Source organism: Cyclospora cayetanensis, unplaced genomic scaffold, assembly GCF_002999335.1.
Source record: "Cyclospora cayetanensis isolate NF1_C8 unplaced genomic scaffold, CcayRef3 CcayRef3_contig_43, whole genome shotgun sequence".
In the NCBI taxonomy this organism is placed as follows: Eukaryota; Apicomplexa; class Conoidasida; order Eucoccidiorida; family Eimeriidae; genus Cyclospora; species Cyclospora cayetanensis.
In genome coordinates, this window is record NW_020312403.1 from 85822 (window position 1) to 138353 (window position 52532).

The window sequence follows — 52532 nt, forward strand, 5'->3', positions numbered from 1 at the left end:
TTCCCTGTGGCCTCCGAAAAGCTTTTAAAGCGCTTCTAGAGGTGCCTTTCCCGGCAGTCTGCATCCCTCCTTTTCATCGCTCAAGGGCGCACACCAAATGGTACTTGCGTGGCTATCCCTGTCTACGGCCCGTGCAGAGTCTGCTGTTGCCTTTCACGCCAGCGGCGCGGGTGTCCGCGTGCCGCATGCGACGCCAGCAATCTGGGGGCCTCCGAGAAGGTCTATCATCCCCGCGATTCCTGAGCAGTGCTTCTGAGAACGGTGAGCATGAGAATCGCCTTGAGTGGGTGTGGTCTGTCTGCGCGTCTCTCCGGCCTCTTACACTCCTCTGTCTGGTGGCCAGCACCCCCGCGAGTGAGGAGGTAGTTGTTTGGTGGGCAGGGAGGGTCTCGATGTTTAGCGGCTCTAGCGCACATGCGGTGAGGCAGGAGGCAGGGCATGGCGGTTTGGCGTAGGCCATTTAGATGGAGTCAAGGCTGCGCTTTAGATCTGCGTCGTGAAGCAGGTACAAGCGGAGTGCTTTTGCGCGTGGCAGGGGAACGGATTGTGAACAGACCGGGGGTTACCGCCCAGGGGCCGTCTACGACTGCCGACAAATCGAACCGCTTGGGGGGATTCAAGGGAGGAGGCACTCCGGTGAGCTTTTCAGCTGCTGCCTAGAAACTCGTGCACTCCCTCAACTGCCCCGACTCCCGCTTCCCGCGAGCACATATATATATATTAGGAAGGAGCCTTGGCTAAAAATGAGCGCTGCAGGAGCAGCCTGCTATTCAGAGCAAAGCGGCCATGCGCCGTAGATCCACAGCGGCCTCCTAGGGGCTCTAGCTCGCTTCTGAGGCTCCGCTACCTTCCCAACATCAGAGTTACGTGCTGGCGTGTAAGGAGGTAGGGATCTACTGGAACGCCATAGCCAGAGGTCAGGGTGTGATATGGATACGGAGTTATTTCTGAGAGCGCACCAAGGCGCACGCGTCGGGGTAACAGCCAGAGGACCTCGTAGAGTCTTTACTAGCTCTTTAGACCACTTGCTCCAAGCCGCCTCCCTTCCAGCGTCGGCTTCGCAAGGTTTGCAGGCGCAGTATCCACCGTTCGTTCCGTCTAGTCAAGTGCCTGTCTACCGCGCGCCGGCGCCCTATGCGCCTCGGCCTTCGGGGTATCATCGCGCTGCCTTGCGAAAGGGCCTCTGCAACACCTGAGAAACTAAGCGGGCAGACTCCCAATGAGAGGCAACTAGAAAGGCGCTTGGGCTCTGAGGCCGTTCCACGCCTGCTGCGTTAGAGGACAACGGCTATTCCCACATGACGGCTAATCTGCGGGCCTGACAGGCGCAGGGGTGGCAGCGGAGGGAGGGGGGTGAGAGGCACTGGCCTGCACCTATACGCAAAGGTTGCAGTACTGCCTGTCATGCAAATTTGCTCTGTTGAAGCCCTCCTTGTTGACTGCGTGGCTTTGCTTCTGTGCGAGTATTCTGTGCGGTGTAGGGGCGACCCTTGGCAGCGGAGCGGTCACAAACGCGTCTCGTAACGCCTGGTGACAGCCAGAAAAAGCTCTTGCATGCGGGCCCTTCCTACCTCGCAGTGCGCTCTCCGCACACCTCCTCGGATGCGCACGGGAAAACTGCTACCTTGCGTCCACTCCAGGAGCCAACAGAACACTTGGACGAAGGCGCTTGCTCCCCCCAGAGGGAAGGGGATTCCCAGGCGGCACAGGCTCTCTCGCTCAGTGCTGCAAGCGCCGACGAGGCCCTGGAGAGCCCGCAGGCATTCACAGCGCCTTCGATTGAAGACGACTCCTTGTGGGAAGACGAGGCAGACTGTTCTGGGGGCCCCTTTTGTGAGTCGGGGGGGGAATCTCTGACGACACCCGAGCAAACAGCGCGGGGAGGTTTTGAAGGGAGGCATCTTGCTGAGCTCCCTTGGGTGCGAGAGGGAGACCTCCTGCTCCGACAAAGGCGGCAGAGCACAACGACGCAGCCAACAGGCGGACTGCGGCCGAAATCTGCCACGAAGGAGGAGGAGGGAGAGGCGCTGGACTTAGGAGACGCTGCGGAGGTCTCAGTGCCGGAGCCACACTCGAGCTTAGTGAAAGACGCGAAGGCGTCACTTGCACCCGTAGACACAGATGCCACCAAGGACGCTGGAAAAACGTTGCTGGTGACAGGCGACTCTTACAAAGTACAAGAAAAGAGTCCAGCCTCACCAGGCAGCGGCGGTCCGGAGAACTCTGCGCCCCCCTCGTCATGTGAGACGCCTTTCCTGGCCTTCCCAGATTCTCAAGAAGCCTTTCCTGTGACTTTGAGTGCCTCTGCTGGTAAACTGCAGCTGCGAACGGCGGCAGAATTTGGCGGAGAGGTCCCGCCAAGTGAGACCGTTTCGCCCAGGGGGTGTTCAAGGGTCAGCAACCCTTGGAGTGCAGCCTCATCAAATACCCTGAAAGAAAGTCCTCGAGGGTGTCAAATTATGAAGGCCTCCTCAACGGAAGACAAGGCCCCTGAAGAGCATCGTCTGTTCTCAGCGGAAACGCATGCGTCTACCCCTCGGTTTAAAAAGTGGGCTACTAAGGAAATCTCAAGCAGGAGACAGGATGCGGCTGCGGACAGTCCAGCAAGAGAGATATCTGGAGCCTATGGAGCAGATATGGGTTCTTTAGAGCAAAGAAGTGAAGAAGAACGATGCAAGGAGGGCCAGCCAATATCGGCAGCACGCCATCAATCAACCCGAATTGCGTCCACGCAGGAGCCAGGAAGCTCTGCGCTGGTAGAGTCGAAGAAAACCGCTGAAATTAGAAGCGAGGAGAGTCTCTCTTGCTTCAGCATTCCTGTGTGCTCAGCATCAGCAGAGAGGCCTGTCCTCCAAGTGCTCGCAGACAGTCCCAGAGGCCACACCGCGTGCGCCCTCGAAAAGGATGTCGCCTTATCATCCCTTGTTTCTTCTCCGCAGGAGGCTTCCCCTAAAGGCCTAGCGGACACGGAAAAGCCTTTCTGCGACCCCCCCAATTTGCAGATGATGTCCTCTCCTGCAGCAATGTCTCCTCGACGGTTCGTTGCCGAGGCGGGCCAGAGTTTTAAGGAGAAATTCTTGCAGCACTGGACTGGAGACAGTTTGCAGCCTGTGGCTGGGCGCATTGAAGGAAGGACACCCTCAGTGGAGCGCGCTGGAAAAAATGCAGTCGAAAGGCAGGATGCCGCACCCTCTTCAGCTCAGCAGCAGCAGCAAAAGCGGCCGGCTCTCCAGTCGCCTAGCTCTTTGGCAAACAAAGGCTTGAATAAAGGCAGCTCTTGGGGGCTTCCATGCGGTCGGCGGTGCGAGGCCTGTATTGCGGAGGTGTGTGACCGCCTACTGGCGGAGGCGAGTCCAACGGAAGCTGCCGCCCTGAAACAACTTACATCTCCCAATAGAAGGCTTCTCTCAGGAGAAGAGACTCCCCTCGACCGCCTAGCTGAGGCAGGACCCTCCGTCGCAGCCACGATCATGCGACTTGTGTCCATGTCTCCTAAAAGGTCAGGGCAGGCGGGACCAACTAGCTCGCTCGCTGGCGCTGGCCTAGCCACACCCGTAGCAGCAGCAGCCAACGGCAGTGGATCGCCAAAGAAAGCGCAGGGGAGGAGGCGCTACCCGGAGCCTCAGAATGTTTTTGCCGGGCACAAGACAGCGCGGTGCTCCGAAGACGGCGTGTCAGAGCGCATGTGCCTGGTGCTGCCTGCCGGGACTAGGGAGCTCCTGTGGATGCTGTCTCGGCGGCCTCCTGAGGCTTTGTCAGAGCCAGCCTGTACAGGGTCCTTACCCCAAGGCCCTCTCCCAAAGGACGGGGTGGCATCAGGTGTTTCAGAGCCCCCTGGAAAAGCTCCGCCAGAAAAGCGGAACCCAGCTGTGGCCGTGAAACCCGTCACCCGAGTCACCACTCTAAAGGGAAAGGACGCAGGAAACTTTGGCTTGCAGAGGATCAAGAAGGCCCTAAAGCCTTCCTTGAGGGGAAGCCTTCCCCCCTCCTCCTCAGCAAACAAACACCAGAAGCTTCCGGCTAAGACACCCGCAACCAAGAGCTCGCCCGCAGTCTGCACGCAGAAGCGTCGCGAGCAAGTGGGAGCTCCTCATCACGAGGGTTCCCCCGCACACAAGAGAGCAGAAAAAATTCTGCTCTCCAAAGCTCGGAGCTGCCCTGCAGTATCGGGAGGGTCCCCTGGGTGTCAGTGTGAAAAGAGCTTGTTTCCCGACGGCGGTGGCTCCCTGGTCCCGAGTTGTGCCCCGCGGAAACAGCAGAGCGAACGACTCTTAAGGGGAAATGTGTCTTCCCACAAAAAGCGCTGTGTCACTGCTCAAAAAGTGGAAGGTCCAAGCACTAGCACAGCGACAAGCGGGCAGCTACGAGGGAAGAAACCCCCTTGGGACTTTTCCTGTGTCCTGCGGCACGACGGCCCCCGCCTGCCATTCAGCACGCTCCTAAGGGGACAGGGGAAGCGAAGGGGTCTTTGAGCCATGGGAGGCGCCAAGGCAGCGCGCGGATTTCGTAGGCATACTCTTGCTTAGGCAGCTCACAGCCAGTCCGTGTACAGGCAGTTGTTACAAGTTCAGCGTTCAGAGGCCCCTGTTTGCTGCATATCCAAGTGTGTTTTAGAGTTCTCATGCCTCTCTTAGCCTCTTGAAAAACGTTGTCCTTCTGTTCGCGTGCATATTATATACATATATGCACAAATCGGAGAGTTCAATTACAGCGCTGGAAGACATTGAGCAAGCGCTGCTCCCCTTGAAAACTTGGCAGCATCCTTCAACTCTCGGGCGCGAGGCTAGGGGTCTTGCCCCAAAGCTCCCACAATGCAATTTAAATGATTTACGACAATCATGGGCATCTGCTTGCAGAACCTTGCCTTAAATTGAGGCAACAAACAAATTCGGCGGCAAATGGGCTAGACTGAACGTGCATCAAGGTGCTTCTATACAAATTAGGGTGTATCCGTGGCAGGATGCCAACTAGGATACGATATAGGCACAAAAGGGTCCCGAGTTCGTACCAGAGCTTGGGTACTTAGAACGCTCAGACATGCGGGGTCGAGTGCTAAAGAATGAAAAAGGACTCGTAGACGCTGGGAGGTGCATCGCGCTCCTTGGGATAGAAACTGAGGCGAAATTGTCCTAGTTTTGCATTACGCACCGTTCGATGCAGGCTTTTGCACCTCAACTTAGCATTTGACTACCGCCCAGCGCATTGTCAAGGCTTTTGCAGACGTATTCAAAGTGTACCCCTATTGAGATGCCGTCGTCTAGTGATCAAGGAGTGTCGCGCTCTGTGATCTGTGCGTCCCTATGCGTGCTTGAGTCGTTCAGTGAGTGGACAAGACTAAGAAACAAAGAATTCTAGCATTCAGCGGCGGAAGTGATCGTCTCTTCTCGGTGTGATAGAGCACCTCGACACAGAGCTGCTTGCCTGACTACTCGTCTAACTTATTGAAAATTCCCTCTGCCAGCATAAAGGAAGGCGAGAGACGCGATAGAACAAGGCTTTAGCACTTGAGTTAGGCTCTTTTGGGCCTCCTAGCGTATCCTTCTGGCAATTAGAGCTTTCTTCCGACTCTTTGAGGTGGTGAGGCACGGCAGGGACCTGCGTACTCGGATGCAAGCAGGCGACGGACGTCGGCTATCCTCTTCATGCACTGCACAAAGAATAGATTTTTGGCTCTTTACTTCTTGATTTTAATAATGTCCACGGAGCGTTTTGCACGAGCGGAGAAGAGGGGCAGTGCGGGAGACCCTCGCCACTGGTCGGCTGTGGCTGCCCTGGAGACTCCTATGGAAGGTCAATCGGTCGCTGGCCTCTGTCCTTCTGGCTTTTCTGCTTTTCCCTCTTCATCTGTGAGAAAGCCTGGCTCATTGAGCCTATTTTGTACCGCAGTAGATGATTAGAAGGGCCTAGATGGGTTCTGCACGTGGCCAAAGGACATCTTCAGCCGCTGCGACGACTGGAGCCCGAGCGCGGAGGCGCGACGGTTAAAAGGAAGTCTCCCTCATCTCCCGAAGGGAAGGGGCTATATACTTGAATGTGCATGTTCCACGGGTTCTTCCTCGGCGTCGGCTTTCTCAGGTTTCTTTCTTGGCCGCTGTAGCCCTTCGTGGTTCCTCGCCCACAGGACCCGCCAGGGGCAAGCGGACATTCTGAACGGGCGAATTCTTCCACAAAAAAATGAGGCCTTGCTCATTGTTTAGAGCACCCAAGGGCAGACGCAGCACAGATGGTCAGGCAGCTCCATCCAAGACCGTGTCGCCCCTAACTAGGGGTTTCTCGCGCGCGCCTACCAAAATCTCAAAGAGTAAGGGAGGAGGGCCAATAGGGCAACCCGCGCCAGCTCAGCCTCTGGAATCAGCGATCTTCGCCACCTCCCCTTCCCCGCGAATCAGCGACACCTCCTGTGGCGAAACAAGCGCCAGCGACCGCCTCTCGTCCGGAGAAAATTACGTGCCCGATGGAAGGGCTGCGGCAACGCTTTCCGGCAAGGCCTTGGTCACGGAGCCTCTGGGAGGCTCCTTATCGGCTGCTCCTCAGGACGAAGCTTCCTTTGCGTCCGAGCTGCTAGCCTGTGAGCAAACACTTGTCCTGCAAAGCAGAGTCATTTCCGCAGATGGGACGCCCACACGGTTTTCCGCAGGGGGCAACACCAGCGGCGGCAATGGCATCCGGCCTCCAGCCGCGCTCTCATCTAATGGAAACAGTCCAGACGGCAAAACTAGTGGCTCTACGACCTTTAACCACGGAACGCCCTCAGCAAGAACGGGTACGCTGCGGTGCACGGCCATGGAATCACTCGCCGAGGCGATCTCGAGCATCGCAACCCCCAAGCAGTCGCCTGCGCGGAGGCACCAACTCCTCGCTCAACGGCTGCACCAGCAGCAACAGCAAAAGCATGCCCTCTCCCAAGTCAGCCGAACAGCTCAACGACAGGATCAGAGAACTACGGAGAAAAAACAAAAAGGGCACGTGGACATTCGCGCGTTTCCGCCCTCTCTGAAGAGTAGAAGAATTCTCACGCGCTTGGTGCGCTTCTGAATGCACGTAGCGCTGCAGAGAAAGCACAGGGCATACCCATTCTAGCACAAAGCCTCCCCCTGGAAGTGCTACACCCGACCCGTCTATGAAGCATCCGACTGCTTTCGTGTGTTACCTCTGCTTTGGTGTGCAGCAAGGCGCCCTCAACCCTTCGGTCATGTACAAATACCGGTGCTCTGCAGGGTTTGGTATTCAGGTGCCCGTGGTACGCCCTTTAGGTTTGCCGTGCCTCTGCTGCCCGCAGTTTCGCTTTGAAATCCGCGCTCTTCTCTCCCACTTCAAGGGCAGCGCATGCAATTCTTGAGTTCCTAGTGCCGCTAACCTGTGCTAAGAAAAAATGGTACGCAGGTTCGCGCAGCCTGTGAAGCAGACGTTACGTTGGTCTGTGTGTAAATAGGTGTGTAGCTACCCATATATGGGAGTATAACCGTGTGTGTCTCCCTGTCTGTGCATCTTAGAATCGTCTGGAGACATCTCCAGTAAAGCTCAGCAACTGGCGCGTCTCCTGGCAGGAACTTCTCTGCTACAATCCAAGGCCCTATGATGCCACTAAGGGCTTTCTGGAAAACTACACTGTCATTCGGGGGATGATGGAAACCTACATTCACAAGCTGACAGATATCGTATTTCAGGTACTTTAATTTTTCCGTCTACTTTCCCCTTGTGCATCAGGGAGCATAACCCCTGCTGCACGCATATGCCAGCAGACGACTGAGGGAGGTGCCAGATTGTATTTTCTTTTTGATGTAACTGTTTGGAGGGGAGAAAGGTGAGCACAGCGGACCTGAAAGGTGTCTTTGCCCATCTTGCTGCAGGACAGGTGCACAGCTACCCATAAAGAGCCTCACATATACCATGCGTATCTCCTGCCCCCTATTCATCCTCACGACTGGCTGACTGCGACTTGTAAGCGCAAGCACGCAGAAGTGTGAACATCGATCGGCCTGCATTCTTGTTTGTCTCAAGAATGGTTGCGCTGTGTAGTGAAGGGGTTCAGGGGCCTCGGATTTGAAGACAGAATTGAGGCGATTTTTTCTACGATTGAGTTCAGCCTCTGCGTAATTTTCGCCCCTGCATTTTGTGCACAGGCATCCAGTGCTACACCAGCGAAGACGTATGGCTTGCCAGAGGCGCCTGGCGGCGATCCGCCGTGCCTAATTCAGGATGTATCAAGGCAGAGAGCATGCAGCCCACAAACCCAAAAGTTATCCCCTTCATGCCAGCCTTGAACAGAGAAGATCAAGCGGAGCAGCAGAGGCAGTACAGGGCGGCCACTACTGGCCGCCTGCTCGAACGTTCAGGTCCCCTCTCTCCTCTTTACGTGCACGGAACGGAAGCCAAACTGCCACTCCATTTGTGGATCTTTTTAGGTGGCAAGGACATGCAAGCACTAGACGGTCAGGCCAAACTTTCCGTAACGGGCCCTTAATACGCTATCTCGAATGTTCACGTTCGCACACAGCCCCCCATTTTTTATCGGTTTCACCACCCAAAGTTGGCGTGTTGTCGTAGACTGAATATCCGTGTATCCGTGATGCAACTCTCTGGCTTCGTATTAACGCCTGACGTTATCTTCATTTACAAAGGTGCATCCGTTCTTTCCTTTTTGCAGGACTTGTCATTGCTTGGAAAATGCTGCGTTGGGCCTCTGAAATCCCTCCAAGTGAATATGTGGAGTCTTCTGAGGACATCAAGGACACAGATGCACCTTCAGGCTTAGAGACAGAGAATGGCTGTCGCCCAAACGGCCTCGAGGTGTATAGGCAGTATCACAAGCAGGTATGCCGAGCTCTCACTTCTCTTGAGCAGTTGTACTGTAAGGTATAAGAGCGTAGGTGGTTGGAAGTATGCAGGCTGTGTCTAGCGTGCATTCGCTCTGGTTCTTGCGGGTTCAGCGGAGGTGCGTCACACAAGACCAAACCGCGCAGGCGGCAGCCTGGGCTCGTGGAGAGGTTCCCTCTGAATCTGAAGGCGGTGAGCACTTTTCGATATCAACTCTCTTAGCCACTCGCGATGTATGTGTAGGGGTATGTATGATTCTATACATGTGGTTTTGGACTGGGAGTATGCGAGTACCCGATCCTACATACTAGTACACGAAAATCTCGTTTCAAACACACGCTCTGACGTACTTATAAAATACTGTAATCGGTTTCAAAATACACATGTGCTTCCTTCAGACTTGATGCTCTTTATTTTCAGGAAACAATACTTTTTCTGCCTTCGGTCCGTTCCTCTATGACATGTGTGGTGTTAACAAGAACAGTTATTATCGAATCGCCTTCCTCATGGTGGACATTCCTGGATATGGGAACTCCACTGGCCACCCATCTCCTTGTACAATTAGAAGTGCTGTTTTACAGGTATGCACGTTAGACTTCCAAGTTTTTCCCAGACCTCTCTAGCTTGCAATTTGACTTGTATGAAAAAAGCAATGCTGCACTTTTTCACATGAAAGAGTGCTATTAAATTATTTCGACATCCTGTGGGTGGTTGTTTATCAGGCGGTGAAACATGGGATACAGGAACTCATTGAGCATCACCAAGAGTCATCCATCGTTTTGAATATTTTAGGCTATTCTTTGGGCTGCGCCGTGGCCTGTTCACTTGCAGCAGACTTAGCGGCATGCTTTTCTAACGACGCGGTGTACGCAACCCCCAGCCAGGCTGGTGGTGGTCAACAGTCGTGGACAAACATTGCAACTATAGACCCAGACTTGGCGCGATCTTTGCACATGGAAGCCAGCAGTGCAAGGGGACAAAATGATGGGAGCTTTGATGATAGAATGCTGACATTTCGAGATGCCTTTAACGTTTCAATGTATACCAAAAACGGTATTGATCATGTTTGCAAAGTTCATGGATGGAATCCATCTGCAGGCTATTCAGGAGTCAAGCTCGCGGTACGCTTTCGTTAATGTACACCTCAGCTCGTTGTTCTATGCTTCAACCCACATTGAGCAAAACTGAGTCGAGGGTCTGACTAAAGCACCAAAAGAATACATGTCTTTGATTCATTATGTGGTGCATTTTTCGCCTCATTCTTCAGGTGAACCGACTGATTTTGCTTGCACCCTTTACGTCAACGCAAGCCATGGCGTCCAAAGTTGCAGCGTCGGCAATAGGTGGAGGAAGTTTCTTGTCTCGTGCTGTCAGCGGCTTTGTTAGCAAGCAAATCTCATGGAACAACAAAACCCAGCTGGAGAGCCTGCTCTCAACTATCAAGCGTACGAATTCCCAAACCGAACACCATTGTTTCAGCTCTCTAGTGCATATGCTTTTGCATCATCCGCATCACCGAGAGTGAACGCAGCAACGACCGTGGATCGCTATGAGTAGATACGCGTAAATGCACTGCCATGTGACGCTGAGCCACAGCACCGTTTAGTCTTTAGAAGCAGGATTCTTACTTGATAGAATAGGTATTTTTTGTCGCCGCTAGAGCAGAATGTGATAATACGATCCATTTAAAGTCAAAACTTCTAACTTAAGTCGCAAATTACACTCACGAAGTATGTTATAGCGTTTGTTTGGATTGAGCAGTTTGCCGCCTGTTGATGAGCTGTCCTAATGTTTCTCTTGCGTCCAATTAGGTTGAGCTTTTGATTCTTTTGTATTGCCGTAATTTTTTCTTTGTTAGGGTTCATGTCCTTCTCGATTGTTTTGTGATTTTCCTCTGTGATGATGCTGGGAGCTTTTTAGAATCACCGGGGACGTTCGTTGCGTTTGTTGGGCTTACCTCCCTATGTTTATGCTGTGCAGAGCTACAAGAAACCACTCAGGTTCCTGTCTTCTCTAATTTCCGCATTAAAATTCTTCATGGAGACAAAGATAGCGTCATCCCTTGGACAATGGGTTTTGAGCTCTTCAACGAGCTGGCTTCGCTTAAGAAACACTTGGAGCTTAAAATACCCATCAATGTAGGACCCCACACTCTCAGTGACATGTTCGTTGCCCTTCATCTTCTCTCTCCTTTTCCCTCTCTTTCGAGACGCTTGTTTGGGTGCCGCTCACAGCAAAATTGAGGTGCTGAACGTTTACAGCACGAGTAAGGACGAGCATATCTACTATTTCAATCATATCTTCATTATGCATGCAAGAATCTTCCTGCCAAAGAGTTTTATGCACACAGCTTCTGCTTCACAGCTCTTGCTCTTTTGATGATGGGATATCAAGACGTGCATGTCTGCCTTTTCAGTTCCAGCGGCTCCACGGAGAAACGCACGCGACTATCCTGTGTGGAGGAAGCGAGCAGTACATTCTAGAGAGCTGCTTTAGCCCGTATCGCCTGCACCCTGCTGCCCCATTGGCTCTTTTGAAGTTCTATTCAAAAGAAGTCCATCTCCCGGAAACGCTCCCACATAGAGGCCTCTACAACAGCTCGTTAGCAGAAGTTCGGGAAATGAGCACGTTTGGGCCAAAGCAATTTCCAAACACGCACCAACAGATGCGTGCAAGTAACAGGCTTCACTCCCATGGCATTCAAATGCATGCACCAGCAGTTAACCCAGGCGGCAGCGGCGGTGGCAGCAACAGCAGCACAGCTTGCCAGCAGGCGTTTGTGATTTCAAGGGCCAATACAATTGCAGGAGTTCCCTCGCAGCCCCAGGCCATGTTACAGTTAATGCACTCCCGATCTACTGCTCTGGAGCTCCTGCAAGCGAGCGGACAAGGTATCCAGCGCATGACCCCCCAAAGCAGTAGCGCCTTCCAGTACAGCGGCGGCCGCAACTCGGGAAGCAGTGCTATCGTTCTGAACTCGAGCAAATTCAGCCACCAGTCCGCATCAGTGCTTCCCGGTAAGGGTGTTGGCATGACCCCCCACCCATGCAGAGCACTGCGAGCATATTCATCTGCAAGACATACAGCTGGATACTCGTCTGAGAGGCATTTTGATTAGCGCCGCGAAGGCCTGTCCTTTGTCTTCATAGGAAATGCACGCAGCATCTATCGCGTCCCCCTCCCCTCTTTGCATTGCACTTATTCTTCTGGTGGTCCGCTACTGATCTGCCACCTGTGCCTTCCCCCTGTCACTGTTTTTCGCTACAGACAAGAAGGCGCGTGATTTCAACCTCTCCGGTTCCTCTTCTCAGACATTTTCTCAGACCCGCAGCAACTCTTTGTCTGCCGGGTCTCACAGGAGGCCGGCGGTTTGCTTGGTGAGCTCAACGCTAGTTAGTGGCCTTCGTATCTGAAACTCTGCTCTTCTGGGTATCTGCCTGCTCCCGCGCACAACCAAAAAAAGCTCGAGAAAGCAGCAGCCCCCTTTTTTTGAATGGGCCAACCTAGAGGCCACGTCGTCCGTTTTCCCTTGGATGTGGGCGCTTGGTTTTGCGCTCTAGGATTCTGTCCAGACACAAGCATCCCACGGCTACAGCCATGCTTCCGCTCCACCGTTGAACAGAGGGCATACCCAGGCTTGCATAGTAAAGGAGGAGCTAACATCTGGTGCTGCTAGAGCGTCTCCCTCCCCAAACTGGGTTTCCCGGACGCAGTCGCCCTCCCGCTGGGTCCAAAACTCCAGCTGCTAAATGCGCATGCGGGAGTCGGATTCAACGTATGTACTCTCACTAGAGAATTCCCTGCGCATCCGCGCAGCAATAAATTCTAATAGCCCCACTTTTTCCCAGGCAGCTGAGACCATTCTGGGTTACAGGGGCAACCGAGATGTTTTTTCTGTTTTCTCGAACAGGCGCACATATACTGCCCCAGATGCAGCTTTTCCGCTGTCGTTGAAAATTCCACATTGTATGGGGTTTTTGCACAGCCATCAACCAGCCTTCTAATGGCATAGACGGGACTTCTTTTGAGGGAGGCTAAGAGCGTCGCTACGTTCCTAGGCAGCTCAAGCGCAGCCTTTCTGCCAACAGCCCAACCCAGAGAGCCAACGTAAAAGGATAGTACATCGTGTAGGGGTTACACGCGCTCCTGAGTGAAGGGCTATGCAAACTCCAAAAAGGGCGAGGCGTGTAGCCCAGTGCATCGCCGGCAGTGATCAAGCATAATGAGACAAATCCTGCCTGGCCGGCAGCTCCCTCACTAGAAAGCTGAATAAATCAGCAGCCAAGAACCAAAAATTGCTCCTTATCCCCCAATATACGAAGGGGCAGGCTGAACGTTTCCCTAGTGGAAAAGGCACGCAGCGCGAATGCACACCCTAGCAGACTTGGGCCCCCCAAGCCTATTCCTCTCCCAGCCGAGAATGCAAACCCCTCACCTCAAGCAAGCGGCAGCGAGGAGACGACAAACAGGGATGGATTCATAGATCAGGCAGCCATGATACTCATGTACAGCGCACGAAAAGAATATTCGTGGACGCGCCGATTCACGCTACGCGCTAGATCTAGAGATCTCCTTGGCATTATACGTCAAAGAGTCATGCCCAGGATTTTTGTTTTGGGTTTTTCCTCATACTCCCGCACATAATTTGGTAGCTCCGGCGTGTGGCTGCTCGCGTGGATAGAGAGGTCCTGAAAAAAATGAAAGCGGCAGGGCGCAAGAGAGCGAGCAGGCAGCTATGTTGGTCCTGCTTTTAGTTCGCATGTAGCAACAGATAAACAAGCCGAGAGAGAAATGTGTGCTTGATTGAATGCGAGGCTTCCAGCCTTCTCTTTCCGCTCCACATTATTCCGCACAGCATATTGCCGCGCGTCTGTTTTCACGCAAGTTTAAATTGAACAAAATGATATTTTACAAGGGCATTATGTTGCCACTGATGCGTCTTCACAAGCGCATGTGCAGCAACGAATCGCACGCACACCTTGTACAGGCCAAACAGTATTGTTGCCCCTCCCTCTCCCTTCTTTTCTCCCCCTTCCCCCGCCAATAGCGCTCGTTCAAAGTACCTTTATAGTTTTCAGGTAGACAGTGCCACTCCAAACATGGGAAGCGAGGTAAGGCCAGCAGCAGGTAAAGGCGGCCTTGAAGAGAACGCCGGGATGCAGAACCAGCAGCTGATCCAAGTTGTCTTCGAACTTTTCCATTATCGCGAAGAATTCCGACCACAAAGACATGCTCGGTGCATTCGAGTGGTGGACCGCTGAGGGCACAGTACAGCAAAGGAATCGCCCATTCAAGAGAAGGAGTCACAGGCATGCAGATCGAGGCACTAGACGCCCTACAGCAGCAAAACAATGAATCAACCCCCCAAAAATTGCATTCAAGAGCTACTGAAGCTCCGTAAATCTAGAGCTGTAGCCAAAAGCCACCATGCCTGCCTGCCGCAACGCCAGTAAGGGAATGGCCAGCTGTCGGGAAGAAAGCGGCACATGTGCGCTCGCTTTCCCCGCAGCCGCTCGAACTGCTCTTGCAACAAAAGCATTCGGAGCTTGCTAGATCGCACTATGGCCTCAGCCCTCGCTTGTTGTCTCTACACTGGGCTTGAAGCGTATTGGGACAAAATACAAGACTGCAGAAGCGCGCGTGGGGTGGCGTACAGACGCCCACAAATTCGACATCCACTGCACGGAAATGAAGCTCCCCTGCTCACACCGCCACTTACCCGAGTTAACGTAAAGCAATGTATACTTGTCTCGAATAAACGGATCGAGAGTCTTAATGATGTGCAGCAGCAAAAAGTAAGAGTCAACTTTTGCCGCCGGAAAAGCAGCTGCAAGGAAGACAACAATTGGCCGTCCTGCATTATCGGAACCCGAAGGATAGATGAAACGCAGCTGCTGCAGCTGCGTTCCCGCCGAGCTGTCTGACAGCAGCGTTGCTTGGCGTAGATATGTCTGATAGAGCGTCTCGCAGTTGTCCAATGAAACATTCGTCCCGTGGCCCTGAGGACAGTGAAGGACGCGCTGGGGGATACTGGTGAGCACGTTCAAGAATGCGATATTCGAGCACTAGGGCGGACGCTCGCTACGTTCGCGACAACAAGAGAGCCCTCAGTAGGGGCATCCCTATTCCCTATATGCATCCTACTGCATAGAGGAGAGCCAGGCATGCTGCTCCTCTCACCCCCATGCCTCTAGACCCCTCTCTACGCGCAGTCTATTGGGCAACTAATACCCCACAAAAGTCGGCTAGCCGGGCATTCCGTTTCATATGTATATTGCGGAGTTCGCGTTGCCTCCGAAGCTAGGAAGATGCGCTGACATCCACTCCATGCATACCTTGATGTTCAGTGCATGTAGCCGCTTTTCTGTCTCCGTGCCCGACTTTGCAATCCGAAAGCTAACGTCCGTCGAGTCCAGGATTTCTCTATCGCTGTCGCTCCCTCCGTCTTCATCGGAGCTCTCCCGCGGAGCCAGCATCCCTCCAAACGCCGGGTGAGATGATGCCACCGCTTCTTGCCCCTCAGAGCTTTCCTTGGCGGCCTCCCCGCTTCCGCGAGAGCCTCCCTTTCTGATGAGGGGAATACGACGGTCCGCTACCACAATCTCCCCGTCGTCGCCCCCGACTTCACGAGGCATGAGAAAAGCCGCGTCCAGCTACAAAGACAACAGCACGACAGAACACAGCGCGTATCAGCTAACAGGCGGAAGGCAGCGGCCCCGCTGCGTATTAGAGACCAAGACCTGGACGGCATGGGGCGCTCATTTTTTTGAGAGAGCAGTGACTCATCAGCTTATAATTCATGACTAAGAAAGCAGATATTCTAGACACGTGACAAACTTGCAACAGGAGGTTCCCGATACCTCATCTGCAACGTCTCGCGGAAAGTAGGCGGGGAGGTGCTGTCGATACACTGCAGCGTCGCCGGGAGTTCCAAGCACCAGCACAACAGCGTCAATGTCATCGCGCATCTTTTCCATCCATCTTCTGATGCTTCGAAGCATCGTGTGCATGACTGCATACTCACCCCCGAGGGCAGCAGCAGCGGTTGGGTCTGCCTCTGCAGCGCCGCTGTTTAGCCTCTTGCTTTCGCTGCGCTGGATAGACGCCAGCCTAGGGGGGAGACACGGAATCGCAACACTGCGAAGACGTGACTCCTTCAACGCAATAAAGACCTCCCGAATGCTGCTATTCAACGCGTTGTGCGTCGCAGTTACATAGCGATTCGTAAAACGGGGGGTCACCTGCCGCGCACACAAGGGCATCATGAACAATGTAATGGATGCACTCGTGTGGCTATACACCTGGAAAAGGTCCCAGCAACCACTGTCTACCCTTTTTGCTCGGTCTCATCATCGCAAGCATCTTTGCCCAACGTCCACAGCATCTGCAAAAGCAGCGCTTCAATCGTCACTCCAGACGGCCTCTAGCTTTTAGCACAGCCCCCTATTCGCTCGCAGCCATACGAAATGCAAGAAGAGACACACTTTCGCGCCTCTGCTGGGCAAGCAAGGGGTCAGTCTCTCACTGTATATGCAATGTGCGTCGACGGCAAGTTGAATGAACGGCAGAGGCGAGCCTCTCCGGCCTTGCAAAGGTCCTGATAGGACAACTCCGCGTACAAATCCTCGCCTCCAACTGCATGTTACGCAGGAGAACGCACCTAATTGCTGGGCGCTGCTAAAATCGTGGACATCAGCCGGACTACCTGCTTTTCTTTATACAAATCAAACATGCAGGAAAGGGGAAGCACATGGTAGGGCACACCGCAAGTGCTGCCTCTCCTGCTGTACGGCTTACTGGCGAGCAGCCTGGCTGCGAGTCCGTCCGAGCTGCTGAAGCCATCTGTAGTGAAGCACATGAGACAGTCTGTCCCGAGACTGCAGATGTCGCCATCGTACAAAAACAGACGTCTATTCAGCTGCGCATCCACGCGAAAAGGTAAAGACGATTGTGCTGGTTTCGCTGGAACTTTTATATTTGAAAAGGGGTTCTGGTTTGTAGGTGTATGAGTGGTTGTCGATCCTTCGGGAGTCACGGCCACTAAGTCATCTCCCAAGTTATCACACGTCGACTTTGAGTCCTCCCTGCAGCATCGAAACAAGGGTAACTCACGCACGCGGCCTTATTGACAGAAAAGCTTTTCTTAAATGAGGAGCTTAAAGGAAACAAAGGTGGATGTGCCGCTGCATTTGTCGCCTGTGGTAATGCATTCATACCAACTGGTCAGATCATCTGGGGAAAGGATCTTTGTAATTGGCTTGGCCACCCTGGAGAACCTCTGCTGGGCAATGGCCGCTGCATTTTGCACGCGCCCCTCCAGAATATCGGATGACGTCTCATCGTTCAGATCCTCCAAGGACTTCCGAATTTCCTCTGTCACCCAGGCGGCCGCATCTTGAATCATATCGCTAAGCGACATTGCGAAGATGGAAAGGAGAGGCGGAGTAGGCTACCAGACGATACAATATAACGCAAGAACGTTAACGGACCAACGCGCTTCCAATAACACACTTGTCTATCTACCACCCTCTCACGCCGAACAGCCACTCAAAGGCAAAACAGTCAGCAATCACACTTGGCGAGAACTAGCCAAACGCCGAAGCCTGCTCTGCTGCAATTGCCCACACGGTGCTACTCCTTTGTCAGTCAAGGTACATGAAAGAGCTTGCAGCTTCCAGGAGAGTGGAAAAGCGCACAACCGGGACCAGGGCCTCTCATGCGCTGGTCAATGCTGCGTGAAGCCACTTCACCACAATGCCGTGCTTCACGCATCAGCGAAGTGTGCCCTCGTGCGTTAAACAAGGTGCCTGAAGAGCATAGTCTTTGAAGAAAACACTCAGAACTGCGGAGGAGGCGAGCGGAAGGCGATGCAGAATTGAAATATGCGGGTCGGCTCTGGAGTCTCGAACTGTAGGGAGAAAACCTGCGGTCTACCGGTGACTGTCGCACGTCGTAAAAGTGCTTTTTGAGGAAAATTAACAAACTATCGGGTTTAAGAGGATAATGGCATGCAACACACGATGCGCTGCGGTGTTGCAGTCACCCGGCGGCTGCACAATAGAACCACCAATTGTATCCACATATCTTCTCTTATAAAGAATTGAGTAACAAGCAAGGAAAATACAGAAAGGGTTGATTTACGACTAGAAAATGACAAAACATCGGCGGTAAAGCCACGAAACCACACTGGTATTTCCTGACCGGCAGCCGCAACATCATTACACCACAGCCAGCGAACGAATGATTAGCGGATCACCATGAACCATCCCGCTATATACGTTATTCTTATTTAATTTCTCTACTAAAGTCCACTTGTTTTCATTTCACAAACATCTATCCTTCATGTAGTCGCTTTTCTGTGCTTTAGCTGCTCTCCCAATAGAGCACGCGACACCTGTCAGTCTCACAGTTGCCAGAGACATGTAAGCACGAACTGTACGTTAATTGTACGGCACGTGCCGCAAATTCAGCTGTGTTTCCCCCTGTTAGGTTAGACTTGTGCACTTCACCCGCACACTTTTTAGTGCTAATTCTAACAGTTTGCGTAACGCGGGGTAAATGAGGCGAGGGAAAGTTGTGGGCATCTCAGAGAAACAAATCATGTAGGCGAATTGCTAAGGATTGCACTCGAATGTAGTCTTGCCGCTACTCATAGACACGTCGTACTATATTCGATACCTCAACCCAAACGCCTCCCAGAACCACGTGCTGACACCCAATGCTGGATACTAGGAAAGCAGTGTTACGCTGTGCACTCAAGATGCACAAATACCGAAACTAGAACCCCTGCCGTATTTTAACTAGCAAGGTCCATCTTTAACACTTCCTCCAAGGTTTCTAGTAGTAGGTAGTTAAATCCATGCTCGACATAGAGCAAATTCAAAGTTCTTGAGTGCTTGCCAAGAGAAATCTCACCTGCCTCTGCTTGCGTCCCTTAGAGCTCCTAACATGTGAGGCAATGGGAATCTAAGGTGCGCGTAACCCACGCTGTTAGCACTCCGAGCATTTACACGTAGTTGCATTGAGCACCTAGCCCCCACGCACACGGTATTGCTTCATCCTGACTCAATCTATCAGTACGCTACAATAAATATAAGTTGTACGAAGAGACCGACCAGTCAATGCACACTAAATTAATATTTAATCAAGAACAGCAGCCTGCCCGCTAGACCCTCCTTTTGCAGTGGTCCAAAAGCAGCAACTTGGCTATATACCACACTTTCTGTATTTAATCAAAATTAGGAACGAGGTAACTACATTTTAGCCTAACCCTCTGTGATGTTTCATTTGGCTACTTAATTCAACCACCTGCCTTTCTGATAAACTCTGATTTTTCGTGCTGCTGCTCTCCTGAGGAGTGACGACAAGGCTAAGACTCTTCCGCTGTCCCGCATTTAGGTGGTCTCGATGCACAAATTAAACACATGAGAGAGTTTCTTTGAAATAGGAAGAAGATGATGTAGCGTATTGAGCTAGCCTTCAAAAAGTTTTCCCATTACTTTCGATTTAAGTATCACGAGGCCGATACAAGGAGGCGAAGTGTTGTGTGCATGTAGGCTAGATGCTACCTCGGACTAGCTGTGGATGTTCGGAGTGCTTAAAAGGCTGCAGCAGTAGGCACCTTGGCTACTGCTAGTCTATCATGCCGGACCCTTGAGGGGCGAAGTTATGGAAAATGGGGAGATTATCTATTGGAACGAGATTTACGATATCGGGCCCATGCAGGCCCTGAAGGGCGCAATAGACACGTTAATATTCCACTTCTGATCGACAGACCTCATGAATCACACAAACGCGCTTGCAGGAAGTTGTTTAGTGCAGCCTAAATGTGACAATTTCCCCCGTCCCAGTGTCCATGATGTAACTCTCCAGATACTTGGCGCACTTAGCCCAGTGTATTCTGCAGCAAAGAAACTGTAAGAACAGCCATGCCAAAGAGTGATCAATTATTTCATTCTTCTCAGCAAAATATAGCTAGCTTACTAGAATATACCAGAACGCAGCTTGGCCCCCATTCTCCGTCCTATCATGACAAGCCCCTTGGTGAAGCAGGCCAAGATCCTCTTGAAGGAGGTGGGCTCAGATCCGCTCGCAAGTCGTTAAGGCTCTATTCAAAGTCGTTGTAGCAGCTTTTGCCTGTAGAGTGTGAGCCTACCATATGCCTTGTGGAAACAAAACAAGTCTGCATGATTAGGGCGTCGTGTGTGTGTGGCCCTGCACCAAGATACAGCGATAGCCTGGATTGCCTTGCGGATTCAGGTATTTGCACACCTGCCACCCTTCTTTCGTTACACTCCCAGCTGGGCGCGATGTGACCGACGAGTGAAGGTAGATGCCGTGAGCAAGGGGATCACAAACGCTCTTTCAAGCAGAGCTCGCTTTCTTCCTCTGGTTCTCCCGTTTGTAGAGAGCCCGAAGAGGAGGCCTCCAGCCCGTCGGGGGCATCCTTGCGCATAGATTCACAGAGGGACAGTATAGCCTAGCCCAGTGCAATCCTGAGCACCACATGAGGTCTCACACCTTACTGCATCCATTAAGGTTGCCTATGCTGTTTTGGAGTCGGCATTTATCATGCCTAAGCCCGGAAATCGACACCTGTCTGAGCAGAGCTTTGAGGAACACTTCCTGAGCTAGCTTCAGGAAGACGAACGCTGCGGCAAATGCGGCATCACTCCTTGCTGCAGACTCTTCGCTGCAGCAAGGTCGGATTATCCTAGGACTGCGCCTCTAACTGTCGGTGTGTACCACTCCTACTAGCACTCTCGCGTCCGCTGGCTGGCCATTCCTACAAACTTCTGCCGCGTTTTCGTGTCTGTAAATCTGCGAATCCTTGACCACTGGTCGCCCCACTGGACTTCTTGAAATGCAAAACTGAAATTCGCAGTGGATGGCGTGGTCTGTGAAGCTAAAGGATGGACACCCCCACGCAGGGGGCTGTAATTTCGGAGCTCGTCATGTGGGCCGCACACTCAAACCATCAAGTGACACCATGCATTCAACGTAAGCTGCTTCTTACTTGAAGAGCACGCACGAGGGCATCGCCCTGCGCAGTTAGAGTCTTCGAAGCCAGCACGAGTATTCTATATGCTCTGGCTCTCTGCTTTTGCATAATTCATGCATCAAGGGCCTTGTTTGACTTGGGGGTACTCCCGGAAAGCAGTGGAAAAGGCACCTACTGAACACCTGGCGGTCCCTTTGCTTTCGGAGGTGCGCCCTTGGCCGGAGGTGGTGGCCCCTTGCTCGGTGGCGGGGGCCGCTTTACAGCCTCGGGGGCCCCGTCTACCGGCTTCGCAGGTGTCTTCACCCCCTCAGGAGGCCCCTTTACCGCTTCCGAAGGTTCGTTTACCCCCTCGGAAGGGGCTTTTACCGCTTTCGGAGGCCCCTTTACCGCATCGGGTGGGGTGCCCTTTACCGCTTTCGGAGGCCCCTTTACCCCCTCGGGAGGAGGTCCCTTTACCGCATCGGGTGGGGTGCCCTTTACCGCTTTCGGAGGCCCCTTTCCCCCCTCGGGAGGAGGTCCCTTTACCGCATCGGGTGGGGTGCTCTTTACCGCTTTCGGAGGCGCCTTTACCTCCTCGGGAGGAGGTCCCTTTACCGCATCGGGTGGGGTGCCCTTTACCGCTTTCGGAGGCCCCTTTACCCCCTCGGGAGGGGGTCCCTTTACCGCATCGGGTGGGGTGCCCTTTACCGCTTTCGGAGGCCCCTTTACCCCCTCGGGAGGGGGTCCCTTTACCGCATCGGGTGGGGTGCCCTTTACCGCTTTCGGAGGCCCCTTTCCCCCCTCGGGAGGGGGTCCCTTGACTGCCTGGGGTGGGCCTTTTGGCACTGGAGGGGCCCCTGCAGCCGAGGGCTTTGGCGAGGCCGTTTGCACTGCGGGAGCTTGTAGCTTGGGTGCTGAAAGCTCGCCCGTGGCGTTGGAGGGGAGTTCCTCTTTAGGCACTCCCACGTGGATCTGTGTGGAAGCTGCGGCATCAGGCGAAAGATTACTCTTGCTATCTGGAGGCGCTTTTTTATCTGCAGCCGGAGAGGGCTTTTCCTTTGCGTGCGGAGCAGGGTGCTGCTGGGAAGGCTTTGCGGCGCCTGTTACTTTAGAGGAAAGCTGAAAGCCCGTACCGCCGGTTGCTTCCTTCGACGATTTGGGGGCCGTTTTCAGTGCATCAGTGTCTCGTGTGACGAGGTGTTTTTGATGCATCGGCGGTTTATGAGAGGGCCTTGTGGCGCCTGATGCGATGAGCTCGGAGAAAAGCCAGGGAGCATCGCCTACCATTTTTTCTTTGTTGCGCTGTTGTAGTTCCTCTGGTCTCGGGGTGTCGAAACGCTGGTGCATGCGGGTTGAGGGGCCTTGGGGGAGGAGCTCTGGCTTTAGCATATCTCTAATGACAAAAATCTGGTGCAGGACAAACTGCCACCCCTCGTTAGTTGCCTTTGCCTCCTCGCGTGTCTGCCCCTCAAGCTGCAAGTCGTTTACTTGCAGCAGCCGCTCCTTTCGAGTGACAAAGGCATCCCAGGTGCTTAGCAGCAGATCCGCCGGCGCAAAGCCCCTGTTCGACTGCAACCTGTACATATCGTACGTGCAGTGTCTCGTGAGGAGCAAAAGAATTTCCTGAGCCTTTCGCGTCCTCTCCAACATTGTTTTGGGGAAGAAAAACAGCTCGGAGCTCTCCGGGCATGCGGCGGGCAAGCGCACATCCACCAGGGTCTCCTGGGAGATGTAAGTGCTGTCTTTGACGTAGAAGCCGAGATGCTTGGACTGGACCGAAAGCCCCGAAAGTGCAGCGCATGCGCGATCCCCTTCCCAGGCAAGCCCCCTAAAGTAGTGGGTGGCTTGTCGTGTCACTCCGGTGGAAACGGCATGCAGCACGGAAAATCCCTCAGCCCTGCTGACCTGGTCCGGATCTGCCCCGTGCTTGAGCAGCAGTCTGCAAATTTCCGTATGCAAATTATAGGCCGCCAACATCAGGGGAGTCTCCCCACGCAGCGTCGTGGCATCTACAGGCGCTCTGCAATCCAGCAGAGCCTGCACCGTTGCCACATGCCCCGAGCTGCACGCCAGATGCAGAGCAGTAGCCGCCTCGCTGTTCAGGGCTGCAATGAGAGCTCCCGCAGCAAGCAGCTGTTTGCAGAGTTGTTCCTTGCCTTGACTTGCGGCCAGGTGCAACGCCGAGCTTCTTCCAAGTAGCTTATGCGTAGTCGCATTCAGCAGACGGCTGCGATGTGACAAAGCCACCGGTTCCCCTCCGTCGAGGCTTGCATCCGCTGCAGCGGACGACCTCTCTGGCCGGTGAGGGCTGCGCTTAGGGGACTTCAGGCCTGGCCAGCTGGTGGCGGCAACTTCCTTTCTCTCCAAGAGCTCACAGCGCTGCAAGAGGTGCCGCAAAATAGCTGCTTCCCGTCCCGACGCCGCATCCTCCGCGCTTGTCATCTGCTGAACAGCAATGAGGTTCTCATGCATGCCCAGCGCCTCAGGAGAAAACTCGTACGGCTTTGTGCCGCTGCCAGCCATTGCCAAGAGGGCCGTCACACCGAGTGCTGTCTCGTGGAAGAGGTCAAAGCCCATCTTCAAGAGCCTGGCGAGTAGGAGCGGACAGCAAAGCGACACCCAACGCAAGAGGGAGAAAGATATGATCTAGGAGGCCCCCATCAAAGGTCGCAGCAGTTAAGCATCACGCGACTCTCGCCGATCGCGACTAGCAGGAACGCAAGCGCAAAAGTTTTTGTTCCAGACTTCCGGCAGAACGCTCTAACCTAGCCCGCGCACCGCGCGCCAACTATGAGAGGCGGGCTGACTGGCTGGCTGGCAAAGCTAGCGACGCTAGTTGTGCCGAGGGCAGCGGCAAGGCCATTGAGGGGCCTCCACCTGGTGGGGTGACAGGACCGAATATGTATATTGATGCCAACGCAAGGAGAAGCCTAGATGCAGGCACCGTTTACTCTTTCACGCATACAGGAAGCAACGCGGCAAGTAGGAAAGCTGCGTCGGACGAACCACCTACTCGCGGACTATGGCCACCTGCCGGTGCAGACAGGCGAGGCCTAGAAGCGTCAGTCCTGTGGGGAGATGGGGGACGTCTTTCATTGCCAAAAACACTTGAAGGCTCAAGGGAAAGCAGAAGCCACCGCGAACCAAGGCGGAGGCAAAGAACATGGGGTCAGCCGCGAAGTGCTGTGCGATGTTCTGGAGCAAAAAAACGCATAACCGGCATCCCCCTGGCGATTGGCAGGGGATACAGCGCACTGCCTCTAGTGCATATTTGCGCTAGAGGCAGACGGTCTTGGGAGGTGTGGAGGCGCAAATGTCTCAGAGACAGCGAGCTCTAGAGCACAACAGAAAGCGTGTCCCCCCCCGTGATCTTTGCCCTGGCAGACGCTCGCCAGTCCAGCAAGCTGCTCGAATGTTTCGAGAAGCGGCTCCTGAAACGTTGGCTAGGCTAAAGAAACTCCCTCTGCACCCTCGAGCTGGCATGCATGGTTACCTCTTCAGAGCTCGTCCTGCATCCCGTGACTTGCCGGTAAAGACCCACAAAGACGTCAACAGTTTTGAGCACCGGCTGATGCAGCAGCGGAGGCGTTGAAACGTTGAGGAGGGCTGCGTATCTCCGCAGCTTCTGCTGCAGCACAATGGCTAAGCTAGAGTCGTTGCCAAAGCAGACAGAGCAATTCCAAAGTGCCGCATACAAAGGACTCATTAAAAAGTGGGCAGGAAGTGCAGGGCCTCGCCGGCAGTGCTGGTTAAGGCTCATTGCCTGACGCACAGCGTCCATACCCACACAGCAGCAAGCCGCGATTGATGCGCGACGTATGCAGGGCAAAAGCAAAGTACACACACTTTGCAAGGAAGGAATACGGAGTAGTGGGGAAGCTGAGTGACACGCGGAGGCGATCCTGGAGGCAGGGACACTGTTTTGCCCCGCCTAGCCATAGCCTAGCGCCTCTGGCTGCCGCCGTGAAATTTCGTTTTGAAAAAAAATCTCCCAGCTCCCTTTTGAGCAACGCCTCGCCACTCACAGGGGACTGTGCGCGAGAGGACGTACCTGGTAGGTCAAGTCAGAAAGTCTGACATTCAAATCCATCTTGAGACGGGAGCAGGGGGGCAGTACGGTTTCTGCTGCCAGAGCTGCTCGCCGGATGTATATGAGGGCCTTGCACAAGCAACGTGGCATCAGACGATCTGGTCAAATGTGCGTTTTCCGGGGTGCCCCAGGCACCTGCCGCACTCTACTGTCATGAAGAGACAAACAACGGCGCATGCATAGCAGCGCTCTCACCGGAAAGCCAAAGGGGCCAAAGGGAGGGGGTGGGGTAGGGGGTGGGATGGCGCAGTCTCACTTTGATGGGGTCTTTTGCGGGCTGAGACGCCAGGAGGCCTGCCAAGATGGTGTGTGTGTTGAACAGGACGGCATGCTGGGGGTGCAGCTGGCTGCTGTACCTCTGTGCAAGGGCAGTATAGAGCTTGCGTGCTTCCAGACGGGCACCACTCACAAGCCTTCTCTCTGCAGCCGCTTGCAGTTGCTCAACTTCGCGCTCGAGGACTGCACAGCTCCGATTGACGTAGGCAGACGTTAAGCCGCAGTTAGCGCACAGCCATTCTTCGTCGAGGGACGCATCACCTTCCAAAGTCCCCTTCTCACCCGCAGCCTGAGGGCTCTGGCTATCCGCTGGCCTTGTCTCCCTTCGTCTCGACTCAGATGTCTCCGCTTCTTGCTGCGCGGTGAGCGAATTCGCCTTGCGCACTTGGCCTTTTTCAAAGGGATTTTCAGGCATCGGCACCGTAGACAGAGCTGCAGTATAGGCATTGAGGCGAGAGGCCAAAGACTTGCTTTTGTGCGGGCTAAGGAAGCCCCTTACACACTTGAAGCATCGGATGCCCCGTAACAGTCTGCCGCCTTCTGCGCTGTCCGTACATCGGATGCAGCCGCATCCAAATATCCGCGGGGACGCTGTGACCCCCTTGCGTTCTTTTTGCGGCTTGAAGAGGTCTTCCTCAAGAGAAATGCACAGGCTCCCCCCAGAAGGAATGAAGCTTAGAGCTCGCACGGCCACCAGTCCATCCTCTTGCAGACACACAACACACGTGGGAACGCAGCTGTGGTGCAGCAAAGCGACCGCGGGTGCTAGGACTTGACCTATCGCTCCATCGGGGTTCCTTCCGTCTACGGCGGAAGCAATTGAAGGGGAGGTCAAAAAGGTAGAGTACTGCCACAAAATGAGCATGAGCTCTATCAATTCTCTTTCTTCGAGGAATAAGAGAAGATGCGCGGGCAAAACGCGCTGCAATCGGCGCGCTAGCAGCGTAAGTTGCGCGTACAGCTCTGGTTGGCCCCTAATGACCGCCGCCCTATATGAATTCAGCTGCAGCAGCTGTTCAACCACGTCCGTTGTTGCATTTTCACCCTTGTCGCGCTCATCCCCCTGGTCCTGTCGGTTCTGCCGTTCCAGGCCAGTCTTCACAATTGTTCGAAAGATATGCAGCACGGTCGTGGAGCTGAGCTTAGACTCCTTCGCTGCTGCCAGCAACAAAGGAATCGCCTGGCATTCTAAGGCATGTATTCGGCTGTTACGCATAAGGCACTCCCATGAACAAAAGGCAAAGGGACAGGTGTACGGCTTTACAGGACAAGAGTACCCCCTACTGGGGTCTTCTCGATCTTGCAGACAGTGGAAACAGCTGGTGTAGATTTGACCAGACTCAAGCATCAGTGGGGTTAGTACAAACGGTCTTTGCCGAAAAACGATTTCTCCTGGCTCCAGATCTCGATTTGCCATGGCAGCCACATGAGTGCCTTGCCGTACGACTACAACAGGGGCCGTCTCCACGCTGAAAATAGAGTCAGAAAACTCCATAGAACCTGATCGGTGGCTATTTAAGGGCTGATAGGTCGCAAGAGATTTAGCCAAAAACGATACAGGCAGTTCACACAGCTGCAGGAGAGACTGTTCCTCTGAATCGCGAAGCAACCGCAACAGCATCCGGTTTCCAGGGGAGTTGTGAATCGCTCCCCACAAGCACTCGCACACCGATGCAAATCTTTTTTCCTGGGTGTAAATGTCAGCCAGGAGAACGAACCCGTCAGCATTCCGAGGGTTCCTGTCGATGAAGCAACAAACTGCGACCTCTGCTTCTTGCAACCTGTGGCTCTGCAGCAAATAAGCCAGCATGTTCTGGAGGACAAGCAGCTCCTGCAGCTCCCGCCGAAGCTCACCATCCTGGATCTCTTTGTTTCGCGTCTCCTCATCATCTGAGTCGCTTTTCTCCACGCCAAGATGATGTTCCCCCCCGTTGACGCTTGGCCTGTTGGCGGTTGCTGTGCCCTCCAACTGGGCCTTCAGGACTGCCTTCTCTGACTGAAAGGTTTGTTCATTTGTGTATACTGTCGTCAGACCCTCTGGGAAAAGCCTGGAGATGCCCTTTAGTTGAAAGAACTCGGCAAACAGCATCTTTTCGCGGTGTTAGACCACCTGCCTTTGTGCCTAAGAGCTACGGAATGCCACAAATAGTCGATTTCTGCATCAGTTTTAAACTAAATAACTTAAAAATATACAGCTGAAAACAATTTCATGGGGCGAAGCTCCGGTGTGCGAAGAGCATAAAGTTGTCCAGACCACTGGGCGGCTACCCGTGCAAACGGTCACCTGACAAGTATTGGTGATTTTTGGAGGCACATGCAGCTCAACAAGCTATTAATCATGATGCTTACCTTATAAGAGGTGTAAGGTGCTCAATAACGCACCATAGCATCAAGGAACTTGACCACCCACGCTTGCCACAATTATTTTCTTAATCCTAATTGGCAAGCTCCGAGGCACTGGCATGGTGACGGGCTACCTTCTCCTATTGCCACACATCAGTGATGAATTTGTATACTTGAAGGAGAAGAGTGGGGGTCGACTTGAAATTTGGGGAGTTGGTTTCCTTTGCTGCCCTCATCTGTGCCTGCATACCCACCCTTCTTTTCTGCGAACGTGGTATTCTGATGCTTTGATTCCCCGCAACAAAAATACACATAATGCATAAAATAGGCCTTTTGACTGCAAATACAACCTACGAACCTCTACTGTGTATAAAAACTGGAAGAGTTACTGCTTCATGAAGTATACCGCTGCCCTACTGTGTTAGTGCACGCTTTTAATGAAGAATTTTTCTCGGAAACTCCCATAGTTCATCCGCCTATATTCAAAAATACCCATTGAAAAACAGATGCACCAATCGATTTTGAAATGATGTTATGCGAACTTGGATCGTATCAGCACCGTCTTGGTGTTTTTGAGAATGGTGTTACACAGTGCCTTCTCCAATAGTAGTGTTCCAGCAAGGTTGATTTTTACGTTCCAGGTATAAGTTTCCAGCTATTGACGTAGGAAGGAGCTTTGGTGGCCTCCTGTACGTGGAAACTTTTTTTGTATGGACCTATATTTTCAGCTCCCGCAATGTTCTGACTAGTCAGATGCAATGTAGGCACTCCCCGCTATCGATACAGTGGCTACGCACTCTGAGATATATTTTTTCAAGCGATAAGGTCCTTACTCCGCTTGTCGACGGCGGCTCTAGAGCGGAAGTTTTCGCATAAGCACTCCAAGGAGTTGATGGGTTATTAAGCGCACCCGCTTCTGGTAGCAACGCAATAGCTAACTACGAAGGTCTACCAGCTTCATTTTGCTCTCCATAAGACGCAACCCGTTGAATATCATAGCATGGTCATCAACACGCTACGAGTAGTTCTGGATAGTTTTATCTGCTTTCCGGTGGACCACCAACAAATATGTTTGGTTTTGCATCCGACTTTGAAGCCGGGAGAAAAATCGACTTTAATCATTGAAGCACACGAAAAGCCAACGCATGAGTATGTAAACGTAATCAAAGCTTTACAAGTACTTTCCTCCAAGCTACCGTATGATGCAGCTTTTTGCTCTACGGCCCTCCAAGTGGGCCTTGTCCGCACTCGTAATGGGAAGGACAGCAAAACACGAGCAGCGCCAGACTGCATAGCTGCCCATTCTAGCTTTCGTAGTGTGAGAAAATCAGCTAAAGCTAGTTGGTACCTGCTAGCCGAGTATTTTTATATGCATCCACTACAGTTCTAAGCGATGCCTTCATTAGCCAAGTAATGGCCGTTGGTGAAAAAATGAACACAGGAACTAGAGAGCTTGGTAGATGTTCCACACAGCACTGAGGCGGTTTCAGCTTTCCATTATGGTCAGAAAAGGAGAGCATGGGGAAACACCACATAAGAACCAGGATTGGTTGCAATTTGAGCTTACCCATACTTTTGAAGAGCGAGGATTTCCTCAGGGAGCTCCATGAAATCCATTGCCAAGTGGCTGCGAGGAGCTGTTTGTTTAGGTACCTCTTTGTAAAAGACTCCCAACTCTTTGCTTTCATCCGATACGAGCCGTGGCCATCTTCGCTGTTGGCTACCTGTATAGCATTTCACCGATGTGCTAGGTGGTAGATCGGCAAGTCGAGCTCTCTCTGCTGGATTCCATACTCTATAAGGGCCTCTGGCTACCTTCTCAGAGTGACACTATAATCGCAAGTCAGCCTGACAAATAGCTGTCTCACGGCAAAGTTGGAACTCGTGACCTTGATTCTGTGTGTTTCTCGCATGCCTCAATGCGCAGTGTAGCCCTAATGGGGTGTGAACAGCTCGGCAGTCCTAAACTTCTCTGGCCGCTGAGTGTCTGTTATTCCAAATTGAACAGTATTACACACAGCTATCATAGTCTTTGCACGTGTTAGCCTATTCCGCGTACACTTGTCGGTAGAGCCGTGGGCAAACTTTTCGCAAGCGCAGTATTCCTCCGTACCACTGCATGTATACATGAGGTCAGAAGATTAAAAAACGGTAAAATTGGTCTAATGAAAGCCCTTTCTGGAGGCTGTGGGGCCTAAGTGGCACTGTCCTGCAATAAATAGGAGGCGAGGAAGGAAACGACTCAGCAGAACCCCTCATGTTAACAAACGGCTAGCGCACCGCCCAACGCGACGTATCTCAGGGCAACGCTTGAATGAGAGCTCGAATTTCCTTCAAATTTCTAGCAGTACATCTGAGGCCTCTTTGACACTTCTTGCTCTCCCTAGGAGAGCATTAATGTCCTGGAGCTCAATTTCCTCTGATATGTGCAACGAAGTGTACTGGCAAAAGGTCGAACTATGAGCTCTATCGGGTAGCACTTTGAAACTCCCTGATTTACCTGTATACATCCATCGCGCAGGCTCCTTGCGTTTCTCCCGCTGAATCCCGTCAGGAGAAAGCCTGTCTTTGCGTTAAGTACTGGTCTTTTCCATGACCAAAGCGTAGCAAAGTCAGCATTGGAACAACTCTCTTGCATGCAGAAGCACTTTGGGCGATACATGGAGCCCAGGAGTCAACGCTACTGAAGATGGCGGATATAGGTTGACAAGCATGCCTCTTGCTGACTGCTGCAGAAATCGTCGAGAGTGTCAGGACAGCTGTGTAGAAGTGTCCGTCCGTGAGTTTCTGTTGCCATATATATATATATATATATATATATATATGTATATATGTTCCCAGTTGGAGAGTCACACGTTAAAGTGAAAGCATGCATATGGATACAGAGACCCTCCACCAGGCGTCGATCGGACACTGAATGCGCAAATTGGGAACTTCCAGTGCCCCGGAAGCGATCTGGAGCGAGCTGACCATGGTCATAGGCATGTAACTAGCCATACGTCGAGCTCTGAGTGGCTAGCCAGAGCTCTGACTAGAGTTGGCTTGGCACCGTGATACAGAGTACCACAGCGAGCCACTGAGAGTTAGGAGAAAGCCGCAGGTCTCCACAAAGGTCAGGCGCTCTCCCCACAAGACCATTGCTACCGCAACCTGCAGAAGTGTTTTGACGTAACCTGCCACTGAAAAAGATAGAGGAGACGTCAAAGAAACAGTCCAAAAGATACTGGTTCCCAACATCAGTGTAACAACACCTGTGTGAAGCAAGGCACACGCAGATATACCTAAGGATGCAACCACAGGGTATTTAATTCGGCCCGCACATATGAATCAACATCAAACGAACAGGCTTGCTCTCTCTACATCTTTGTTTTTCCAGCACAGAAAGACTCGGGTTGGACATACGACGTATTCCAAGAAAAAACTTTAAGTACCACATCTCAATGCAGGATTTACGGCATACACGCAGTATGCCATGCTAGAGCTGTGCAGTGAATACTGGCGGGTGAAGCACATGAAGTGGCGTGCACCAACAAGCTGAGTCTTGCTCAAAAACGAGCTGCCGCAAAGGCAGCTGCAGTCCTCTTTCAAGCAACAACGTAGCCAATACTACTCCGTTTCCACCCTGCGTTCCACCCATCCAGCTGCTCTCTGGTAGAGCCCGACCAGCTGCATGAACTCATACACAAACTTTAACATGGAAACAGTTACGCCACCCTGATTTTGGGCTTACCCAGTCCGAGCACTTGCGAAATAACTGTGGAATTCATCGCCGTTCCTTCTGCAGCAAGATTCCAGAGTACTCGTGGCTCGTCTGAAAGAAGCAAGACGATCGGAAAGAGACATATCGCATTTAGCATGTTATAAAAAACACAGAGAGGTTCAACGCGAGCCCGAGGCTCCTTCCTCTCCGTGAGACCCTTGCTAGTGGTGCCAGATGCGAATTCCTGCTGATTTTGCTGCTCTACTTCCTCCAGCTCAGTAAAAGACCGAACAGCGCTGGTGCACTCAGAGCGCGGGTGTCTCGGTTGTTCCGTTTGCTGGATCGACTTGCAAGGCTCAAGTTCGCTTCTCTCCGAGAAAGCAAGCTCCTCCATTGGAGTGTCTGCACCCCTAAGGCTGCGAACGCCCCTGCCACTCTCAGCCGTTTTGCAGACGTCTCCAGATGTCTTGACGACGACCGCAGTAATGTGAGGGGAAGCGGCTCTTTCTCGTTCTGCGAATGAGCCCTTGCTATTTGTATGCGTGGATGCGTATCCATTCCTAGGAACTGCGTCTGTGGAGCTGCTGCTGATGAGCTGATACGCCGAGCGCACTTTGGGGCCGTGAACAAGATCCTCCTCTTCCGCCTCTAGACAGTTCAATGTCGCCTTCATTTGCACTGTGTAAGCAGCTTGAAACAGAGAGGCCAAGGCCCCCATGATGTACCCCGTAAGGGAGGCAGAATCGGATCCTACTGCCGTCATGAGAGCGAAGCCCGAGGCAACCAGAAGACAGGAAAAGACCTCTCCCTTCAGCACCCTTTGTTTCAGCCAAAATATCGACAAGAGAAGCGAAAAAACGAGGGTCAGTGACCGTGCCACCTGATATACACTGACTTGAACACGCTGCAGACACACGTTGGCAGAGCCTATCATCCCGACAAAACACAGGGACAGGGGTAACACCCGAAGCATGACTCGGCCTTTAACCCGTATTGGTGGGAATGCAGCTGCAAGGGCTCTTCCACAGGCTGACCGCCGGCTGCTTAGGGCTGCAACAATGACAGACACAGCCGAGTAGACTGCCAATCCCACTGCCTGCTGCACCCACGACAGAAAGAGAGGGGTGGGGACCTTTCCTGCAACAAGGTACTTGGTCCAAAACACTGTTAAAATGGACAGTGTGACATAGGCCCCCAGTGCCGCGCATTGCTGTGTAACGCGAACCACGCCGCTCCGCAGCCCACTGCTCTCCGCTTTCTCATTCAGTTGTAGCTCAGATGCACAGCAGCTCTCCTGGGGACCGCTGCAACAGCAGCTGTTGCTGTTGGTGTTGCTGCAGGTCAGAGAGGTGCACGTTCGGTCCATGAGGCCCTCGCCCTCAGGTTCCTGCAAGCCGCTAGTTGGAGCTTGGCCCCCTGAAAAGAGGGAGGAGGGGTTTGCCTGCTTTAGAGCAAGTTCGATTGAACCCTCCTTGCTCCTTTCGCTCGTAGTAGGGGAAGAAGATGAGGTACGGATTCTGCACCCCGGCGTACCGAAGAGGTGTAAATTGGCCATCGCTTGCGTTCAGCCAAGAAACGTATTTCGACTCAATAGTAAGCAGTCCTAATGTGTTGTTTCGTGCCCTGGGACGGTGTTGCAAGCTGCATGGAAGACTTAGCCGCAGGCTCCCTCGAGCAGTGCTTGCTTCTGGCTGGAGGGGAAGTAATCGGGCCAGTACCAGCTAGCTGCAGCTCGAGATCGATAAATAGCAACGCAAACAGGGCCTAAAACCCTGGCCTCGAGCTTCACTTCCCTGATCATGCGGCCCGTCCGAGGAGTAGACAACGCGAGAAGGTCTGCCGCAAGGGATCAGCTGCGGAAATCTGGCCATTCAAAGGGAGTGCGACCATGCTGACGTGCTGTCGAGCGGTTTCAACATTTGGATGAATTGCTAAAAAGGTCGAGCGACGAGTTAGCGTTCAATTGAACATCACCGGAATAGTGGTCTTACCATAATAGTCCCGAAGGCTGACTAGAGCGTGCACAACAGAAAATGCCGATTTCTAAAGCCAGCACAAGATGTGAACCATTGTGTTTTCCCTGAATCACGAGGCTTTATCTGCCACCTTACGTGTTTTGGGGTAGGGGGGAGGGAATACGCCGCCTCTCCCTCGCACAGAGCCTACCGCTGTTGCGCATGTGCTTGGTACTGTCATGCCCAGCGTCTCTCTCCAAGTGTCTCCTCCAATATTGCAGATCTAGACCTTAGTACTTGCTATTCTCTTTACCTTTTTGACTCAGGCTTCCATAATTCCCCCCCTCTTTCTCATCGGTGATTGCAAAGTCGCAACCTCCTAGTCACTGTAATTACAGACCTTATTTGAAAACTCGAGACCTCGATATGGACCCGCCGGCAAGAGTGTAGATGACAATTTATATTTTCAATATTTTATTGGTGAGCCCGTGGCAGGCAATGAATTGCGCGCGTACGCAGGTGAGAGCGTCGTCCGCTACGAATATTATTTCCCTTCAGAATGCATCGAAAGGCACGACTACACTGCATTGACATCGGTTAACTGCCCTCAGTGACTGCAACCCTAGTTCTCCACTATGAGTCTTCTGCCCCTTCAACAGAAGCCAAAGCACAATTAAATTTGCAGAATGATGACAAACGGCTCATAAATCGCCTGTCTTTCTGTTCCTCAACCAACACGACCAAGCACACCAGTTTCACCCAGATAGTGCATGCAACATGCTCCCTTTGTAGCGGCGTGGAAAGCAGCGCGCTCCTACATATTTACGAGCACAGCTAATCGATACCCATGGAATTCCTCATGCGCACTTGCTGTACACGAACAAGACTGGATATCTTCCGCTAGCTTTTAGGTCTAATGGGAAGTTTGACTGAGGCGATGAGCTCTTAGCAGACGCGCTGCATCTTCGCGTTTTGGAGGAAGAGAGTCTTGTGCCTCCCTCGTGCTAGCTCCCTCCTCTCCAAGCGGCCTATTACTTCGCTGCCAGAGTACGCGATGTTACTTCAGGCATAATGTAAGACATATCCAGTGGATAGCAGTCAAGACCCAGACCTACCGGCGAGTGGTCGCTAGCAATCAAAAAGGCTGCATACGAAACATGCAAGGATTAAAGAAAAATACTATCAGAGCAAAGAAGAGGGTGGGAATGGACATCTAAAGCATGCAAAAAGACACAACATAACTCACACACATTCCCAGTGTGAGCGGCCTTGCGAATTCCCTGCGAACTAGTAGAGGAAGGGAAATCCGCTTTACAAACAAGTCGTGCAATCCGATGCGTTCCAGATCCATGGACCCTCCATTTTAGACCCTAGCGGCTACAACACAACTGCAGACTATCCTAGAGATGAGGTGAAGACTAAAGGTTAGGATTAATTCTGGTTGGGAGAGGGGGGACCACGGACAAGGGCGCTTTGGCAGAGCGGAGAAGTACACGTTGGGCTGGAAGCGCACGAGGGAGGACATCTCGGGGAGAGAGCACTTGAAGACTCTGTCGGTCCACTGAATTGAAAAGAGTAAACAGCACAACGCACACCTGAGAGCTCCGGGAACGCACCAGCGGTATGGTGCAGCGCAGTCAGGAGGCTCGGCAAGAAGGCATTGACACCACTACAAAACCGGCACTGCAAAGTGTTGAAAACGCGCACAGCAGCCCCTGTTAGCTTCGCTTGAGTTGGTCGGAGCTAGAGGGTGGTGAGGGTAACAGCGGACTTTGTGCTGAAATCCGCACATACCGAAGGAACTCGGTCCTGTAGTCTTGAGCCCTTGTACCACTGCGTAACCATTTGAGTTTGGTACTCCTGTTCAACCCACTTAGGCTCACCCATGTTGACGGGAGGTCGGCCATCTGCCTTTTTGTAGGTAGGGGGAAAACAAATCGGTGCCTCGGTAAAACCCTAAGAAGCAGCGATAGTGTAAAGCACCGCGAAAATGCATCCTAGATCGATTGGCCAAAAGGCGTTTCTGGCCAACAGCAGGTAACTCGAAACACGAATCGACTCGTACACCCCTGTGCAGTTCCGCCATCTAACCCAAAGAACGCGCAGCAAGGCGTTTTCTCCTTTAAAATACCGAAAGGCAGCACGCCTTTAAGGGCACTTACAGAAGCGCGCATATCCTCTCCACTCTGTCCCATCCACTCATCAAAGTTCAGCAATCCCCTGAGAGATTGTTTTAGTAGAGTAACTGAACGCCAGTAATACAAACCAATACCCCTAAGGAGACATGACGCCCTTGAATTCAGACCCCTTTCTCCCCACGTTACCTGTATGCATGGGAAGGGTTTAAAAGCGGACGGGAGAGAACCATTAGCTGAATCCCTGGTGGCGGGGGAGGGGGGAGGGAGGGGAGCTGAACGCGAGGCCGCTCCTTAAAAAGCAAGACACAGGGAACCCAAGTGCGATGGAGAGAACAGAAGGATTTGACGCGCAAATGGACAGACGTAGCAGCATCCAGAAGTAACTGCGCAAAAGCGCAAACCAATACCTGCTCGTTGCGCTGTCATGCGCTGAGTTCTGAAATTGAAGTCTCCCATCCAAATGACATGATGAAATGCTTCATTCCAGCTGGACGCACCGCCATAAAACTCCAAAAGGCGCTGCTCCACCACAGCTCGCGCTTTCCTCCGATCCTGAAATACAGAATGCGGGCTCAATGGTGTCGGCCCCTATTCCCAACGAGGCCCACACTGCCTGCACCCCTTCCACTTCAGCTACGAGGTGTCCATGTCACTGGTTATTAGACGATACAGGAGCACACACTGCTAAGCTGTCGTGCATGAGTCTAAGACAGCGCTGATTCTGAAGGGCCATGAGCGAAGACAACACGGCAGCCTTTCAAAGCATCTGCAGAAAAGAAGCATCTTCAGTGGGGTGCGATGCGCCTGCATGCTTTTGAAATCAAGACCGAAAGGCTACAAAACGCATCGGGCTGACGCTTAAGCAGCAAGGGAGCATGGCAAACGGTGAGCATGCAAGCTGAACGGGCTGCAGCACCTCGGGAGACGTCGACGGCATGTGGCATCCAATGAAGCAGAAAAACTGATTCCATATCTTCAAGCAGACGCTTACGCCTCCCTTGCTCCCAGACAAGAAGCCTGAGGCAAAAGCAGCATCACCAGCCAGCACCACCCGCACATTCCCAAACATTCGCTTGACGTAAGAAACACGCAGATTCAACCTTAAACCGCTAAAAGCAAACGACACTGGTTGCTACAGCAACAGATGAACGTCCCCCACACGATCGTTGATGCAGGGGCTTCCATGGAATTCCGCGCTTTATTAGAGCGTGCGAGTAAGGTCTCCATGTCTAGCGGAAGAGCACAGCGGTGGCATGACCTTTGGTGCCTCAACGTACTGACTGATGCAGCCTTGGAGCTTACTAGACTGACCGGCATACCCTCGCCCTCGAGATCTTCTCTGGCCCAAACGGCCAAACCTGGAAAACACAACCCCACCACCCGCCCCCTCCCCCGCATTCCGCCATCCGTGTTTATCTCACTCCCTCGTATTTGGGAGCTCTACACTCTCTTGGGCAGCTCCTGCCCTCCCTACACTGGAAAAGAGCTCAGGTCTGTAGACCCTTGGTGAAAACGCAGAGAATTCAGCCCCAAATGCCGCTGTTCAGAGGCCCTCTCTAAACGGCCAGCAGCGCCTGTGAAAAAGCACTGGGAAGGATTCGCCATAGACAAGGTTTTTCACCTGCTCCCTGCATGCACGACATACTGGTGCTCTTGAATTGCATCCACGCGCCATCGCCGAGGCCCGAGAGCTTATCCTCCGAGAACTTGATTCTCTTGTAGGAGACTCCATTGACAGCCGTTAGGTACACCGTTACTGTGTTGAAGATGGTTTGCCCTGGAAGGTGTGATGTGAAACGCACGAACGCACACGTCGAGGCAGCACAGAGCGGTGGAAAATTGTCCTCCAGCTGCATGCTGCTCTCTCAGCCCGAAGGCCTAAAGCAAGCCGACCATCAAATGCGGAGGATGGAAGGAGCTCAAGAGTGCGCAGAGCAGGGCCTTGCCAACCGGCCTAAGCTCTTACCCAAGGTCTCTTGAAGAGAGACAACGTACACGTCATAACCCGGAAGCAGCCACTCTCCTAGGGGCTGGTCTTCTCCTTGTACTGCCGTCAACTGTCGGGTGCTGGAACGCAGAAGGTCTCCCCTACGGATTGTGCCTCTTCGTGTCAAGGGGGGTGAAAACCTCACAGAGGGCGACTGCGCGACAGCAGCAGCAGGCTCCTGCGGCTGGCCATCTCCTTCCGCTTGACCTTCTGCCTCATTGCCGTCAGAGCTGAACAAGGTCTCAAAATCGCCATCCAGTTTGGCAATCACATCCGCCGGGACCTCTTCGGGAAGGCACTCGGCTATCACTGAAGAGGGCGATACTTCCCCACTTAAAGGGGAAGGAGTTTCCGAACCGCCCGCGAATTTCTGGCTCCCCGAAATCCTCTGTACGCAAACTGCAGTTTTCTGGTTTGTCAAGAAGTTTACTGGGAATTCCTGATATTGACAGTTCCTGCAGCACAAGCACCATCAGAAGGCGAGGCACAAGCAGACTCCTCCCCCTAGAATTATGTGTGCATGTCGAGGCCTGCCTATATTATTCAAGGGCCGTACTCTAGATATAGATACAGCTGCTCGTGCATATGCAGATATAGGTATAAACACATTTATATGGATATAAGATATGTGCCTCATCAACGCCCCTTTGCTTGTATCTGTACAATTATTGCCACGCAAAGCGTGTTCATGCATGTGTGCACGAAAAACACCGACTTGTCCATGAGTTGCCCCTAGAAGAAGAGAGCTACTACTGCTGCTTAGAAAGCGGGAGGCGAAGGCCTAAAAGGGCAAAGGGAAGAAAACTCGAAAGAGGGGGAGAGATGTGCGGCTTGCTAACCACGTCCCGCAGAAGACCTTAACGGGGGGGGCCCCCTGCATCGCTACGCTTATATGCCGGGGTCCCATGGGAATGTGTTTCTTGGGAGTTGTTGACGCCAAGGCCTTCTCCATCTCTTGGAAAGCCTTGAAATATGGAGCTGCAGAGAGCAGCTTCTCGCTGGAGAAGGACAAGCCCCCTTGCGCGTTGGGAATGCCAAGCCGTCCTGGGGGCCTGCTGCCGCTGTGCTGCGCGCTGGCGAACTGTGAACTTAGGGGGGTCTGAGAAGGGTTGTCTTTCTTAGGGGAGCTCGTTGCACACTGCGACTCGCGGTCTGAAGGCGCCGAGAATGTCGTCGACGCCTGTGGTTGAGGACTTGAGGGTGCTTGTGTCAGTTGAACCCCCGCAGCCTCACACGCGCTCGACGGCGGTGTAATGCCCCGTCTGTCTGCAGACACGGGTGTAGACTTCGTCCTAGGCACTGCTACTGCGTCTCCTGCGCCTTTGGCCGCCTCTTGGCCTCTGTCTTCCTCGAGAAGGAGGGGTGCCTGAACAGTCGACGTTTTGAACAGGGTGTTGCAGTGCACCAGCGGCGCGCGAGGCGAAGTAGGCGGTGCCTGGAAGTGCGCGCCTGGACGCGCTCGTCGGGCATGGGGAGGCCTTGTCGCTCCTCTCTCTAAATGCGTGCTTACGCCTTCTTGGAACGAAGATATGGCTGGATATCCGGGGGGGCTATGCGGGGGGCTTTGGTCTTTCGGACTCAAGCCAACGTCCTCTTCGTTAGCCCACCGGTTCTCCCGACTCAGTGTCGGAATCTGATCATCTCGAGAAGACATCTTTCCCGACGCTGCAGCAGAAGTCTCACTGCCACCAGGCCAAAAGAGGACTTATGACGATGAAGGATGATGACACACGCGGGGGAGAAGCGCGCACGCAGTAACGCGGGACACACAGGCAGCAGCCCAACAGTCCGGCCTCTTTTTGTTTGGTTCCGCGAAGAAAGAGGGTGGCCTCAATTGTGAGTGAGGAGGCAGCGTCAGGTTCGCTGGACACTTCACGCACCGAGATGCCAGACACTGGCTGGGGCCTTTAGGCGTGCTAGTTGCTTTCTCAAGAGAGGGAGGGCGGAAGGAATACAAGCACGGCTCGACGACTCGCCGAAGACTCGCAGCTCCTGGGGTCGCCTCTAAGAGACGAAGGAAGGAGAGAGAGTCCACACGTTCGGAGGATTGGCTACACACAGGACGGCGCCGCAACTGAAGTGCGCCAACCACCAACCGTGCCCTGCAACGCAGCGGTGCGAGGAAGGAGTGTTGCGGACTGCATGGCCAGGAAGTGAATGGACACAAGGAGCTCGCTTTTGCGCCTAGAGGCTCAGGGAGGCCTTTGAACGTACGCAGGAAGAAAACGGTAACGGCTACGATAGAGCGACAAGCCGTGAAAATCCGAATAAGGCGCCACTCAAAATCTATCTGGAACTGCTACCTCCTATCTATTCCCATGACCACATACGCCCGTCAGCAAGCGGTGATATATATAGTATATTTAACCAGCAAACACAAGGCTGTAGTGGCTGCTCCCAAGGGGCTGCGCACGGGATGCCTTCTAAGAACCCTCTAGTTGACTTTGTGGATTCAAATTTTAAGTTGAAAACAAAGAAAACTATAGCAAATGATAATTTGAGCGATGCAGCATGTGCATGCAACTACAATCTGAGCTCTAAGAAACTCTCGGTGGGCAGAGAGGCAATCATGACAAATAAAGGCCGTAGAGAAGACTCCTTTAGCATTAATACAACAAAAGATCGAGAAAACGCTCGCTATTGCCTACTAAAGGCAAAAACACTCACAAGGGAGCAGATCGATTGGCCGCATGCACAATCGCTCATTCCTCTGTGTGATTTAGCTGAGAGGAAGAAATTGCGGTAGACCCTGAAGGATATTCTACCTTGGTGCTTTGTTGTCTTATTCCGCTAAAAATATAGGCTGTGAACACTACTTTTTGTGTGATCTAAGAATCCCGATACGGGCCGCTTCGCGTTTCGCCCACGCTTTTGTGGTCGTCTAGCTGTTTGGCAAGAATTCGACATCGCGAAAGAGAAGGCCGAGGGAAGTCACCGAAACTGAAAAATCAAGCATAAAACCATGTGATCATTTTCGCTGGTACGGCTCTAAACACACAGCTCATGTCGCTCGCTAGGTCCGTGATTACACTCAATGAAAACGAATTCGTCTTCCGCACACCGGGCTGCACATGCTTTTGTATGATCCAAATTTTTATTCTTAAGTGGCTTTTGTCGTTGTTTAAGGATGGTCCAGCCAGCATTCAGCTTACATAAGAGAAGTCTCATGTACTGCTCCTGCCTGGACTAGCTGTAACACTCCTTCTACGCGTCAAAAAGAAAATCGTTCTGGCGTCAAATCCAATACCGAAACCTTGCGCAAAAAAACCGCAAGTGTCAGCCTAAGCAGCTTCATCATCTTCTTCTTGTTTTTATACTGCCACTCCGGGTGGCTGCAGTGGGCGCAGGACAACAGCTAGGGCACATGGACATAGCTCCACTCTTTGAAAGCTTTGATCACTTGCACCAAGTGGCACATGAGCCTGCAACACACAAGTATCTCGCGTCAATTAGTAGACAACTGGGCTAACTTACTCACTCTGCACTGAATAACGCCTCAATGCAACATAAAAAATAAGCAAATACTTGACTGACTCATAATGAAATATATCCACTGTAGAGGGTGTGCCAAAGTGTAAAACCGTCTGCTACACTATCCAGAAAAGTCGTCCTATTTGGACCCTAACGCAAGCCAGGCCGTGGTAGTGGTTCGTGTCCAACTCCGGTAGGCACCTCGGGGGCAGTGGCTGGAATTTGTGAAGTGGGCTTGCAGTTGACCTGTTAAGTTCAGAGCTATAAACTGTGGCCTCCTTTCGTGTACGCCACCTCATCCAAGCCTAAATATGGCCGATTTTGGAAGTTGAACCTCGGTTGTTGCTGTTATACTAGACACTTTTAGTGAAGAACGAATGAAGTATTGACAAATTGATTTAGGCGCGTATATGCTAAGTATTACACAGTACACAGTATAGCAGTTGGCCGCATGCTACATGAGTGGAAGCCCTGTGGCTGTGCGCGCAATTGGTAGTGTGCAACATGGTGCGAGGACCTGCAATGCACAGAATGTACTACAACACCTTCACTCTCACTGATGAATTCTGTTGGTTCAGGACAGCGAACAGGGTGAGCTCCTTGAAAAACACACAAATTATTTCGCCAGCACGAAATTGAATTTGATTTGGGGCCAAGGACCTCCTTACGCAGGCCTTAAAGGGGGCCCTTAAGAAATGTTTGGAGTTCTGGGATCAGGAGATTGATGGAGGTCGGACGGAGTGTGCAGCCACCACCGAATCGAAGAGATTCCCATATGAGGTGTGCGTTGCCTGAAAGAGGAGTGGTGCATCCTACGCGTCGCAGTATCTAGGCGTTGGATTACAGTGTCTATGCAAAGCATCTTGGAGAAAAAAAGTCTTGTTGTGGGCGGACGGAAACTGTATCAGGCCACAGGCATTGCTTGCGGGACACTGGCCTCTCTCCGCACGGAGTGTCTATGTCCGTTCGTGCGGCATGCAGCACATACATTGCAAGCTCTGTGCTTTGCTTTGAGGGACTAGCGTATGCACCCACGCATAGATCCTTCCTTTTTGGAAGTGTTTCTGTTCGTTCACAAAAATGATCCCTCTACACGACATCACAACTACATGCATCCAACCGGTTGCTGACCATTCCACATTCCTGCATGCGCTCCAGAAAATGGTTCGACCCCGACCAGGACTATCCTGGGAAACCCCAGAGGGCCAAACACCGTGAAGATAAGGCCCCAAAAGGGACGCACTAAGAACCCTGGTGCTTTTTCCTATTTCTGCACAGTTAGTTTGAACTGCATGAAGGCCTTTGTCAAGGTAGGATTAGAGGAAAGCTGTTCCTGCACAGTTAGGTTCAACTGCATAAGGCCTTTGTCAAGGTAGGGTTAGAGGAAAGCTGCAGTTGCGCCCCCATGCCTGGCGTCTCCAGCTAGCAAGACGCCAGTATCGACGCATCCGCGGGATCTGAAAGTCTGTACAGAACTGGACCAACCAGGTGTCGCAGCACACCCCCCAAGTAGGACGGGGGATTCGGTCGCTCTCACTTTGCTTTAAAGAGTGCCGAGGACAGCTTGTTACAAAGTGTTTTGGGGCACAACAACTCTGTGTGTCCCATGTCTGTTTATTTTACTTTGTTTTAAGCGGAAGAGGAGAAGCCTTGGCTGGCTGGACGGCCAAGGCGTCTTCTTTTCCCCCGCAGAGGCGCCCTCCACTAGCCAGCGAACTTTGCACCTGAGAGCCATCAAATAAGACAGGTCCCCAGCTAAGCGCAGAAAACTCTTGTAGAGAGTACACAGCGCCAGGCAGGCAGATTCCACTGCGTTTGTGCCTGTGCTTCATGCCGCTTGCAGTTAATTCAGTCTTAAGGGCGCGTGCTCGCTTCGCGGTGTCCATAGCAGCAAGCCAACTGCAGACATTTGAGGATTGGGCCTCGCAAACCGAGTCGTTACACGCAAAACTAATTAGACTGCAGGGCCTCTGTACCAAACTAACAGGGCACTCTGTTCATGTGTCTGTACACCAAAGCGACCTGGTTTTCGAGTGCACTCAAAGATGCGCGGGCGTGTGAAGAAAAAACCGCAGAAAGTGCATTTTCCTGCTTTCCCGGGGCTGCCTAAAGCAGAAAACTTTGGGTTTTTTGCCAACCTCGGCGGTTCAGAACGAGGAGTATTGCCCCTTGTCTAACGCAAGCCTCCGCCTTCCCCCTCCTTCCCGCCATCGCGTGCTCAGCTAAGCAGCCCCTGCTGCCGCAGCTGGCGCCTGAACTCCTGTATCTTTTGCCTTGCCGCAGGAACGTCGTCGGAGAGCTCAATGTCTGCAAGCTCTGCCTTGCCGACAGACACGGGAAAGGCTGAGCACCCGGCTGTATCGCCCCCAAAAACAGAACTTGCAGTGGTGGACACCACAGGGCTCCTGCTGATTTCTTGCCTCCTCGAGATTCCTGACGCATCCTTCTCTGCCAGCCCAGCTGTGAAGTCTTGCAATTGTACGGACTCGACAGTGCTGCCTCCAGAACTCATGAATGACTGAGACGAGATTCGAGAAGGGGAGGGCGGCTGCTGCGCTTGCAGCCAGGGGTTCTCCCTCTCACTCGAGGTCTTCTGCTCTGCTTGCTGGTCTGCCACAGGCGGCGACAAACCACGCTTCTGCATGCCAAAGCCTCCCGACTTGAGGCATGCCCCTGCTGCCCTTCCGCGTGGACTGCTCCCCCCCTCACCCTGCCGAGAGCTCTCTTGACGTGAGGACAAAACACCCTCCTGGATGCCTGGAACGTCAAGAGACTTGCTGCTGCCGCCAGCAGTCTGACTTTCTACGCTGAGAGACACCTGCAGCTTCTCCAAATGCTTGCACACTCGTTCTTCCAAACTCTCCCGCAGCTGCTGCAAGAGGCGCTGCCGAGTTTCCTGCTCTTGCAAAGTAGCCGCCGGCTGTACTGAAGGCGCTGCAGAAAGGAGGCTGGGGGCATTCGACGCTGCACGAGCAGCAGCATCCGTTTTTCTGGGAAGCGAGAAGCGGAAGGTGTGCTGCTGCCTTTGCAGAAGAGCATCACCAGGTGCCTCGCCAGACTCAGGCACTCTCGCCAGTGTCTGTTCCTTTGGATGCTGCCCTTCAGCAGTAGAGCACTGCATCTTCGCCAGCTGCGTCGTATCGCTGTCCGCTGTGTTTTGCCGCGCTTGATCTTCGTCTTGGATGGCATCGGCAAGCAGCTTTAGCCAATCTTCGCTACTCGAGCTGCCGGCGTCCTCTCCCGCCGTATCCTCTCCCCAGGAACCGCTTTGCCTTTTACCCGCATGCGCATGCGCCTCTCCTTGCGGCTGCTGCTCCAATGAATTCTTCTCCGACACCCTCGGCAACAACGCAGCAGCTGCTGCTGGGAAGGCATATGGCGCGAGTGCGTTGACGAGGCAGGGCACATAACCCGCAGAACCTGATGCAACAGGTGCCTGCTGCTGCTGCTGCTGCTGCTGCTGCTGCTGCTGCCGCTGCTGTAGCTGCTGTAGGTGCACCAGCAGCTGATGCTGGTACCTTTCTAATTCTGCGATGCGCTGCTGCAGCTTTAGTACCAACTGCTGGTAATATGCCTTGTCCTCGGAAAACGCCTTGGACTGCGTGGCAAGGGCAGCCTTCAGACGTACAATCTTCTGCTGTTGCTGCTGTTGCTGCTGCTGCTGCTGCTGCAAGGTGTCTTTCGAGTTGCAAAGGGGATTCAAAGTTTTCGGCGGCCCTGCCTGAATGCCGACTTCGGAAGTCTGCAAAGATGTCGAAGATAGCGCACGGAGAGACACACGTCAGCATCCAACACCCCTCCTCACCAACTCTAACACCCCCTCCCCCCAACCCCCCCCTGTTCCCTGGCAACAGCTCAGGATGCGGTGTGGCAATTTGTTTTCCTTTCCTTGCTCTCTGCAGTGCAAGAGCTTTGCAAAACAGGCCGCTAGGTTGCATCCATACCAGGCTTGCACACAATAAAAACAACAAGAATAACAACAGCCCCCTCCTTACTCCCCCCGCATGATGCCCACCCCCGACACGTACTTCGTTACGCGTAGGACGTGTTTTAGAGGGCAAAAGCGATTGCCTCTTTGAATCAGAAGCTCCTAAAGACGTTTCCGACGCATCCTCCTGAACACTCTCCCCTGCTGCCTCACTGGCAAGCGCATCCAAGAGGACGGCTGCAGACGTGGTGACAGGAGGTCTCTTTTCAAGCGCCTGCTGCTCGAGCTGCTGCTTCAGCTCGCTATGCTGACGCTGGGCGTCTGCTAATTGCTCTTCGAGACTCGATGCCTTTTCCTTTTGCTCCTGCAAGCACTCCTTCAGAAGCTCCAATACCTCCAGAGTCTCCCGCAACTGCTCTTCCGCCTCCATACGCGCCTTCTGCTCAGCGGCCACATCGCCGCTGATGCGCTAAAAATATCCACATACACGTGCAGCACATACGAAAAAAGAATCGACTGCTTTCGCGCTATAAATGCCCTTGCCATCCCTGCACAATTTTCTATCATGCAGCCTCCACAACACCTGATGAGTAAAGCTACCCTTTTCCCGCCTTGCCAGCAAGAGAAGCCCACTCTCTAAACGCCCTCTGCAGGGATTAATGGATGTGTCAATATCCCTCGCTTACGTCTATCTGGGGAAAATTCGCATCCTCTTCTCTAACAGGCGACTCCTGCTGCTGCGGCTGTCCTTCTTGTCTCTGCTGCTGCTGCTCTGCTTGTCTCTGCTGCTGCTCTGCTTGTCTCTGCTGCTGCTCCGCTTGTCTCTGCTGCTGCTCTAGTTGTTGCTGCTGCTCTAGTTGCTGCTGCTGCTCTAGTCTCTGCTGCTGCTCTTGCTGCTCGGATTGGAGCTTTTTGACGGTTTGTTTGAGAGCTGTATTCTCCTGCTGCAGGGTTGCTGCTTTTGCTTGCAGCTCACGCAGCCGCTGCTGGCCTTCCTGTTGCTTTGTATGGGTTGCAATGACCTTCTGCCGCAGCTGCTGCAGCTGCCACTGCATTTGCTGGAGCTCTCTGTTTTGCTGCACTACATGATTCAGAGCCTCTTCTTCGTCTTTGCGGGGAGACACTGCGGCGTCCTCCATGACCGCCTTCCTAGAAGCACGCGCGTGGAGCACCAGCAAACGGAATGCTACGTGCTGCGCTGCAATGCCTGTTTTCTGCCGCTGCTCGATAAGCTCCACGTTCTCTGCTGCCAGTTTATTTAGCTCCATGTGCAGCACCTACCAGGCCCAGGCGACATTCAGACACACATAAAGGAGAGAAAAGCTCATACACACACATTGAATGAGGCCTTTAAACAGAGGGCTATGCGAAAAAAACACTCGCGGGGAGAGGCACCGTGCACGGTGAGCAGAAGAGTCGCTTTTCTACTGGGCCATGTCATGCAAGAAGGAGGTCAACTCACGTCGAGATGCCGCTCGGTTTCTTTGTGTAGCGCGTGCTGGACGCTTTTGAAGTGACGCAGCTTCTTTAGCTCCCTGGATTGCCTCTTGAGCTGCTCTTTGAGCCTGCAGAGCGAAAGAAACCCCATATCAGAGACTAGAGAGCAGCGATGGATCAGGCAAGCGCAACTGCGTGGCAGTGCTCTCTAGACTGCCTAAAAGACCTTTTTCTAGAACCGAAACGGCATCAAACGACGCACTGCTCATTCTGCAAGGCATCTTCGGCAAATCGCACGCGCGGCGAAGATTGCTGGGAACGCCGCTTCTGGTGGTGCTGCTCCGACTGCTGCTGCGAGACGAGGGAAAAATACTCCTTCTTTCGCTGCCCCCGCATCTCTTCAGAGGCTTCCTCCTCCCGCTGCATAGCTTCCAACTCGCTCGACTTCGCCAGCGCAAATTGAGGCTGCGTCGTCTCCGCCTTCTGCAGCGCTGGCTCGAGGGCGACCTCCCCTGGCTGCTTATTTTCCCCGGAGAGCTTTGAACTCTCAGCAACTACGCCTGAAGCAACGCCTGTAGGAAGTTGCAGATTTTCTCCGCCCCCCCCGTCGAGTGCTCCGCTGAAGAAGCCGACGTCTTCTGCCGCTGCTCTTAAAGATCTTCCTCTCGAGGGAGGGGGGGCTGGAAGAACCCCCTTCCCCCGCGTCGAGCAAGCGAAGGAGGCGCCGCATGCACTCTCTCCTCGCTGCTCGCCGTCCTTAGCTGCGAGCGAGGTGGACGCACATCCCGCAAACCTACCCCTTCCATTGGCTGCTGCGTTTGCTCGCTCTGCCCGTAGACGCTGGAGCTGTTTGAGATTTTCAAGGTCTCTTTCTTCCAGGAGAGAGCCTCGAATAGATCCCCGTGCATTTTCGAGATGCAGCTTCTGCTGCCTGTCCTCCACACCCCTCGACGCTGCTGCTGCTGAATGGGCTACTAAGGCTGCGGCTGCAGCTGCGGCTGCCCTTGCCGCCTGCAGAGCTGCTGCCTCTGCGGCTTTTGCTGCTGTTGCTGCTGCCTCTGCCGCGATGTCGCCGCTCGAGAACGCCCCTGGCGCGCCTGCTTCGAGGTTCCCCGCCTGCTGTGACAACTCTCCGCACATGGATGGCGATTCGCATGCCGATGGAGATGCTGCCGCAGCGCCTGCTGCCGTCCCCGCCACCCCGCAAAGCGCAGCCCCTGCTGGCAGAAGCGCATGCGCAGCCTTTTCTGCATGCGCTCCCGGAGGAGGGGGCGTTGCTCCCGCAAACAAAGCCTCCCCGGACGCAGCCGCATGATCGGCACACGCCGTTCCTCGAGAAAAAGCAGATTTTCCTCGCGCTTTTTCCGGCGCTGAGGGTCCATTTAAAAGCCTCATCACATCCACCCCCGCAGCCTCTTCCCCTCGAGGCAGGGACTGCCTTCCTGCCGCCTCAGGCGTGTCGGATGGCGAAGCCGTCTGCTCAAGCGAAGGCAACGGCGAGGACTGCTGCTGCTGTGTAGCGTCCTCTTCTTGCGGTGCCTCGGGAGAAGCCGTATCGTCCGCTTGAGGGGTCCACCACTGGAAGTCTGAAGGGACGCTGCTGGAAACAGACGCCACGCTGCCGCTGCCGCTCGCCTCGGGGACCTGCTGCATGCACTCTCCGACGGCGCTGCGATCTCCCTGGCAAAAAGCCTGCTGCCGCAGCTGCGCGCACTGCTGCAGCCACTCAGACAAGAAGTTCCCTGTAGCAGAGCCATCGCCGCTCTGCTGCAGCGGCTGCACCATCCCCAGGGAAACCGCACGGAGAGCCTCCACTGTCAACTGCTGATCTGCCATGGCGCTGTGCTGCAGGGGCCTTCCACACGTCTCCGCTGGAGGTTCGCAATCCTCCGCTTTCTGCGAAAAAAACTCAGCAGCGCGCGCTGCCCCTTCCTCTTGCATCGACTCTTCCGCTTCTGCCGCCACGCCTTCCTCCTCTCCGTCCCCGCCGTCTTGCATTTCCGTTTCCTGAAAGGCTGCGTCGCCTTCGAACTGCTCTTCTTGTGACAGGTGTTGTGTCGTTGGGGGCCTACAGTCCAAGAAACTTTCGCTTGCGTGCTGCTCAGACGGATCACCCAGCGCTTCTTCAGTGTGCAGAGTGCCTTTGGGGTAGTCCTCGGGAGCCGCTTCCCCTTCTTCCTCCCCCCCCGCCTCCGCAAAAGCCGCTGTTTCGCGATCCTGTGGACCGTCCTCCGCTGCTTCAGCGCTTTCCTCTCCTGCTGCGCTTCCCTCTTCCGCTGCTGCCTGCGCATCTCGCGATTCCGGGGAAAGGGAGGAGGAAGAAGAGGGAGAGGAGGGGGTCTTGTCTGCGGCTGCGGCCGTCTGATGACTCTCTACGCCGTCTTCCTTCCATTCTACACCCTCTTCTAGCACGCACAGCGGCAGCGGAGCCTCGCCGCTGCGGTGCCTTCCTTTCTGTTTTCCGAAGAACGCCTCCCGCTGAAACTCCAAGAGATCCAGCGTGAGAGCCTCCCTAAGGCCCTCGTCGAGCTGCTGACGTACGGCAGAGCGCAGCTGCGCGTCTTGCGCAACCGCCTGCCTGCGGGAAAGTTGAGCGTGCAGCGGGGGGGCGCTGCTCGCCATTTGCAGCAAGCGCTGTCGCCTCGGGATTGCAGCCTCATACTCAAGGGCGTCCCCCAAGGGAGCCACCGCCTCCTCCTCGGACTGTCGCGCTCCCACAGTCGGAGAACCTGCTCGGAGGGAAGCCGACTGCCGTTCTTCCATGTCCTCCTCCATGTGGTGGTAATGCTGCAGCGGCTGCTGCTGCTGTGGCTGCGTTGTCGTTACATGCTGCTTGCTTCTTCGGGAGGTGCTGCAGCCTGGAGAGTCGACTGCGGTGGCAGCAGTAGAGGCAGAAGGCGGGAACGAGCTCGTACTGTCCATCCAGGGCTCCCCATAATCGGCTGCGTCTTGCGCATGCCTCGACGACGGTTGTGAAGAAGGCTTCGCAGACGAAGAAGAGTAAGGTCTCCTTCCTCCAAAGACGGGAGACTGTCGACTTTCTACGCCCGAGGGAGGGGCGCCTTCTGCGTCTGACTCTGGGCTCTCCAGAGATCCAAATCGTGGAGACGCGAGAGGACTTATGTGATCGTACCTACACCCTGCTGCCGTCCTGCCTGTCTCCGCATCTTGTGGGAATCCTCGCAAATCCCTACCCGGAGAGCGTGAGGCTTCCTCTGTAGCCCACACTGGGGAGTCGCCTCTCCATCGCAGCTTGCGGCTGCTGCGTCTTTCGTGGGATGCGCGTGGCGGGTGCCCCCCGTGAGTATCCGCATATCTCGCCTCGGCGAAGTGCCTTTCTGTTTTTTGCCTTTGTGTGAAGGCCTCTTCTGGATCCGCTTCTGGAGGCCGTCGGCGAGGTGATCGCTGCACATCGTCAGGGTACCTCGGGGTAGGAGCCGACTCTCGGTTTTCCGACTCGTTTTCTCTTCCAGTGTCTTCTTCCTCGCCGCTGTCGATGCTCAGAGTTTTCCGAAACTGCTCGAGGCAAGTCCACTGGGGTTTACTTGTGGGTTTGTAGCCTTTGCGCCGCAGGCTGCGTTGCCACTCGTTCTGCTCAAAACTGGGGCCAGACGGGTGGTCTGTCCATTCTTGCTGGTGCAGCTGCCGACGCCTCTCTTGTTTTTGCCATTGCTTCTCGTTTTGCTCCAGCTGCCACTTCCAGTAGTCGTGCGCAGCCTGTCGGGGGTCACCGCCCTCCATGCGCGGCACTCGAGATTGCCATTCAGCCTCAAGAGACCCGGGTGATGTGAGGCTCTCCTGCAGATTCTTCTTTAGACCTGAGAGAAAGCCAGTCATAGACTCGCTTTCTTGCTCCCTATACATCCTGTGCGGCCCCCGTTGAAGCCCCTGACTGCGTCTGTGGCCTTTTTCCCAGCGGTCTAGAGCTACGGGGTCACGAGTTTGCTCCATTGCAAAACAATTCGCGGATCCGTCAAGCCTCTAACGGCGCATTTAAATATCCCCCGCTGGTCGTGTGCAGCGGTGCACGACGCGTAAGGGAAAGCGAACACACAAGTGGGAGCTCCTCTGCTCTCGGGGAGGCCTACGGAGCTCTGCAGGCCGCACCGTGGACGGAGGGATATTAGTGGAGAGTTTCGCGAAAGAAAATAGAAGAGACTGAGCAACAGGTATTGAAAGTAGTGGGCATGTAGCTAAGGAAGGAAGTTGGGTAATTTGCAGCTTCTTAGGGGTACAGGCTGCAATAAGCATCCAAGGAGGGCAACGCCTCCAGCAAGGCCCGACGCCAAGCCTGTTTGCTTGTCTTGCCCTTCCTCTGCATAATACAATGGCCAATAAGATAGAAAAGCCCAGAGGAAAATTCAAAATGATGCAAAGGCTTTTTGCATTGAAAGACTGCGGAGCCAGGGGAGGTGCCACAAGTCCATACACCACGATCAATGACCGCGACCTGATCGCGGTGCAGTTAAACATGAAACAAATGCCAAGAAGAGATTTCATGCAGATTAAAGCCTTAAAGTCTGATTTTTTCTTCAGATAATCACCTGAAACAAGTCATTGTTGTGGCCTGCAAAAAGTTTAGTTCTCCAGAACAGAATGGTGTTGCATGGTCTTCGGCTGCGCCACAGCATATCCTGCTGCAGTGAACATAAGCTTCGAAACTCGTCCGGTTCTTCGGTCCTAGAGAAAAAAGCATCTCCAGTATACTAAGAAATTTTGATCTGTTTTCTATGCGATTTCTCATCGAATACTGCCCAAGAAGCTTCCATGACCACTGCCGGTCTCTCTGCATATGCCTCCCATTGTGCTTCCTCTGTAAGCGCAGCTGATGATCTGATGCCATGCCTGCAATACTAAGCAGGAAAATATTCGAATGAATGGGAAGGAGTGAGTGAGCTGTGAGTTGCGTGTGCAAGACATGAACTTTTGTCCTCTAATTACGGCCATGCCACCCTGACGCTAAGAAGCAAAGTCAGGCTTCATTTTGGTTTGTCTCTTACGGCAGTGAAAAAATATGTGTTTCACCCTTGGAAACACGGAATATCAGGCCACGAGCCCTGTTAAGGCGGCAGTCTCGCTACTGTCCACAGAGGAATCCATAAGCGAAAGCACGCATACACGACAGGCTTTACTTAGGCAGGTCCTGCTAGAGTAACTTTATTGAGTTCGAATCTGGGCGCGTATCCAATGGATGACTGGGCTCTAAGTAGTCTTCAAGTACTGATATTGGAGCTAGCCTCGTGGCTTGTGCAGCACTTCTTGTTCCAAATTAATGTATATGAACACTTTTACACCAGTAATGCTTAGCGAAGAATTATCACAAAATTGACTACTTAGCATGGCCCTTCTTATTTCCAGTTTGTTTCAGAATAGTGTAAGCTTATCACGATAAGGCGCAATGTGTGGGTATGCGCTACGTGCTGTGTAAACATAGCTGTGAATACGTGGAATGGTGTTGAGAATCAGTAACGTGTGCCTAAGCTGCTCATCTCGTCACGCCGGAGCCCTGAGGGGTGCCGACATGGGAGTGGAGGAGCACTTCTGAAAGAATAGTCACTTTTAATCAAGGTGTCTGGCGTCAAGTGTATCACCTCATTTAGGGCCTCCACTGAGAAATAATTAGATTTCGCCACATTGCAAACTTGGTTGAATTTTCCTGAGTGGTTTTGCAACAGACTGAACTTCTTTCCATAAACGAGCCCCTCAACTTTCCCGACGTAACAGGTAGGGACAGCTAGAGTGCGCGTGACTGCATCATCCAGGTACTTCGAGCGTTTACAATTACTTGCAAATAGCATCCAGCGGAAACACACCCAAGATTGCGTCTTCTTGTGTCAAGTGTATGGTACTCTCTAATAAGCAGGAGAGAGGAAGAGACAAACGATCGGTCACCTCTCTCAGATGTACCTAATGAGCTAGAATTGTGTACGCGTTGCTGAGACCACTATTCGGAGTGCTTCCTAACAGAGCCCGTAGATGGAGTGCTACAATTTCTCCATAGATCTAGCGAAAGTCCCTTATCCAGATCACCACATCAATACCTAAGATGGTGTTATTAGATCTCTGATGCATGAAAGCCCTTCTTCCTCTCTCGCTTCACGGTTTTTCGGCATGAACGAACAGAAACTAGCTGGAATGCATCTTGCTGCACCGTCCAACCTCTTCATTCTTGCGGATATCTGCATATTGCAGCCTGGAAAAGCATGTACGCAAGCATAATTCATTCTTAGAGCATGTGAATAGCGATGATCGGCAGCAGCTGGCATACATGAAGAGCCACGTTACAAAAATATATCATAAGCATGCAGACGGTGGGTGTTTTATGCAGTGTTTTAGCAAGCCAGGTCTGGAGAATGACATTTGCTTTTTTCCATGACAGAACGAATGCAGAGGGTCAGGCTGCGCGAGGA

General features: G+C 53.2%; 7 protein-coding genes across 7 annotated transcripts; 2 read left to right on the forward strand and 5 right to left on the reverse strand.

The window, feature by feature from the left end:
- The first annotated feature begins 929 nt into the window (after positions 1 to 929).
- LOC113146605 lies at positions 930 to 4472 on the forward strand. The gene is made up of 2 exons (XM_026334478.1): positions 930 to 1106; positions 1482 to 4472. The coding sequence occupies exons 1-2, from the start codon at positions 930 to 932 to the stop codon at positions 4470 to 4472; spliced, it is 3168 nt and encodes a 1055-aa protein (XP_026190263.1).
- A 1702-nt stretch (positions 4473 to 6174) lies between these two features.
- Positions 6175 to 11935, forward strand: LOC34619433. The gene is made up of 12 exons (XM_026334479.1): positions 6175 to 7023; positions 7169 to 7240; positions 7494 to 7667; positions 7851 to 7941; positions 8124 to 8432; positions 8648 to 8814; positions 8931 to 9009; positions 9238 to 9398; positions 9540 to 9938; positions 10085 to 10262; positions 10798 to 10955; positions 11234 to 11935. The coding sequence occupies exons 1-12, from the start codon at positions 6175 to 6177 to the stop codon at positions 11933 to 11935; spliced, it is 3339 nt and encodes a 1112-aa protein (XP_026190264.1).
- A 1468-nt stretch (positions 11936 to 13403) lies between these two features.
- LOC34619432 (protein GDAP2 homolog) lies at positions 13404 to 17236 on the reverse strand. The gene is made up of 8 exons (XM_022732723.2): positions 17034 to 17236; positions 16615 to 16901; positions 16343 to 16452; positions 15678 to 16058; positions 15153 to 15470; positions 14537 to 14816; positions 13881 to 14074; positions 13404 to 13505 (listed from the first exon to the last, which is right to left on the reverse strand). The coding sequence occupies exons 1-8, from the start codon at positions 17234 to 17236 to the stop codon at positions 13404 to 13406; spliced, it is 1875 nt and encodes a 624-aa protein (XP_022590325.2).
- Positions 17237 to 20989: 3753 nt separating this feature from the next.
- LOC34617321 lies at positions 20990 to 27252 on the reverse strand. Its single transcript, XM_026334480.1, has 6 exons — positions 25144 to 27252; positions 24849 to 24956; positions 24351 to 24560; positions 23832 to 23980; positions 23587 to 23674; positions 20990 to 23350 (listed from the first exon to the last, which is right to left on the reverse strand). Exons 1-6 carry the CDS (start codon positions 27250 to 27252, stop codon positions 20990 to 20992), a joined length of 5025 nt encoding a protein of 1674 aa, XP_026190265.1.
- A 3958-nt stretch (positions 27253 to 31210) lies between these two features.
- Positions 31211 to 33402, reverse strand: LOC34617322. Its single transcript, XM_026334481.1, has 2 exons — positions 33296 to 33402; positions 31211 to 32438 (listed from the first exon to the last, which is right to left on the reverse strand). The coding sequence occupies exons 1-2, from the start codon at positions 33400 to 33402 to the stop codon at positions 31211 to 31213; spliced, it is 1335 nt and encodes a 444-aa protein (XP_026190266.1).
- Positions 33403 to 34192: 790 nt separating this feature from the next.
- Positions 34193 to 38940, reverse strand: LOC34617323. The gene is made up of 10 exons (XM_026334482.1): positions 38126 to 38940; positions 37266 to 37741; positions 36945 to 37076; positions 36577 to 36657; positions 36216 to 36316; positions 35707 to 35851; positions 35324 to 35406; positions 34933 to 35117; positions 34626 to 34711; positions 34193 to 34305 (listed from the first exon to the last, which is right to left on the reverse strand). The coding sequence occupies exons 1-10, from the start codon at positions 38938 to 38940 to the stop codon at positions 34193 to 34195; spliced, it is 2217 nt and encodes a 738-aa protein (XP_026190267.1).
- A 3436-nt stretch (positions 38941 to 42376) lies between these two features.
- LOC34617324 lies at positions 42377 to 50073 on the reverse strand. The gene is made up of 8 exons (XM_026334483.1): positions 49038 to 50073; positions 48564 to 48851; positions 46552 to 48374; positions 45441 to 45578; positions 45286 to 45332; positions 44753 to 45146; positions 43031 to 44478; positions 42377 to 42737 (listed from the first exon to the last, which is right to left on the reverse strand). Exons 1-8 carry the CDS (start codon positions 50071 to 50073, stop codon positions 42377 to 42379), a joined length of 5535 nt encoding a protein of 1844 aa, XP_026190268.1.
- Positions 50074 to 52532: the final 2459 nt, after the last annotated feature.

Excerpts from the sequence above, each read along its gene's own strand:
- LOC34619433 (XM_026334479.1), top strand. The coding sequence starts at position 6,175 with ATGAGGCCTTGCTCATTGTTTAGAGCACCCAAGGGCAGACGCAGCACA. Across the intron at positions 7,024-7,168 it reads GAAGAATTCTCACGCGCTTG|CAAGGCGCCCTCAACCCTTC; the intron begins GTGCGCTTCTGA and ends TTTGGTGTGCAG. Across the intron at positions 8,815-8,930 it reads ATAGGCAGTATCACAAGCAG|CGGAGGTGCGTCACACAAGA; the intron begins GTATGCCGAGCT and ends TTGCGGGTTCAG.
- LOC34619432 (XM_022732723.2), bottom strand. The coding sequence starts at position 17,236 with ATGTCGCTTAGCGATATGATTCAAGATGCGGCCGCCTGGGTGACAGAG. Across the intron at positions 16,902-17,033 it reads CCAGATGATCTGACCAGTTG|GGAGGACTCAAAGTCGACGT; the intron begins GTATGAATGCAT and ends TCGATGCTGCAG. Across the intron at positions 14,817-15,152 it reads TACATGCACTGAACATCAAG|GGCCACGGGACGAATGTTTC; the intron begins GTATGCATGGAG and ends CACTGTCCTCAG.
- LOC34617323 (XM_026334482.1), bottom strand. The coding sequence starts at position 38,940 with ATGTCTTCTCGAGATGATCAGATTCCGACACTGAGTCGGGAGAACCGG. Across the intron at positions 37,742-38,125 it reads AAGGTCTTCTGCGGGACGTG|GAACTGTCAATATCAGGAAT; the intron begins GTTAGCAAGCCG and ends CTTGTGCTGCAG. Across the intron at positions 35,852-36,215 it reads TGCCGTCGACGTCTCCCGAG|GATCGGAGGAAAGCGCGAGC; the intron begins GTGCTGCAGCCC and ends TCTGTATTTCAG.
- LOC113146605 (XM_026334478.1), top strand. The coding sequence starts at position 930 with ATGGATACGGAGTTATTTCTGAGAGCGCACCAAGGCGCACGCGTCGGG. Across the intron at positions 1,107-1,481 it reads CGTTCGTTCCGTCTAGTCAA|GGGCGACCCTTGGCAGCGGA; the intron begins GTGCCTGTCTAC and ends TGTGCGGTGTAG.
- LOC34617322 (XM_026334481.1), bottom strand. The coding sequence starts at position 33,402 with ATGACAGTACCAAGCACATGCGCAACAGCGGTAGGCTCTGTGCGAGGG. Across the intron at positions 32,439-33,295 it reads AAGGTGGCAGATAAAGCCTC|CGGCGTGGTTCGCGTTACAC; the intron begins GTGATTCAGGGA and ends TGGGCTGCGGAG.
- LOC34617324 (XM_026334483.1), bottom strand. The coding sequence starts at position 50,073 with ATGGAGCAAACTCGTGACCCCGTAGCTCTAGACCGCTGGGAAAAAGGC. Across the intron at positions 48,375-48,563 it reads AAAACAGAAAGGAAGGCACC|AGGAAAGCGCTGAAGCAGCG; the intron begins GCAGCGGCGAGG and ends GCGCAGCAGGAG. Across the intron at positions 42,738-43,030 it reads GACGACGTTCCTGCGGCAAG|TTTGGTACAGAGGCCCTGCA; the intron begins GCAAAAGATACA and ends GTGCCCTGTTAG.
- LOC34617321 (XM_026334480.1), bottom strand. The coding sequence starts at position 27,252 with ATGCTGTTTGCCGAGTTCTTTCAACTAAAGGGCATCTCCAGGCTTTTC. Across the intron at positions 23,981-24,350 it reads ATCAGCCGGTGCTCAAAACT|CACTTCGCGGCTGACCCCAT; the intron begins GTTGACGTCTTT and ends AACATCGCACAG. Across the intron at positions 23,675-23,831 it reads GGCCTCGCCTGTCTGCACCG|GTGGAGGCCCCTCAATGGCC; the intron begins GCAGGTGGCCAT and ends TCACCCCACCAG.